Consider the following 72,089-nt stretch of genomic DNA (forward strand, 5'->3'; position numbering starts at 1 on the left):
TGAAGTTCGAGAGACCGCCCTTCTGCAAAATACCCCACACCTCTTCCTTCTGTTTCCACTCTTTGCAGCTACTTGGCTCATATCGTCTCCTATTTCTACCCATGATGTCGCTTCTCACAGCCAAATTTTGAAACTTGTAGAGCTGGTTAAACAAAGAGCTTTTCAGAGCTAAAATAATTACCCAGCAAGCGTGGGAGTTGATGGCATTGATGTTATAATGAGTGATTTTCTCATTATAGAAATAACTCGAAGTGCTCACATCAGTACTTTTCATTATTACCCTGTCAATCAAGAGTCTTTGGGGTACTTCTATATCGCTCATCACTTATGATTTGTTTGACATCTTCGGGGAGTCCGCTCTCACCCATCCACGTGGTAATTGCCTCATTTTTAACCGCCACATTGGCAGCCCAATCAGCAGAACAGTTGGCCTCCCGATAGATATGGGAGATATGACATTTTTTAAAGGTTCTAATAATGTCAATAGCAGAAGTGATTATGTTGTGAATCGACCATGAAGGTTTTGAAGTCCCATTGAGGCACTTTATTATATTATTTGAGTCCCCTTCTATCCATAGATAGGGGCAATTCCATTTTTTGGCTAGGATTATGCCTTGAAGAGCTGTCGTAGCTTCAGCTTTATGGTTAGTTTGGGTTCCAATAGGGACAACAATCATCTCTTTGCAAATTCCTCTATGATCTCTAAGAATAGCTCCACAACCTGAAGGACCTGGGTTACCTTTGGCTGCACCATCAAAATTGAGTTTGAGCCAGCCTTGGGGAGGGGTTTGCCATTTAGCTTCAAGCCTTTTATTGTAGCTGAGATTAGGACCATCAGTGATCTTCATATTCCAAGCCCTTAAGATATTTGACTCCAGGGAGTTATTTGAGTAACAAGGACCCTCCATGATTCCCATATTTTCCTGGATAGCCCTTTGAATTTTTTGGAATACAGTATCTTGATTTAGGGAGACATCCCTGAAGATTCGGTTGTTTCTTTCTTTCCAAAGACCCCACAAGATGTGAGGAAGAGAGAGCTGCCACATACATCTCAAAAAAGAGTTAGTCCATTGAATATTCCAGGAGGAGAACAAATCTCTGATGTTACTCGGAAACACCCAAGCTAAACTAAAGCTCTTGAGGAAATTTTCCCAAACTGAGGCTGAGAAGGAACAGTGGAGGGCAAGGTGGTCCACAGACTCTTCCTTTTGAAAGAACAACACACACCTGTTAGGAAGGGAAAAACCTCTGCCTTTTAGGTTGTCAATGGTAAGGATCTTATTTTGGAGGATAGTCCAGAAGAAAAAATTGATTTTGGGGGTGAGACCTTTTATCCATGCTTTAGACCAGAAAGGATTTATAGGAGGGGGGGGGGGGGGAAGGACACTATACAATGAAGACACAGTTAAAGAACCTTTGGGATCATGTTTCCAAATCAGGGAGTCCTCTTCATTATTCAGCCATATAGCAGATAGATGGGTCTTAAGTTTAGAAAGGCTAGGGTGGATACTATCAATGTTCTGCCAATTGTTCCCATCCCAATATTCTTCCACTAAGGAGCCAAAAGAGCCAATACAGGAAGGGGCATGGGAGGCCCATTCATGGAAGTCTATTAGGGGTTTATCAAAAAGCCAGGGATCCTCCCAGAATCTAAATTTTCTGCCATTTCCAAGTTTCCATATCACTCCTTTAGCAATCAAATCTTTACATTTAGAAACATGGTTCCAAATATGGGATCCATTTATACTGAGATCCGAATTAAGAAAAGAAGAGAGAGAAGAAGATAGAAGAGAGTACTTACTTCTCCAAATTTTGCACCATTCAAAATCAGAATGAAACCATGTCCAAGCTTGTTTGGACAAGAGAGCTTCATTTAAAGTATGAATCTTTTTGAGACCCAGACCACCTTTGCTTTTCAGCCTACAGACATGATCCCAGGCCACCAAGGACATTCTTTGCTTTTCCTCAACCCTGGACCATAGGAATCTTCTTTGAATTTTCTCAATTGCTTTAGCATACTTGACTGGAATTCTGAAGAGACTAAGAGCATAAATAGGAATACTTTGAAGAGTAGCCTTAAGGAGTTGGAGCTTACCAGCTTGACTTAAGAGGGCCCCTTTCCAACCGGCAAGTTTTTTATGAAATTTGTCAACTAGAGAACTCCAGAAGGAGTCAGGAGGGTTAATCCCCATGGGGAGTCCAAGGTAGGTAGCAGGAAGGTCAGCAATCTTACACTCCAGAATTCTACTAATCCTCTGTTGTCTTCTCTCTGGATTATTAATGAAAAAGACTTCACTTTTAGCCCAGTTGATAAGCTGCCCCGTAGCAGAGGCAAATTTACATAGGGTACTCTTCAATAATTTAGCTTCTGAGATACTTGATTCCCCCATAATAATAGTGTCATCAACAAACTACTGGTAGGAACAGACAAGGTCAGCAGAAGAAGGTTGGAGGCCCTTAAAGGATCCTTGCTGCACCAATATTTCCATGGTTCGACCAAAGCATTATGCCAAAATTATGAAAAGGATGGGGGAGATAGGATCTCCTTGCCTAAGACCTCTCGAGGCTTGGAAGAAAGTAGAAGGAGAACCATTGACAAGAACAACAAAAGACACAGAGGTTCAAGTTGGGAGAAAAGATCCACAACTCTAGAGGAAAACCCAAAAGAAGTGAGAACTTTCTGAAGAAGAGACCAGTCAACCTTGTCATAGGCTTTGGAGAGGTCAAGCTTAAGGATGAGACCCTGCTTCTTAGCTCTAACAAGAGAGTGAATGTTCTCATGAACTATAATAATGGAGTCAAGAATTTGTCTTCCAGGAACAAACCCATTTTGCTGGTGTTTAATTAAGGCAGGAAGGATAGACAAAACTCTAGTAGTAAGGACCTTAGAAATAATCTTGTAAAAGGAGTTGCAGAGGCTAATAGGTCTGAATTTGTCCAAAGAGTTAGCTCCTTGAGTCTTGGGGATAATAGCAATAAAAGTACCATTGATTTCTTTCAAGATTTTTCTAGCCCCAAAGAATTCCTTAGCCCCATTGGCAACATCAGTACCAATAATATCCCAAAAATCTTGAAAAAAGAACATTGGGAATCCGTCAGGTCCAGGTGCTTTGTTACCATCAAAGGAGAAAACAACATTTTTAATTTCTAAGAAAGTGGGAATGGAAGAGAGGGAGGCATTATTATGAGCATCAATGAGACAAGGAATGTTCCGAAGAAAAGAGGATTGGGCTTCAGCATCCAGACTGTGATCCCTCTTTAGGAGGTCCGAGAAATACCTCTTAGCTTCATTCGTTATTTCATCCTCCTTGACCAGCTCCCCACTTTCCACAACTATCTTGTTCATTCTATTGACTGCTTTATGCTTGATAGTCAACATATGGAAGAATCTTGTATTCCTATCCCCTTCCTTGAGCCAAATGCATCTCGATCTCTGCTTCCAAAACATTTCCTCTTTGGCAATAATATCATGGTATTTTTTAAGGATCTCGTTTTCATCAGCAATAGACACAATACTGAAACCATCCTTCTAGATCTGGTCCTGTATTTCTTTAAGGTTTTCCTGAATTTTACTCTTAGCCTCAAATATATTCCCAAAATTGGTTTTATTCTAGAGTCGAATGTTGTCCTTCACACTTTTGAGCTTCTTAACAACTTTGAACATAGCCGTTCCCTCAACTTGGATACTCCACCATTTCTAAATATTTCTTTTGATGTCGGGGTGAAGGGTCCACATTTTTTCAAATCTAAAGGGAAAGTTTCTCCTTCTATTGATCAAGTCAGCAATGAAGGTGATAGGAAAATGATCGGATCCAACCCGAATGTGGGTAGACAAAGAACAGAAGTACTGACTATACCAGTCATCAGAAATGAGAGTTCTGTCAAGATGCACTTGGATAAGGTCATTACCAGTTCCTCTGTTGGTCCAAGTGTAATTGCAACCCTGTATCTCCAAGTCATTAAGAGCTTGGGAGTTAATAAAATCCATGAGGGCCATCCTACTTTCCAGCTGAGGAGGACTACCTCCAAATTTTTCCTCCTCTTTCAAAGGCGTATTAAAGTCTCCCATAACCATCCAACTAAGATTTTTGAAGCTGTCCCTAGCCTGGATGATCTTTTTCCAAAAAGAGTTTCTAGCCTTTAAGGTATTAGGAGCATAAATGTTAGTGAGAACCCATGAAGAACCATCTTTTAGGTGCTCAAATTTGATACAAGAAAAGTTACTTTCCTGGATAATGACCTGACCTTTAACAGTGTTAAGATTCCAGATGGTAGCAATGCCTCCAGAAGCACCCTCAGAACTGCCCCCACTAACATTACCATTTTTGAAGAACTTCAAAGATTCAACTTTTTCTCTACTCATTTTGGTTTCTTAAATAAGAAAAATGTCAGGATTACTATCTCTTATCATATTCCTAATAATATCATGTTTATGTGGATTGTTGAGTCCCCTTATGTTCCAAGAAATAATCTTCATAGCTACTTACCAATTCCTAGCTCCTTGAGAGTTTTTTGAGTTCCATCTGCTGTGTTCTTGCTGGCCTCCTTGTCTCTAACTTTGTGGTTAGAGGGCCATCCTGGGGAAGAGGAAATGTACCCCACATCAACTTGAGCTATTCTGCTAGATTTCCTTATTAGAGAAGTCGAGGGAGTTGTTGCTTTCTTGTTCCTGTATTTTGGTTGCTTCCATTCCATTTCTATCACAGGAGCCGCTTCTGGGTTGATGAGGATTTTGGAAATTTCTTCTTCATTACCCCATTTAGGAGTTCTGGAGTCAGTTGAAACATTGTTCACTGTTCTTGAGCTCTGATCCGAATCCGAAAGATTCATACCCAAAATTGTACATTTTTGGGCTTCTTGAATTTCAAAACTTGGCATGGCTAGAGAAGAGTCAATCCTTTCAACTTGGGGATCAGGGATCTCTCCTTCCTCAGGTTGGTAATCTCTTGCTTCCATTGCCTTGCTTTCATAAGTGTCATCAATCACTTCAACTATCTCATTTGGAGGATCATTTTGATCTTTCATTTCCTTTTTTTGAGTTGTTCTTATGGGGATGGCTTTGGTTGATTCATTTCTCTCTACTTCCTGTATTGTGGGCCTGAAGATAGAATTTGAGGCTTCCTTCTGTTCCCCCAAAGGAAAAAAATGATTGGAATTTTCTTCCTTATTTTCTGGGTTTTTAACTTGCCACACCTGTTTCTCTGCAACTTTTGACTTTCAATCTGAGGTTTAAGCTGCTTGGGTTCCACCTTTTGCTTGTTTGGGCAGGATTTTGCCTAATGACCTACTTTTTTACATTGGAAGCACGTGAAAGGAATAGTTTCATATTCGATATGTTGTTTCCAGGTTCCCAGCTTTGAAACTAGGTCTATCTGTTCCGGCATATCTGCCTTAGGGGCTACTCCTACATAGAACCTTGCATGAGTTAGTCTTCTTTTTGAAGCAGTGACTGGGTCTATAGAGAGCAGCTCGCCAAAAGAACTTGCTATTCCAGAGAAGATACTTTCTGCCCAGTATTCAAGAGGCAATCCTGGAAGCTTAATCCAAACTGGAACTTGGGCCAGGAGAGAATCATTCATGTTTAGATTCGGATGCCATTTTATAAGAACCAGAGCTGTCTTTCCTACCATCCAGGGACTCCCGCACAAAATCTTAACCTTATCTTCTTCACATGAAAAGGAAAAAGATAGAAGACCTTTGGGTAGTGCTGAAATTTCAACATTTCCTTTAAGCGCCCATTTTTGTTTGACAAAGGCCCTGACAACTTCAATATTACGGCACGAACCCATGAATTTCCCTACCAAGGAGTTCGACATACTATTGATATTATGGTCTAGAACCTGGTCAAGGATAGAGATAGCAAACTTACCACCAGAAGGGTCAGAAATATTCTTAATAAGAGGAAGGGAGGATTTACCAGTTGGTCTAGTTCCAAAAAGGGAAGACCATTTCTTTTTCTCCCTCCCGCTATCCACAGAGTCATCTCGTGGGATGGGCCCCCCATTGGACCCTTCCCCCAGATGCCCAGATGAACCCGTTGTCTCCTCAAGTAGAGTAGCATCAGACTGTGAGTCAACAATAGCACCTGGGAAGTCTGGGGGCTTGTCCTTATCGCCAATAGGACTAGCGCCATTGATCTGGTCGATCCCACCATTGGAACCAGGGTTCCCGCCTTGCTGAGAATTTGAAATTTGAGCTCCCACTCCCGCTCCTGCTTCCACCATTCCAGATTATTATGATATTGTTATTGATACTAATTTATTATTATATATGATTATGTTATAATATTTTAATATATCTTTTTTTTTATCGGTAAATGTTTTATTTATATTAATATTGAAAACATTACAAAATATATGATGTAGCAAAAGAGCTTGATCATCTCCCATATAGTTCAACATAATCCAAAAACTATATCCAATCCCCTTTTCCCTAACTATATGTCTATAAACCACCCCAAGATTTACATTTTTAACATATACATAGATATATACCAAGCATATACAACCATTTTGACAAAAAAAGATCATGTCAAAAGAAATATGACCTACGCATTATCAACAAAATCAGTCTGCTAGAACAATCACCTTCCTTTGCCACAATAAGCTCCCCTTTCACATTCATTTCCATAGGCGGCTCAACTTCCACATGCGGCTCTAGAGGAAAACCAATCCAAAGGGATCAACATGACTTCTTTTTTGAACCTCATTCCCTGCCACGTTTGCGTCGCGAAGAGGAGGAACTAGAAGAAGAGGGGTACCATTCATCATATGGGCCCCATTTATCTACTCCCAACCTAAGTCTCCTAGTCTCCACCGCCTTTAGATAGTCCTTCACCCTCGTCATGCCAACCTGGGCTGAGGTTTGTCAGATTTTGTTATTACAATTTTCTTTCTAGATAAGGGGCATAGGGGTGGGATGAATTCACTGACACATGAATCCATACACCACCTAAGAAGATGAAGTCTTGTTTCAAGGTGTGCCCCCTTGGTCTCCTTGTATTGTGCAGTGCAACTAGTGGGTTTGCGACATGGCTTAACTGGCTCCCATGGATTCCATGTGTCTAGTGGTTGTAGCGGGTATTGACAGGTTGACCTTTTGGTGCTATGACAACCATACCAACAATTGGTATAGAGCTGAGTTGTGGGTTCAAACCTCACTTGCATTGGGGATATTATTGCAAGCTGTGCGTCCTTGGTCTCCTTGTGCTGTGTATCACAAGTGGTGGGTTTGAAACATGGATTAACTGCCTCCCGTGGATTCTATGTGTCTAGTGGTTGTAGTGGGAATTGACAGATCTACCTTTTGGTTCAACAACTATCGTACCAACAATTGGTATTAGAGCTAGGTCATGGATTCAAACCTTGCTTGCGCTGGGGGGTTGTTGCAAGGTGTGCACCCTTGGTCTCCTTATGTTGTGTAGTGCAATCCGTGGATTTGCAACATGGCTTAATCACCTCCCATGGATTATATGTGTCTAGTGGTTGTAGCAAGAATTGATAGGTCAACCTTTTGGTGCAATGACAACCATACCAATAAATATTTCATCATGTGGAAACTTACCATAGCATATGGCGTAGGCAGGATAGAACGATTGTAGCCAGTTTGTAGACCCTTCATCCTTTCTCCTTTCTCAAATTTTTTTGAGGTAACATTTATAGTCTCCCGAGCTCTTCTTCTCTACTTTCTTTCCTTCGTTTTTGAGATCAATAACCTTTTCTATGAGCTCAAGTGACAAAAAATCTTGTAATGTTGTCAATAAAGACAACCCCATTCTGCTAGGAATTATAGAATTTCATTGATAGGGCCTTATTTTACTCTTTCATGGCAAAAAAGTAAGGGGTCATCCGATGGGTTGGTGCTCCTACACCATCATCCCCGCCTTTTCAAAAAGATCCCACACAACCATTCTTTTGTAGCTCCTTGTAATCTTTAGGATCTGACCATTTCAGAGCCCATGCATAGTTCAGCTCAACAAATGTCAGAATAAACAAACAAACAAAGAGAAAGTTAGGCCCACAAAGCTTGTTACAGACACCACAAGAAGAATAATGATAGTAATTAAGGTTAAGAGTATCTATAAAATCCATCCATCTCGCACATGTGAAATGACATTTCCCTAAATGACCTTTCTTCTGGGAAAATAAATAAAAGGCACTGCCATTCCTACTATTCATATCATCATACATGGAAATGATAGTCAGATAATAACAAGGCTGGTTCATAACATACAACTCTTTATTATGATTCATTAAGTTACCCATGCCAAGGGGAGTCACTAATATCCACTAGCCAAGCCTACATCCAAGAAACTGCGTCAGCATCAAACTCAATGACCAAATTTGAATTTGAGAAATTTTGGACCCTTTCCGCCTCCTTTGATTTACATTCATTTTAAAATTCATTGAAATAATTATCAACAAAGGAAATAGCATCTCTTATATAATATTGACACCTCTCTAGAGAAAGAATTTCTCTAATGCTAGTAGGACATTGAGAAAAATTAAGGAAGGTCCAATCCGTAAAACTAAGGCCATAATTGGCCAAATCATCGGTCACCCTATTACCTTCATGAAAGACATGTTAAACTTTAGAAATAAGAAATCTCCTAATCAAATTTTTACTTTCTTCCATAACACTTTTAATTTCCCAAGGAAAACCGACATTACCATTTAATCAGTCCACTATTAGTTTGAAATCCCCTTCAAGGATAATTTTTTGACAATTCATATGTATAAGTATTTTGAGACCTTTCCAAGTAGCATAATCTTCCACCCTATTGTTTTAATCCCTACCCAATTTCACATAATATCCTTCAATAAGAGTTCCCCTACTATCTCCAAGGACACCTTTAGCACCAGAGGTCCCTGAATTTCCTTTGGAACATTCATCAAAGTTGCATTTAACCTGTCCATCCTCCAGAGGAGACCATTTGCACTCTTTTCTTAGGATTGAATTAATCTAGTTAATCTTCATAAGGTTGTATTTGATTCCCTAAATAAGTTTAATTTTGAGATCTTGAAGACTTGACATGGTCTTCGATAACCCACAGGATGCAACATTCATATTTTCCTTAATTTTTTGTTTGATAATCTGGAATAACGTATAGTTGTTTCTTACCTCTTCCCTGAAAATTCTATTGTTTCGTTCCTTCCATGTAGTACAAACCACAAAGAGAGGAATTCAGGACTAGATATTATGAATAAAATAATTATTAAAAGTGAATTGACACCACTACTCCATCAAACTTCTCACATGCTCAAGAAAGGACCAAGAGATCATTAGAGCAACAAATACCTCAGGCCACACCTCTCTAGAAAATTGATAGTGTAAGAAAATATGTTTGATGTTTTCCAAAGCCTTGAAATAGAGGGAGTCTCTGTTAACAAAATAAAATCTCCTTTTATTTAGATTATCTATGGTCAAAATAATACTGTGAGCAGTTACCCACCAAAAGCAATTAATTTCGGGAAGAAGGATAGTCACACAAATATTATTCCAGATGAAATTCACCCTTGTTAAGTACTCCATAGCCCTATAGGTTGATTTGAACAAAAACGCCCCTAAGGTTTAGTATCTCCAAATCCAAATGTCCTTCATATTAAAAGAAAATAAGGAGCTAGTTCCAAGATAAAATTACAAATGAGTAGCCTCATCTTCCATCTTTTTCTAATCAGAATCCAGAATACCATTTATTTTTTTTATTTTTTTTATCGATACCCTGGTTAGATTTATATTGCTTAAAAAGGAAAGATTACATGCGTAAAGTTGTTCACCAACATGCCACGAAATGGGGTCTCACCCCTACAAAACCAAAAGAACTTGAGACTGGCACCACACCTACAAGGCCTACCACCCCAAATTTAAAGCATACAAAAAGCTTTCCCACCCAAAAACCGACAACCCCCATGGGTCTAGCCTATAAAAACCAACCAAGGGCCTCCTCTCTAGAGAAATTAAGAATGTCCTGACTAGGACCTGCCTCAGATATCTCCATCCCTCCACTTGGCAAGGTTCCCGACCTACCATCTCAAAGCAAACTACGCTTCCACCACCTTCGCACTCTTCTGAGGGATTTGATGATGGACCAGCGACCGCCCATCTTCATCCAATGGAACCACTGACTTAACTGGAATCCGCTTGCCACACATTTTGGCTCTTTCTGTTGTTCCCAGTTCCCGCACAAACTTCACGATGTCCCTCCACCCATTCCTTGCATCCTCCATCTGAGCATCCACAGTACGAGAAGCCAACCACACCCTAAACAACTACACATCTCCCATTTCCATAGCGAGATGCCGCCACAACTCTTGCACCACTCTCAAACCCTTGCCAATCTCTGCACGAGCCACCACCTCCGCCAGCCCACCCGACTATTTAGGTCTCAGCACCAGGGACGTCACCCGCAACACCTCATTTGTCGAAACTCCCACCATTAGGGCCAACGCCACAAACAAGGACGAGATGTCCAGATTTGTACGCGGGTGACAGTTTGAAACCAGAAATTCTTTCCCAAACATCAAGTGCACAACCCTCCAAAAAACTTCCTCATCAACCTTGAAAACGTTCAACAATCGATTACATGAAATTGAACCACAGAATGCAGGAATTTGGCCATCTGTAGATAATGAGAAGTTGGCTTCTATCCTTCCCCACACTCGCAACCGAAACCTGCACACTAAAAAAACCAAAACCGTCCACTACAAAATACTAGAACACAAAGAGACTAGGTCCTTAAATTAACAGAGCCACTCCAAGAACTAATTACTTCACACGTAACACCTAAAACCATGCATCATCAGCTGAACATGCCACCAATCACTGACATCATCACACCTATGCCACTGTTTCAACTTGCAACCTAATCGAAGATCACAAACCACGTGATGCTTCCCTTCCCTTTCATCAAGTGTGTCAAGAACAAATCACACAAAACTCTTCACCATGTCTCGGGTTCACCTTTCACTTCCTAAGCACTATCAACCAAACTCAAGAGGACACAAATTCTGAAGGTCCTCAAATAAATTAAAATGGTCAACCAAAGAACCATTAGCACCAACATTCGAGAGCTTGTCAGCCTCAACGTTTGCTTCCCTGAGAACATGCGATACCTTAAAATCATCAAACCCACTCAGAAGGTAATTCATCCTTCTGATGTGTTTTTCCAATTGCCAGGCCTCCATCCTTCCCTTAGCAATCACATTCAGCACAATCTGGGAATCCCCATCAAGATGGAGTTTTTTCACCTCCAATTTCTTAGCCAAAAGAATGGCTTCAATTGTCGCCTGATACTCGGCTTCATTGTTCGTACCATCCACCAACCTCTTAGCTCCAAAAGCGAGAATACTTCCACACTCATCACAGGCTATGACCCTTGCCCCGGAGATCCCGAGATTCCCCCTAGAAGCCCTGTAAAAGTTGACCTTGATCCAATCCTTATCTGGCGGAACCCACTCCTGACTTTTATCACCCTTCCTATGAGGATTAACCCTCAAAAGCCTATTAGCAAGCCTAGAATACCATTTATATCTCCAAGCCGATTTCTGAAATTCTTCCATCTCCCATGATAGTCTTGCCAACTAAGATAACTCTGCAATAAAATAATTATTTTTTGGATAAAACAATATTTAATCAAATTGAAACTGTAGATACCCTATCTAATTAAATAAATATTTTATTTATTTAATTATTTTATCCCAAGTCTTCTATTAATTAAATAAATCCTTATTTATTTAATTAATTCATTAATCTTCTTCTAAGACTTTTCTCATTTAAATAAATACTTTTATTTATTTAATTGATCCCACTTCCTCTATTAATTAAATAAATTTTTATTTATTTAATTAATTCATTAGCTTTTCTACCCATGACACATATCACTTATCTCTTAATTCTCATCTTACGTACCCCCTTTATCATTTAATTATTTATTCTACCTACCCTTTAATCCTAGACGACCATTTATCTTTACACCTCTTAATATTATCCCTCCATTTCTTACAGTGTTCTCTATATAAGAGGATGCTCTCCCTCATTATAGACCCTAATCGTCTAATTTTCAAATCTCTTATGCAATCAAGATTTCTTGCGATCAAGCTATCAACCACAATCCATTCTTTGTTGAGCTCTTGTGCACACATAAAATCTGAGAGCAAATATATCAAACAAGATCAACGGAGATAGAAAGCAATGGAGATTGAAACCCTACTAGACATGTGAATGGTATATATTGGTTTATTTTGTTTATTTGCATGGTCTTAGGTATCTTCATTTGTCTTAGGTATCTTCATTTGTGGTTGATTCTTGTTAGTCTTTCAATATTATTGTTTTCACTATCCATTTTCACCATATGCACAAACTATTAGTAGCAGATAGGGTCATATCCTTGAACCACAAGTCATCCCAAAATCCAATACTTCTCCCATCACCAACAATCTTATTACCTCCTCTTTTTAGAACATTCTTAATTTTTAAAATATTATTCCAGATACAAGAACCTGAATGAAACTCAATGTCATATAACATTTTATCACAAAGAGCATAACTAAGATATTTGGCCTAAATAATTTTGACCTAATCTTTATCTCCTTCAATAATCTGCCATCCAATTTTGGATAGAAGACTCGGTTAAAAGGTATGATTTTCCTCGTTTGAAGCCCACCAAACATTTTAGGCTTAAAAACTCTATCCCAAGCCACCCGGACTTGAAGGAACACAATGGACTAATGAGAGGGGGGTGAATCAGTGGTAATCTAAAACTTCAACTTTCTAAGAGATCTAAGCTTTAATAAAAGAAATCATTAAACTATGAGAAGGGATATGGAACACATTTGCCAACACACACAGAGAAAGCTCATAACACAAGAATATACGAGTAAAACCCAATGTGGGAAAACTTTGGTGATGATAGTTGTTGAAGTCTATTGATCCAATCCAGCCTCACAAATAAACTAATTACAATGTTTAGGGCACCAATCCAAGGAGCACCAACCCCTACAGTTCTTGGGCACCAACCCAAAGCAATACCAACCCCTAATCTTTATGGGCACCAACCCAAAGGAGCACCAACCCCTGATCTGAGCACCCACTCAGATGATTATAATAAGTAAAATAATCAAATACAATGATGCACCTTGTTACAAATAAAATTTTATAACTCACAATATGTTCTCTGCACCTGAGGTTGAATTAACTCTTCTAGACTCACTATCTCTATCCTCTGCTCTTTGTTCTCTACTATTAAACTCTTCTCTCAACCTCCTTCTATCATCTTCTTGTCTCAACACACTTCTCTTTGATTTATGATTGGTTCAAACCTCTTTCTTTGCTCCACTCTGAGTGTGAAACCTTTTGTGTTTTCTACACCCTATTCTCTTTGCTTTACCTCAGTTTTCTTCTTTGTTTTCTCTCAGGTCTCTATACTCTATTCTGACTCCCTCTCTCTTTGTCTTCTCTTTGCTTTACTCTGTGTGTATTACCTACTGTATTTTTCACACTGTGTTTTCCCTTCTCTTCTTTGTGCCTTTTTATTTCTACTTTCTCTTCTTTCATGCACTTGTCTGTTCTTTGTTCTCAGCACAACACCACCTTCTTCTCTGTATGCCTTTGTGTAATGTAGATGTTACTAATTTACTTCTATGTGCTCTATATTCTATACTCTGTTTTGCATTTTCTATTTTTGCTTATCTTCTTCTCTTGTCTGCTCGCCTTCTCTTCACCTGCATCTTTTCACACCCCTCTCTATTCTACAAACAACTTCACTTCTCTACACACCCGCTATAATCTGCTTATGCCTTTTGATAATCCTTTGTGAACTGTAAGATTTATGGGTTATGCACCTACTTACCACTGTGTTTTCCACACGTTTTGTAGTTGTTTCTCTACAACCTTGTTTTTACAATTCTGTATTCTCTGTTTTTACAGAGCTTCTTCACTTCTTTGTTTACACACCAACAACTACCCACATTGTCAACAACTTCTTTTTCAAAATAATTCCACTTAATAAAAACCCACTTTACCTCTTAGGGTTTTCCCTCCAAAAGATTAATTCACAAGAGATCTTCTAGAGTCTCTAAAAGAAATATTTTCAATAGATTGATTGGCTACCATCATTAATTGTATCTTATTCCTTCCTTAGATGAAATTCTGAGTACATATTACTAACTTTAGTAATCTTCACCTGCACACTCTAGTGATATCTTGTCTGCTGAAGATCATCTGATCTTCTTGAGCCTCACACTTAATCTTCTACAGGTTCTACATTAAATGCAATCACCTTCCTTAGATATAGCTTCCACAGTGATCAGATTTTATCAAATGGACCCTAGCAGTTCCTTGATAGAAGTATCTAATTTGTTCCATGCATTCCACATTCTCCACGTCATCATCGTCGTCAGGTCAAAGCATTTTCAAACATCCATGTGAGCCAATTCTGTGTTGGCACCTAGTGATATACCCATCATGTTTTCAACATCGTAAACCATACTTGCGGAATGGCGGGACCGCATGCCTTCTCCCATTTTACTTATCTCGTGAGTTATTTTTCATCACCCTTATGAGCTGCGGGCTAGTGGGACCATTGGTTTTGTCACTTGGGATAATATCCTGTAGGGTCTTTTGTCTCTTGTCTTCCTTGCTATGGGCTAGCAGGGTGTGGTGAAAAACACGCCATTTTAGCTGATGTGACAAACATTTCTTCCATTTGATTACCTGCAAGATCATTTTCATTCATCTTCTTGCGTGTGGGATAGCGGGGAACTTCATTTGCTTCACTTTTTTTTTGTCCCACAGGGTTATTTTTCCACACCCATCTTGTCATAGGATAGCAGGGAATTTCATTTGCTTCATTTTTTGTTATCTCATAGGGTTATTTTTCCACATCTATCTTGCCACAGGATAGCGGGGGCCTGTGATGATAAACATGATGGATTTTCCACAATGACGTATCCTTTGTTGGTAATATGGAGGAATTGATTATGTGTTGCATTGATGTAATTCATGTTTTGTCATTGATATCAACACTAGCTATTATGGTTGGTTACCCACAGACAGGTTTTGCTTACTGGTAGAAAATCTTGTGTTACCAGTAATGGTTTAAGGTTTTACTGGCAAAGCTTTTACTGAGAAACTTTGACAGAATGCATAAGTGGTGTTGGTGCGGCTTCTAGATGGAATTCAGGATGCATAAGGTGATCCTTGATCATGCCTCAACTGATTGGAGACATCACTTTGGCATGGTGGACCCATACTAGGTCTGGTACCTATCTAGGCTATGGACCGGTATCATGTTAACGTGTTCTCTACACGTTACTAGGATGTTTTATGGATTGGTTAATGTTGTTATGGTCTTAAGTCGACATGGCATATCATTGTAATATGGATCTATGTAATGATCTTATTATAATATATTTTAGGTGTCCAACCTAATTGGTTTAGGCCTTAGGGTTTGTATAAATTGATGTAAGATCTCATTGTAGATCATGTGTTGTGGTCATGGAATGAAATATAATATGCGAAGGAAATTCAGTCAATCATAGGTGATCGAATTGGGTTTAAGTAAGAGGTCAAAGGCCTCTGGTATTGAGCTTAACTAGGACTATAATCAAACATGGTAGATGCTATCTCTGGCAGTTCATTCTTCTGGATTGTTGTCCAATTATCCCGAGGTGGTTATAACATCTCTATAGTCAGTGAGACTCCTTTGTAATGAGCAGTATGCTCTAGGCAGTGTGCTTTCCTGCATGTGCAAGCCCCTTATTGTATCACATACTTTCTGCAGAAGTATTATCTGACTGTGGGTAGGCTTCCCATCGTGGTTTTTCCCTTTACCAGGTTCTCCACGTACAAATCATGGTGTTATGTGGTGTGGTTGCATTGTGTTAATTCTCTATTTCATTCTTAAGTTTTATTGCTTACTGGTATCTGTTTCTGCTATTCCGGTATTCAATGTTTATGTGCTTCGGTTAAAAGTTATAAAGTGGTTTGATTAATATAATTTGTTGACAACTAGTTCAGCCCCCCCCCTCTCAGTTGTCCACCAGTTATCCTAATAATTGGTATCAGAGCTTTGGTCCTCTTTTTGTAGAAGCTTAACCGCTTGAGGTAGATCCTCTGAAAACTAATACTTCAAATCCACCGACAACTATTTTCAGAAGAGAAATCCCTAAGCTTGATGTAGAAAATTATGGGATATGGAAAATCCGAATGGAGACTCATCTTAGATGTATTGGTAATGATATTTGGGAGATCACCAAGAAAGGATATACACCTTATGATCTGGCATCTGACAATCCTACTCTTGCAGACTTGGACAAGAATATTGAAAATGATTGCAGAGCTAGAGAAGTCCTCTTGTGTGCACTTACTAATCAACAAATCATGGGATTGATTGATAAATCATCGACAAAGGTTATGTGGGATAAATTGCAAACTCTGAATGAAGGTGATCCTACTGTCAAAATTGTTAAACTTGATGATTACTGGGTAAGGTATGAGAACTTGAAGATGGAATTTAATGAAAGAATTGCTACATTAATGGAAAGAGTAAATGAGATTGTTATGGGAATTCAATGTTGTGGAGGATCTCTAAGTGAAGATGAAATAGTTTCCAAAGTCTTGAGAGCCCTTCCACCAACTTACAAGATGAAGGCTACTACAATTAATGAATTGAGAACAATGGCAAACACTTTAGTTAATAGAGACATTCTGATTGGGAAATTATCTGCTTTTGAGCTTGAAGAATTTGGACCCTCTAGAGTTGCAAAGTCTGAACCTTCTTTTCATGCATCATCATCTACCGACAAAAGTGATTGGAAATTCCTATGTGCAAAGGAATTAGAAGATATGAGGAGAGAGGATGAAGAATTTGAGCAACTTGAATCCTTATTTGCTAGAAGAGTATCTAAAGGACCGACAGGAAGTAAGTATGAAGGAAAAACACCTTTTAAATGTTTTGCATGTAATAAGATTTTTCATTTTGCATCTAGATGTCCTGAAAGGAATGCAAGATTTGAAGAAAGAGTTAAGAAATCGTTTAAGCCTAATAAGAAAAAATATAGATTCAAGAAAAGAAAACAATTCTACATAGCGGATGAGGAAGGAGTAAGTGACGACTCTAAGGATGAACCAACAACAGATTCTGCTAGTGGATCCAACAATGGAAAGGAATGGGTGTTCTATGCTTTAAAAGAAGATGAACTGAAACTGGCTATCAAGAATGAAGAAAAGGCCCTTGCAACAAAAGTTGAAGACAAGGTGAATGGGTAATTGATAGTGGATGCTTACATCATATGACTAGAGATAAAAGAAAATTTCTATCGCTGCAAGAATACAATGGCGGTCAAGTCAAATTTGGATATGACAAAGCATGTATGATCAAAGGTAGAGGTATTATTTCTCTGGGTGGTAAGCATAATACTGATAATATATATTATGTAGAAGGATTAAAGCATAATATTTTAAGTGTTGGTCAATTGGTGGACAAGGGATTCCAACTTCAGTTTAAAGATAGAAAATGAAAAATTATTAACAAAACTGGTTTGGAGATTGCAACCGGTACTCAGACTGGAGGTAATATCTTTCACTTGAACACTGGTAATAAGACATGTTCAATTTCTCATATTGATGAAAGCTGGTTATATAATAAGAGGTTGTGTCATGTTAATCTTTATTGACAAGACTCAATTGATCTCCAAAGCAATCAAGGCACCTTGTCAAGCTAAAAACTCTCATCAATAAACTTAGACGCCCTCTTGCATGCATATAACACATTGGGATTTCTGCACTGCAACAATACATTTTCTGAGCCAATCCAATTTTCCCAATGCCTTCATAGTTCTATTTCCTTTGTCCTTTTATCCAATTGTAGTTCCAAATAATTGATCCCATTGTCTTCTTTACCTTTTTAGTGGATTTTGACTACATGCACATTTCATACTTATTTATCTTGATTGTATACAATAGAGATCTACTCAACTCTGACAACATGAATTAATCTGCACATGAATTAATCAGCTCTTCATCAACATCACAACAACACACCTTTAGCCAATTTGATCTTCCTTTGGGATATGCATCATCCAACATTTGTGTCCAATCTTATCTACACACTTGAGCACACACAATTGCTCAACTATGCCAATATGAGACCACACCATCTCAACCAAACTTGATCTTCATCTGGGGTATTCTTCATGCTGCGTCTCTGTCTAGTGGACATCTCTGCATCTTCTCAATTGTTGACATAAATGACAATATAATGCCAACAGGGCTATGTGTGTCTTTTCTTCAATTCTAGTCCAGAGAAACCTTCTCTAAAGTTTTTATTTATTTACAATAGCACCAGACATTTTAAATAAAGAGATAATAAATTGAGATATTTTGCAAGCAGGATTTAATAAGTTGCACCTTACCAGCAAGACTTAATAATTTTCCTTTCCATTGCATGATATTTTCTAAAATCTCTCAATTAAGAAATTTCATAAGTTATTAGGAGGAATTTTTCAGATTAGGGCTAGACCCAGATAAAAATCGAGGAAGGAAGTAGCGCTGCATCCAAGAATCCTAGTTATTTTGGCTTGTAGGAAAGGGAGAACATTGAAGAAGTATATTTTTCTTTTTTTATAGTTAATATACTGACCAAATAACATAGAATAATTATCCAGAATCTCCCTCCATCCTTTAGCTTCTAAGTCATAAACCTCACCAAAAATTATATTGTCATCCACAAACTATTGATGGGTAATAGGAGTCAGATGGGAAGCATCTTTAATACCCTTTAGCCAATTTTGATCTTTATATATCTAAATATTTCACCCCAAGACTTTAGCAAAAATGATAAACAAATAGGGTGATCGAGGGTCACCTTGATGAATCCCTCTACCACAAGAGAAATAGCATTTTGGAGAGCCATTACCAAGCACTAAACAAATAGGAGAGGTAACACATTCAATAATCATCCTCAAAAATTTGTCTTTAAACCTGAACTTTTTTAACACTTCAAAGAGAAAGTTCCAAGAGATTCTATCATAACCTTTTAAAATACCAAGTTTAAGTGCCATACCAATCTTCTTGATGTATTCTATAGGGCGACCTAATTCATGGGTAGTAATCACAACATCCAAGATATGTCTACCTTTAACGAAGGCTTTTGAGTTTCTAAAATCATCTTATCTAGAGCCATTTTAAGCCTATTAACCATGATCTTTGATATGATCTTATTAAGGATATTATAAAGGCTAATAGGCATGAAATCTTTCAAGCAAACACCATTCTCACACTTGACGATCAAGGCAATAAAAGTAGAGTTAACTTGTTTGGGGAGTTTACTAGTTCTGAAAAAGTCTCTAACTACATTGTGAATATCCATCTTGAGCACATTGCAAAATTATTAAAGAAAGCTGGTGGGAACCCATCCAGGCCTGGAGCTTTATAGGCATTGAATGAGAAAACTGCCTCCTTAACTTTCTAAGGAGAGACTTTAGAAGTAATTTGTTCTTGTAGACACCTAAAACTTGCACAACTAATTTTATTCATTTAATCATCATTTATTCGCCTATTAATTAGACTAAGGTTTAATTAATATCCCTATTCTTCCAATCATCCTATTAATCAAATTAAAGATTTGATTAAAATCCTTTTCTTCTAGCCTAACCTATTAATTAAACTAAGGTTTGATTAAGTACCCTCTAGCCATTTAATTAAATAAATTTTATTTATTTAATTAAAACCCCTTTTCCTTTTTAATTGAATTTAAATTTGATTAAAATACCTTTGCATTTAAATAAATCATTCTTTATTTGTGAAAAATCTCCCCACTTGCAAAATCCTACAAATGTAAGTTGCACCCCTTTTGGCTAAAATAAATCTTTTATTTTATCTAAAATACCTATTTTCCTCCACTTGCATTCTCCTACATTTTCCATTAGCATGCTAATATTCTTCTAGAACCCCTCTAACCCCTCATTAATTAGCCTAATTCCTCTAATCATGTCACATCCTTAAATTTGGGGGAGTCACTTCTCCAAATTTGGAAGAAAGTCTTCTAAATGTGTTGAAGACTCTACCTTCTTCAACAAGTTAACTTGTTGAATCTTACAAACTTGTAAGGTTATCTAACTTTCAATAAGTTAACCTCCAAAGTCTTCAAAGAGCATTTAATGCCTCTTACAAGACTTTGGAGGTTAACTTGTTGAAAGTTAGATAACCTTACAAGTTTGTAAGACTCAACAACGTCCCAACCCATGATGGTTGTCCCTTTGGCCATCCCTCAACTTTGCACAAGAGTTTACCTCTTGGACAATAACATGATCCCTTGGATAATGACATTATCCAATGATGCCATCTCTTGAGGTTATGCCTAATGCTTACTTAGCATCTAATGCTTTCTTAGAATCCTCTCAAGCCATCTCAAGGTGACATTTGTCAACTTGGGATTGGATTGAATTCCCCTCATGGATTGATAACTTTCAATCATAGCCCTTGTTAAGATTGCTCAATCTTGACCATCCATTTCTCTATTTTCTCTATAAATAGAGCCCATTTCTTCAATCTATGGATACATCATCTTTTGCATCTATATTATAGTTATTTTGTTGTGAAGGTTATCAAGGAGCTCCAATTGTTCATCTTTAAGCATCTAGGCCATCTTAATTGCATCATAGCTTAGATTATATCATGTTTTAGATTATCATTTAGCTTAATTTCATATCAATTCCATAGCATTCTAATATCTCATCTTCATCTTAGCTTAATTACATCACTTAATCTTTCAATTTGGAGATAGACCTCGGTCTTGCATATCATATCAATAGTTTTTCATCTAATCACTAGGATCTTAGTTGCATCCATTTTGATCCTACATCATAGCCTTCAATCTCGTTCTTTAGGTTGTCATCTTAAAGATCAAGTGCTCTTCCAAGTGAGGGCCACCTTGAATCTTGAAGATCCTTGGAGATAGAGGACCATGAGACGGTTTTGAGCAATTTGATTTGATGAACATGTTTTCTTCATTTGGATTTCTTGATATAATGTTTCATGGGTGCATTTGATGTTTGATTGTTGTCTTGCAAGCTCCCAACAAACTGGGTGCACATTTTTGGCACCCACTGTGGGGCATGACCCCTAAATTGGCCAAAATTTTAACGTTTTTGCGCAGGTCCGATTAAAAAAATTTCTAGAATCTTTTAGCGCATATGTGGTACACTGCAACACATTCGACCTCTGTTTTAGCACATTTTTTCTTTGTTTTGGCGCATAAGATCACTATTCTAACGTATTTCCAGTATAGTGCTACGCATTTACGCTATGTTCTAGCCCATTTGCAGTACGGCATAGCATGTTTACACTCTGTTCTAGCACATTTTCTTCTTCTGTCTTTTTCTAGCTTTTGACAGTTTAGCGCATTTGCAGTATGATTTAGTGCATACACTTTCTGTTCTAGCACATTTGCACTCTATTTTAGCGCATTTGTCATAGAGGCAAAATTTCTGTAATCCATTTGGCAAATTAGGCTTGTCTATCCTACCAAGTGTTTGAGATTTTCACTAACTCCTTTTTGCAGGTTTCTAACAAATTCTTGCAGGTTGGAGGAGTTAAAATAGGATTTTGATTTTCTTTTTAGCTTTTTCAAAGTTAGTTAAAAAGAATTCACAATTCCTTTTTGGTAAAAAGAACTTCACATTTTCAAATTGATGCTTTAAAATAAATCAAACTTGTCTTTTGGGCTTAAAAAGAACATCACTTGCAAAGGTAAAAAGAACCACAAATGAATTTTTTTTTTCTTGCAAGTTAGGAGCAAAACACCTCAATTTGGGCTTAAAAAGAATAAATCTTTCATTTCTTGCAAAGGTAAACTTCACAATCCAACTTTATTTGCAAGTTAAAAAGAACAATCAACTTGTCCCTTTTGCAAATCAATTTACTTTATAGCGATGTGCTTTCATTTTGTTGACCAGGATTTCATTTTCTTAGTTAGAAAACCATTGGTATGCGGGACTAAAAAGAATACCATGTTTGATTGGAGCAACATCTCCAATTAAGACTTAGATAATCATTTCTTTGAAAGGTAAAAAGAACTTTGTGTTCTTTGTCTTGAGTGGTAGGTATATGATCTCCCTTTAATTGGGTGACCAAAAATCCAAACCCACTATTTTCATGCTTTATTTACTTTCAAGCATTTAGAGCCTTTAGAGGGCCTACCTTCTGAAAGCCTTGAGGGATCTAGTGAGAAGGGTACAACCCAAGTGGGCAACGACTTTATCACAAAGTTTACCAACCCACTATAATCAAATGTGGAGGGTGATGAAAATCCCCTCCAACGGAAATGTGTATTTGATAGCCTTCCCCTAGTATCCTTGTGATGCAAAAAACCTTTGTTCTAAAGGTTGGGAAGCCTCTTAATTTAATCATTTTACATTCCGAATGAAACGTTTACTATGAATCATAGAAGTAGAAACTTTGAGCTGAGTCAATTGCCATACATTGACAATATCATAGTGCAAGGGTGGGGAAGAACCCACTCCCAAGATCACTCACCATACATCTCCCAAGATAACTACTCAATTGGGGAGCAATCCTCTTTGGGTTAATTTCTGGAAAAAATGCAAAAAAAGGGGCGCCCTCTAGGGGGTGACACGACTATTTGAGTTGAAGGAGTATCGAGTTGTGGGCCATGATATTCTCAATAACCCTTGAATAAAGAGTCTACTTGGTGTGTCTAATTTGTATCCAAACCAGTGAATACATTGGGGATTTGAACACATTCTCAAAGAACATACACTAAATTTTTATCATTAGGGTTACCATGTCTTCATGTGTGCTATGTATTCTTGTCAAAAATTTTAAAACATCTTGCAAAAACATCAATCAATCAAATAAAAAATCAGTTGAAACAAGGAGACATTACAAGTAGAGGAGATTTTCAAATCCAACAAAGCACCTTTTGATGTGGTTATCAAATTTTAAACTATCTTTAAGAAACTATCTTTAGGAAAGACTTTCATACAACAATATTAGAGGAGTATCAAATCAAGTGATCAAAGGCTATCATACCAACTATCTCAACAACAATACTTAGCTAGGTATTCAAGTTTATCAAATTTGGTTTCCATATCGAGAAACTTGATCCATATCATTTGACGTACTTTGTCATAGAGGCCTATCAAACAAACCCTCTATTTGGACTAGTTTGAGTATCAAAACGAAGTATCCATATCAACCAACAATATCAACTTTTTGATCATTTGTATGAACACTCCTTGTATTTTGAAAGAAGAAGTCTTTGTCAAAAGACTAAGTTGAAGAAGAGACAACCTAGTCCTAGGGAGCTTATTAAGAGGAGAAAGTTTCTCTACATTAATCGTCAACTCTTTGTGTCACATCGTATCTTCTTACATCACGTGTGATTATATCTTCAAGAAAAAACCAATGAGTTTGATGAAGAGCCTTTGAGAAGTAGGGCTTTTACTTACACGTCAGCATTCAACCAAAGTCTCAACAAAGGGGGAAAAATCAATCCTGCCTTCTTTCCAAAAAATTGCATCACTTACAACGAAGCTCGATGCGAACCACCAAATCCACCAAGAGAGGAAGAAATATCAACCCCACCGAGAGAAGAGGAATTCACTTATTTAGAAGTATATTAATGCCCGTTGTCACTTGATCTTAGAGAAACAAAGAGTGGGACCTGCAACTAGAATCAAGCATGAGTCATAGGGAGTCCAATACTTTCTATGAATACACGAATATGGGGGAAGAGGAGATCACCGAGGATCTCATCCTAGAATGCCAACAATGTGCCACCTTCCAAAAACTCATGGAAAGGCTTATAGAATCAGAAAAACAAAAATACCTCCTCATGATAAATAGTAAAGGACTCAAGGTTATTGAGGACTTGAAATGGAGAATTCAAGGAATACCAATGAAAGGATCCCAAGAATAAGGACAAGGACCTACACGTTCAATACTCAGAATCAAGAGAATTTGGGAGGAGATGACACCCATGACCAAGACAACACCCATGACCGAGATGATACCCGTAATTACGACAACATTAGGGAACAAGGGGATGCCCATCATCAAAGGTTCAACGAAGAAAATTTTCCCTTTAACAACATCACACAACAACTCCAAGCACTCCAATGACAGATGTAAGATATGCAGCAAGGGTCTATGACAAGGTACTCTTTGAAGGACATTTGTCCTTATCCTTTTGATAGAAGGCTAAACATGATACCCTTCCCACCAAACTAGGATATACCAAAGTATGACAAATACAATGGTAAGAGTGATCTCCGAGATCATTTCAGGGAATTTTGCACTATGAGCTTAGGATTTGCCCATAATGACACTTATATGATGAGGCTATTCCCAAGAAGTTTGGGAGGATAAACAATGGAGTGGCTTTCCAAACTCACACCTCCTATTAGGTCATTTGATGAGTTAGTAAAATTTTTTTTTCATAATACTCTTATAATATCCAACACGAGGTCACCATGCTTGACATATGCAATACAAAACAAAAGAATAATGAAACTTTCATGGTGTTCTTACAAAGATGGAGGCACATGGTCTCAAGGTACCCACACGATGTGCCTGAAAAGGAGAAAATAAAAATTTTTAGAGACAATTTGACTGATGAAAGGAGTTATCAACTCAAAATACAATGTCTACCTACTTTCCAAAACTTAATCGAGAATGACATTCAAGTGGAAGAAGCCTCAATCAAGAAGGGGACCTTTAAATTCTCTAAGGAAGATGCTAGTTCATCAAACAACAACACCTATAACAATCAATACAATAACAACTCAGACAAGTCCAAGTTTTATAATATAAATAAAAATATTGTTAATGATGGTGTGTTTGATGCCAACAACATTAAATCCAAGCAACCAGTGCTAAATTTATCAGGTGGGACACTACCCAACAACAATCAAAGAAATACCAATGAAGGCACTAACAACTATCAATGCCCTACCTATCAAGGAAACAAGAACAATCATAGGAACAACAACAATCAAGGGATCAATAATCAAGGGAGTAACACCAACACTCCACCTCCGCAATATCGAAGAACATTTACACCATTGGGACAAACCCTAGAATCTGCATTTCGAGCTCTTGGAAAACAAACTCATTAGATTTCCAAACATAGGCAATTTTGAACCCCAAGTCAAATCACCATGGTGGAATGACTCACACTATTATGACTATCATCGAAACAAGGGGCATTGCACAAATGATTGCCTAAGGTTAAAAAACCTAGTTCAAGACATGATAAAAAAGGGTGATATAATGGTTGATGGTTATAAGACCAATGGTGACCACGAGGCATTCAAGAATCCCCTTCCTAATAATGACAAGGGAGGAGCAAGAAAATCCAACAACAAGGGATATTGCATAAACCACATCTACGACAATGTGATTAATCACATATTGACATATGACAACCAAGTGAATGTCATAAAAATCAAGGATAAACACACGTCGGTGAATGTGACAACAAGGGCACACAAATATGTCTTGAAGGGGAGAACATCTAAAGAAACAACTCTTCCTAAGACTCAATACAAGTTGGTATACCAATTGCAAAAGAAACCTGCCGAAATATCGATATTAGAGTTGCTCAAAATCTCACCAAAACATAAGGACTTTTTGGAACAAGTTCTTATAGATACTACAGTTCCAAACAACCTAGACGTCAATCGATTCCAAGTCATGGTGGCACATATGACAGTTCTTTATATCCTATATTTTTCAGAGCATGATGATGTCTCTTTAAGTCATCCACACAACACCCCACTCCATATCGAAGTTCTTGTCTACAAACACCGGGTAAAACATGTTCTAATAGATGGAGGAGCTCGCCTAAATATACGTACCTTAAAGCTTATCCATGCATTGGGCTTCTCAGAGAAAGTTATTGATCTCAAAAAGGAAATTGCTATCAAGGCATAGGATGATGAAGAAAGGTCATTAGAAGGAATAGTGGTGCCTGTGCAGAAGGATACAATTTGCCAAGTCTTAGAAATAGAATTAATATATAACATACTCTTGGGTCATCTTTGGATCCATGAAATGAAAGTGGTACCTTCTACATATCATCAATGTCTCATTACAATGGATAGGAGATCTCAATATCAACAGACACCAACCCCTTTCAATATTGCAACACTATGAGGGCAACAGAAAATGTTCTAGTACCACATAACAAGGAGGCCCAAGCTTCCTCATCATCCAATCATTGGGAAAAACTCAAGTATTTATCCATGGAGTTTGAAAATAAGATTAAGATAAAGGACCAAGGCATGGGGGAATACTCTTTTGAATCCCTATGTCTATCAAAGTTGCCAACTTTTCCAAGGTCCCATGGATAACCTTCAACATCAAGGCACAAAGCAACACAACCCATCAAAAAGTTTGATTGCAAGTTTATCCAAGTAGGCACACTCGTAGAAGAATCAAAAGACAAGGATATCCTCAACTGGCTATACAAAGATGAGGAAGAGACAAGAGCAGCTACTTTAGAAATTGTCATCCCCACACAACAATATGGTAATGGATTCTGAATCATGTAGAGAATGAGATACAAAGGAAAGGGACCTATTGGCAAACGTTAATAAGGCATCACATAACTGATTCAACCCCATTTACAACTTACCAAAGATAAATATGGACTTGGGTATGGCAAGCATATTCAACTTGTACAAAAACAAGATCAACATAATCCCCGACAGAGAAGAAATGTAACACATAATGAGGAATCATGGAAAGAAGTGATGCATAAAGCAACTAAAAAGACAAACAAAGAACAAAAGGATGAAGAATATGAGAAACAACAAGAGGAGCTCGCTATTTAAAGAGAGGAGGCTTCCTATAAACATGTACATCATGTGCAAGCAACAATAGGACCTAGTCAAGCCATAAATGAGCCCCAACAAGAACTTGCCATTCAAAGGGAGGAGACTGTTTATGAATAAATCCAAAGAGTACAAACAAGAACATAACTTGAATCAAAACAAGTGACAAAACTTGTATTAATCATTAGTGAGCTCTTCTCACCATACAATATTCCTGTCAGATACAGTGGTGTAGCCTTAGACAGTGATTCTAAAATAAAATCAAATGAATATGAATGAGATAGTTTTTTTTTTTTTTTTGCGAAAAGGTGGCAGTGCCACTTAATATATTTTATTTATTTATTTCTTTACACAAGCTAATTCAAAGAGCTCCCGGAGAAAAGAACCAGAAAGAAAAACTCCGATCCTTTCTTGATATTACATAGAAAGGTTGTAAAATTTAAATCCCTAATATGTCACAAAAGTACAATGTATCTCATAATGTCTAGAATACCAAATTTTGCAAGTCATCTCCAAGTATCAAATTCTTCTTGGATTATGTTGACCAAGATGAAGTCCAAACCAAAACATCATGAAAGCTGTACACATTTACATAGTAGTCCACAATTTGCCTCGCTTCATAGTTGCCCAAATCAACATCCATTCACATCATTCAGATATTGCACATCCGTGAAACCTTGCAATTATAATATCTCACAAACCAACTTTTTATCATTATGAAAACAACTGCATAACCATGTACAATATTATCCTGTACCCATGTGCTCCAAAATTATTTTTCTAAGTATTGGAAAAGAATCAAGATCACAATTCAGACCCATCATATTAAGTTCTACCTTGGAACTTCCCATATTTTCCAAATGATCCGCAACCCGGTTTTCTTCTCTATACACATGTGAAATATTAAAATTTACAAATGTATCGATGAGTACCCATGCTTGTTCAAGTAAATATCTTTTCTACCAATTGTCAATATTTCTCTTTATGCAAGCGTTGATAATAATAGTTGGGTCACCTTCAATGTGAATATAAGAGATGTTCAATTTTTTAACTAGTAGAATGCCTTCAAGCAAAGCATATGCCTCTACGTAGTTGTTGGTACCCGATGGAATGGAAATAGACTTCAAAGCAAAAACACACCCTGTGTGGTCCCTAATGCATACTCCTACTCCTGCATCACCCGGGTTCCCTTTAGAGGAGCCATCAAAATTCAATTTAAAATTTGTTGAATTCAGAGGACACCATTTCACTTTATTTCTGTCAATTTTACTAATCCTCACTCTTGGAAAGCAAGGTGATACGAGAATAGAGATGCCCTTCCAACAATTAATAACTTGACCATCCTAGGAAGTAAATTCCCTACTTGGTTTAAACTGATTTGAAACATGAGAATTAACCAGTTCTGATACTGATTTTTCAATGTAATTGAAAACATCAGAAAGAGGAGATGTCTGTTTTCTAAAAATACATTTATTTCTTTCCCACCAAAGTGACCATACTACTATGGATGGGATCACTTTCCAAATGCATGCAAAAAGAGAGGATGAATATAAGACTAGCCAGGACTAGAACAAATCCTATACAATATTTGGAAGAGGGATGCTAAAGGAAAGTTTAGAAAGTACAAACATCCAACAATAAAGAACAAAATCACATTGGAGGAGGAGATGATCTAATGTTTCATTATGCCCACCACAAAGTACACAGGAAAATGGAGGTGCAATATTCAATTTATCAAGTCTCTCACCAGTAAGTATTCTCTTGTGTAGAGCAAGCCAAGCAAACATTCCTTCCTTGGGAAGAATAATGTTGTTCCAACATAAGTTATAAGCTCTTTGTGAATAGGATTGAACTGACATCTGATGAATTGCCTTATACCCTTCCTTGATAGAGTACTTTCCATTCTTCACAGGTCACCATATCAATTTGTCCAAACCATTAGAGATAAAAATAATGCGGTTCTTGAGAATCAAAGAAAATTTTACCTTTTGAGCTGGGGAGATTGGGAGTGAAGCTAGATTCTTCCAAATGACACGATTTGAAGGCTTCTCAAGATCATCTATGCTATCATAAAGGTAAGATCCCCATTGAGTAATAAAAATGGGGAACATCTTTTCCATTATATATTTGCCAAGATAAATATCTAGTAATCACATTCCTAGAAGCCATCATGAAGTTCCACACTGCAGAGCCTGATGGAGGATCAAGGATAGTAAATATAAGTGATGGGGTAGGAGTATCTAAAGACTTTGCTTTCATAATTTGACACCACAAAGCATGTGGTTTTACATAAATATTCCAAACTAACTTTCCCCCAAAGGCCTTGTTCCTTTTTGAAAGATCGTGTAGACCAACCCCGCCCGTATATTTACTTGTAGTCATTTTGTTGAGAGACACAAGCGAGAATCTTTTTATCTTCTGAAAGATTACCTTTCCAAATAAAATTCTGAATACTTTTCTCGATATGGGAAACAATAGATTTTGGGGCTTGAAGGACTGAAATGTAGTAGTTTGGGATTGTAGCCAAAATAGTTTTGACAAGAAGAATTCTGCTTGACACAGATAACCATCTAGCTTTCCATAAAAAAATTCTTCTTTTTAATTTGTCAATAAAAAAATTACAAAAAGAGGGTCTCCCTACTCCCATAAAGAAAGGGATGCCCAGGTATGAAGATGGAAGAGAATCCACTGGAAAACCCAATGTCTGGATAATGCTGTTAGACACCATTTCAGGAGTATTAAATATGAATAGTTTAGATTTCTGAGCACTGATTTTCTGCCTAGGTCCGGAAGTATATATGTCCAACATTTTCTTAATATGCCTTGTTTCTTGAATGTTGGAACAACCAAATAGAAGTGTATCATCTGCAAATAAAGTGTGGGTGATGGAAATTGAAGTATTAGGGATGCATACCCCCTTCCAAAGACCCAAAGTTAGTTGTTTATTGACGAATCTGCTAAAAGCTTCTTCCATGATAATGAAGAGAAAAGGTAATAGTGGGTCACCTTGTCGAACTACTTGAGTGGCTTGAAAAAAACCAAAAGGATTACCATTAATAATAACTGAGAAATGTGCACCAGAGAGACAATTTTTGATCTATTTGCACCACTTATCCAAAAAGCCAAACTTTTTAAGCACTCTCAAAAGAAAAGACCAACATACTTTATCATATGCTTTCAATATGTCTAATTTAGCTATGAAAGCATGGGACTGTGAAGAGTTAATTGAGTGCAAATCTTCATGGGCCACAAGTGCACCTTCTGATGTTTCCCTAGTAGGAACAAAACCTCCTTGTTGAGGAGATATTACTTTAGGTATCAAGGATTTTAACCAGAGATAAAATGCTTTTGTGAAGACCTTATAAACTGTATTACACAAGGAGATACGCCTAAAGTCTGCAAAATATTGAGGGTTGTTGGATTTGGGGATAAGAGAAAGATGGGTTAAATTGAAGTTCTTGAGTATAAAAGCTTTTTGTCTTGACTCCTCCAAAGCCATTAAAAGATCAAAACTTAAAACGTCCCAACACTTTTGAAAAAATAGCATGGTGAAATCGTCAGGACCTGGAGTCTTTTCAGGAGCCATCAAAACTACCACCTCTTGAAGTTCAACAAGAGAGAAAGGTTGCATCAGATAATCATTATCACGCTGTGAAATCAGACAAGGGATGGAATCTAGCAATACCTTGACACTGGAATCCTTAGGAATAAAAGGAGGAGAAGGAGAAAGAATGTTTTTAAAGAAGAGTTCACCCTCTTCCCTAATTTCTTGTTCATTACTTAATTTTATCCCCGAAGAAGAGGCATTTATAAAAAAGATAGTAGATGCAACTTGCTTAATCTTTGCATATGCCTGAAAGAACTTAGTATTTTTATCCCCTTCTTTTATCCATAGCTCCCTTGATTTTTTCCCCCAATACTCCTCCTCTCTAGAGCACAATTCTTCCCAGTATCTTTGTAAATTATTCTGCCTTGAGAAGGTTTCAGAGTTAATCCCATTAGAAATGAAAAGTTCATTGATGTCCTTTAATTCCTTCTCTACCTTTGATTTCTCTGCAAAGATGTTTTTGAATACTTCCCTATTCTGAACTTTTATATTTGCTTTTACAAACTACATTTTCATATAAATTTGAAACATTTTCTTCCCCCTACAGAAGGGGGCACTTACCCACCATTGACGAAGTAGAGCACGAAAGCTTGGGTGTCGAAACCACATTATTTCAAATTTAAAGGAAGGTCTATGATGAGAAGCTTCATGTTTATCCAAGCATAATGAGATAGGAAAATGGTCAGATCCAGAGAATGATAAAATATTAGAGCTGAAAGTATATTTCTCAAGGATCCATTCATATGAAGTGAAAAACCTGTCCAATCTACTTGCTATTTGAAGGGAAGTTCTCCGGTTTGTCCATGTAAATTGACCATTAGAAGGTGAAATGTCAGAAAGGGCATTATCAGACACAAAAGATCTAAAGTCATCAATCACCTTAGAAGCAGTAGGGTTGCCTCCCTGTTTCTCATCCTAAGACAAAATGACATTAAAATCACCTCCTAAGATGATTTTATGAGCTCCCTAATGATGGATTTGATAAGATAAGGTATTCCAAAGAGCATGTTTCTCATGAGGGGCTGTTGGACCATAAATATTATAGAGAAGAAAGGATAAATCAAAATTTCCAATAAGAATAAGATGCCAATTTGTCCCTTGGTTCAAGGTTTTTGCTTTGATTGTCCTAGGATTCCACAATGTCAGAATACCACCTGAATCCCCTACTACAGGAACATGTATGAAGTCCCATAAAGTCCATTTTTTAAAAATCTTTTGAGAGGCTTCATCAGAAAGCTTTGTTTCTTGCAATAAAATGATGTCTGCTTGGGAGGAATTCAACTGCTGCTTAATTCGTCCCCTCTTGTCAAAGGAATTCAAACCTCTGACATTCCAAGATATGATCCTCATTGCACCTGAGAAGAACAACATGTTCTTCTCAGTCTTGATTGGGGCTGAAAACTTGTCTACAATTGTAGAGTAGATACCAGCTGCGATCTCTTCTTGGATTTTAAGAATCATGGGCTTCCGACCTCTTTTTTTAGGTGTTTTAGTTAACAAAGGAGATGAAGAGACTGATTGAGCAAGAGAGAGATGTTGAGAAAAATCTAATTCAATCTGTGTGGGAGGTTGAAAAGGCTGATATGAATTATCTTCAGCCACAAGGTGATCAACATGACTAAACTCCAAAATGGGTGGTGAAGTATTAAGAGCGAGAGGCATAACATCAATCGAAGGGACATCTTGAATTTCCGGGAATTCCTCGAGAGCAATTTCATCAATTGAGTTCGATGCAACAAAGATAAGGATTATTGGAGTTGGGGAAAAATCAACTCTACAGCTCCCAAAGACCACCTGCATGCAAACTTGTCATAGAAAGATAGAAGCAAAATAGCTATGGAGGCCAGAATTTAGAGATCCAGAAAAGAGGAGTCATATTGATTGTGCAACAAGAATACAATTTAATAATTTTAGTAGTTATGAAATACAAAGAGAGAATCCTTATAAAATGATACTCAGAACCCTAAAGGAGAAAACCCTAAAGAATTATAAGATTACCAAGTTTAGCTTAAGCATAGAGTATAATAGATTAATAATTAAATAAATAATTATTAGCTAATAAAAGATAAATCTAACACCCCTCCTTAAGATGAACTTAGGGAGTAGCTAAAAAACAACTAAGGACTAAAAAAGCATGTAAAAAATGCAGGAAAACAACAATGAGTCCTGACAACTAGGCCTAATGAGGTACCCAAGTACTAAAATCTCTATAAAGTGGAGAAAAAGAAGAAAACACTGTGGGAACAAAAATCCTCTCCAAGAAGAGATGAAAGCTCAAGTGAATGACTAAGAAGCCTCCAAACAAGAGTGTTCCAAAAGATAGGACCAAAAAGAAGAGAATGAAGAACACCACTGAAGAATGAAATAGCTACAAACACTGTCGAAGAGCAATTGCTGATCTGAAGAACCTCCACTAAAATAGAACATGACTAGGTAGAGAAGATTGTAATCTGCATGAGTGTCTTCAAATGACACTACTTGAATTAGATGTCAAACAAAGGCAAACAACTGAACTCGAAGATACAGATGGCATGAAACACCATAGCCTGAAGAGCTGATCAGTCAAACCAAGGAAGCATTAGAACAACATGACAAACCTCCCCATAATGCTGAAAAGGGAGAGAGACAAGTACACTGAAAAGAACAACCAACAAGAACTGCATGACAAAGAACCAAGAACATTGAAGGTGCAAAGAAAGTACATAGTGTTGTGGAGGGAACACTCACTTGACATACATCATGAGGCTAATGTTGTGGAAGGAACACTCACTTGACAAAGGTAGATGGCAAACAAAAGACAAACATCAACCCCCCCCATGACACTTTATAAGTAGTGCATGTACAATAAGGCACAAGATGTACAAGATACCAAGTATACAATGCATGATGACATTGTATCTCAGTGGGTTTGCATAAATAAAATGTTACAATGATTAGAAGAGACAAAATATTGGAAACAGAAAACCAAAGATGAGACATCCTACTCAAAAAAAGAGATCCCAAGAACTGAAACATCCAAGATATTCACCAGAGTGCTGAAAAACAAAAAACTGAATAAAATATACCTGGAGAAGAATCTAGAAAGAAAACTCATATGAATGGAAAGAACACAGAACAAGCTTTCCAACAATATAAAGTTTTCTAAAAACAGAGTTCAGATGCTCAAGTTATGTCTCCTGGAGTGCAAAAAGGAACCCCTGACTTTGACAACAAAAAAAACCATCAAAAAAGAAAAAGAAAAATTTCAAACCTCCAGATCTGGATAGAGCTCGGAAAGAGATTTCTGACAATATAAAGTTTTTGAAAAAGTGCCTCCATATGACCAAGTTACGACCAAAAGAAAAAAAACCCTCTTGTAGGGCATACAGAGGGTAAAATAAAATAAAAATAAAAATTTTGACGCATTTGCAGGTACAGCCGTACGGATTTCCATGCCTCAAAAAATATGCCAATAAAAATCATGCCATAGATGCCCCTTTCACCGAAAATAGACAAATTATATTTCAAAATTCATGGAATCAACCTTCTGAATCCAACTATGAGATCCTTTTGGCACCAAAATGTACCAAAAAACCAGATACCCCAGAAATAGAAAAAAGCAAGTGCACAAACCCCTAAATACATAGATCTAAAAAACAATGCCCAAAATATCTCATGAAGAGAACAAGGGCATCCAGATCTAGAGCTCTGATTCCATATTGGAGTTGAGGAAAAATAAACTCTACAGCTCCCAAAGATCACCTACATGCAAACCTGTCACAGAAAGAGAGAAGCAAAATAAACCAAATACACAGAAGAATGCTAAAAAAGATGAGAGCTCAATATTCACCAAAATGTGTAATGTGATAATTATACAAAGAAAATAAAAATAACCTCTAATAGGTCAAGAAACCCTAAAAGGGAAAAACTAGGTTTGCACATAATAATTAATAAAAGAATTAATTATTATGCACCTAATGTTAGCTTAAGTGTAAAAGAGATAAAGATAACTTAAATAATTAAATAAATGTTGTTTAATTAATCAAGTAAAGAACCGATTACTCTAACACGCCCCCTAATCTAGAATTAGGGAGAAACTAAAATCTAGAACAACTACTGGAAAGCAGGAAAGATGGGTCCCGACAACAAGGCTTGATCAGGTACCCACATACAACCAAATCTCTATGAACCGGAGAAATAGAGAAAACCACATGGGAAAAAAATATACTCCAAAAAGAGATGGAAAAGAACACCACTGAAGCAGGAAAGAGCTGCAAACACTGTTGAAGAGTAACCGCTGATCTGAAGAACCTCCACTGAAATAAAACATGGCCAGGTAGAGAAGACTGTAATCTGCATGAATGTCCTCAAATGACACTACTTGAATTAGATGGCAAACAAATGCAAACAACTGAACTCGAAGATACAAATGGCATGAGAAACCAAAGCTTGAAGAGATGATCAATCAAACCAAGGAAGCATTAGAACTAATAGGACAAACCTCCCCATAATGCTGAAAAGGGAGAGGGACGGGTGCACTAAAAAGAACGACCAACAAGAACTGCATGACGAAGAACCAGGAACATCAAAGGTGTAGAGAAAGTACATAGTGTCATGGAAGGAACACTCACTTGACACACATCATGAGGCTAATGTCGTGGAAGGAACACTCACTGGACAAAGGTAGATGGCAAACAAAAAGAAAACATCAACCCCCCCCTTGACACTTTATAATGTAGTGCATGTACAATAAGGCACAAGATGTGCAAGATCCCAAGTATACAATACATGATGGCACTTTATCTCAGTGTGTTTGCATAAATAAAAAGCTACAATTATAAGAAGACTGGAAACAAAAAGAACAACCAAAATTGAGACATCCTACTCAGACAAAGAGATCCCAGGACCTGAAACAACCTAGATATTTACCAGAGTGCTGAAAAGCAAAAAATTGAAAAAATATTCCTGGAGTAGAATTTGAAAAGAAAACTCATATGGCTGGAAAGTACACAGAACAAGCTTTCCAACAATATAAAGTTTTCAAAAAATGGAGTTCGGATGCTCATTCTACATCCCCGGAAGTGCAAAAAAGAGACCCCACTTTGACTGGAAAAAGTATAGTCAAACAACAAAATTGGAAAAAAAATTCCAACACCATGAGGTCCAGCTTGGAACCAGCTATCCCACGCCTATTCATTTTCAAAAAAACGACTCCGTTTGCCCAAGTTATGGCGAAAAAACCACCCCCCCAAAAAAAAGGCAAGAGGGAGGAGGTCTGGAGGTAGGCCCGGGCGAAGGTGGCCCGTGGGTGGCGCTTCGGGGTGGCGGCTGGGTGGTGTAGGTTGGTGACCAGAGGTCGACGAGGGCGAGTGGGGGGGGGGGGGGGGAGAGGAGGCCGACGACGGCAGGGAGAGGCCAACAACGACGGGGGGCCTGTGGGGGCCAGGGGCCGGGAGTGGGGCCAATAGGGGCAGGAGGGGGCCGGAGGAGACCGACAGGTAGCAACACGGGGCCCGAGACCATGGTTGGCGGTGGTGGCGACCTGTTGCAGTACCAGGGGGCCCCATGGTACCCTGCGTACTGTGGGGAAAACCCCCAAAAGACATTTTTTGATTTTTGAAAAAAAAAAAATTTGCCAAAAAACTTTTGAAAGTGATTTTTTGATTTTTTTTGCAAAAATCAAATTTCGGCCTGCATGTCGTAAAAAGGCAAAAAATATTTTTTTTTCAAATTTTTTCTCGAACTACGTGCTAGGGTCGTATGACCTCGTACTGAAGAAAAAAACCCCCAGAGGCTCAAGAGTAAAAAAAGGTCAAGTTTTAGATGATCATATGGGTTTTTGGGCCCTTTTGAGCACGATGGCGAGGTCCGTTTAGGCCCAAAGTGCTCAGAAAAAAGGCCTATCCCTAAGTGCATAAAAAAAACTTCTGAAAAACCTCAGATCTGCTTCTAATGCAAAATACTCAAAACAAGAACAAGTAGCTGCAGATCTGAAGATTTGATACCATGTTGGAGTTGAGGAAAAATCAACTCTACAGCTCCCAAAGATCACCTGCATGCAATCCTATCACAGAAAGAGAGAAGCAAAATAGCTATGGAGGCTAGAATTCAGAGATCTAGAAAAGAGGAGTCATATTGATTGTGCAACAAGAATGCAATTCAATAATTACAGTTGTTATGAAAATACAAAGAGAGAATCCTTATTAAAGGATACTCGAAACCCTAAAGAATTATAAGATTACTAAGTTTAGCTTAAGCATAGAGTATAATAGATTAATAATTAAATAAATAATTATTAGCTAATAAAAGATAACTCTAACAAGGATATCATGTGCCATTAATTCGATATTTGGAGCATTCGATCAGGTTCCAGTAGTGGGAAGATTGCAATCAACCACATGGAAAGGTTGGCAATTAAACATCAAGCTATGAATCAAATTATCCTTTGCATTCTGTGAAATAGAGATTTCCCGGTCTTGAGAATCTGAGGGTCCCACAGAAGTTAAACTCAGAAAGGAAGAAGTGAACTGCCTAAAGAGAGAGGAAGCAAATATTTTCTTGTACAACCAATCAACCAGGATTGGAGAGAAGTGAATCTTAAAAGATATTTTCTTGTATCTATCCACAAATTTTTGCAGAGAACATGAACCAGAGATAACAATTTGATATTAAGGAGAATTCTTCCAATTGGAGGGCCTTGCTCTTTTTTCTTTTGGAAGTAAAATATTTGTCATAAAACCTGAAAATAATTGAGAAGGAATCATAGAAAGAGGAGGATCTGCCTGTAACTTAACACCCTGGAAAGGTCTTGCATTATTATCAACATTATTTAGAGGTGTGGGACTCTCTGATAAGTCAGCTACACTTGCTGTCCCACTTGGTGTAGAAGGAGATGCAATAGATTGATAAAAGGAGCATTTATGAAAATCAGTCACAAAATCCTTGCAAACCCTAATTGCATCAATACCTGATCCTTGGAACTGCGAATTAAAATGGCCCAATTTATCTATACGGTCGTCAACATCTCTGGTACCCTATATGCAAATGACTTGATTACATTTCCCTATGAAGGAAGTCATTAAAATAGACTTGGGAAGTGGCTTTGTGAGGTTTAACAATAGGCATACCCTGATAGTTAAATGGGGAAGTTCATATGGGATAAGGTCATACTTGATAAAAATACCCATTTGATTAGCCAAAATTTCCACAATATCTGGATCTCGATACTCAAGCGGGAGCCCCGGGAGAGTAATCCAAAAAGGCATTAAAAGGGGGGGAATTGAATCCAGACTAAAATTTGGAACCCATGCCAAAGTGATAATACGAACCCCTTACAAAACCACCCCTTATATCTATGCACACAATTTCTATGTTCTTTGGAATAAAAAATGGCAATAAAAAAGAGAGATTGCTTATCCATCAAAAAAATATCCTTCAAGCCCAGCCAATTTTGTTTAGCCCAAAATGAAAGTTGCATAAAGGAAATAGTAGAATGTAGTTTACCAATGAGGGTTGTGGCGCATAACAGATCTATTTGAGACTGAATGAGATGGTCAAGCAAAATGATCTTATACACACCCTCTGATTTGCCCAATTCTCCAGTATTAGCATCATTCTTGACCTTTGGTGAGACTAGATCCCGACTACCATCTTTAGATGTATCATTTGAGAGTTGCCCACTATCTTCTACATCTGACTTTTGTGCTAGTGAATTAGTAAGAGATGTGCAAGGGATTTTCTTTCTCCAGTTTCGTGTAGCCTCTTTTGGTTTGAAGGGTGCTCCTTGGTGCAAGTTATTTATTGGAAGATTGTTTGGGGTTGAAAGAAATTTGGGGTTTATCAACTGAATATTGTTTGGCCAGGTCACATATGCTGGAAGATTAACATGATTAGCCTGTGACTCAGATAGAGAATGAAGTGATAGCGATGGTGTTCCCTTACAAATGTCAAAAGGGGCCTGTGGAATTGGATCGTCGGCATTCAAAACGATGTCGCAAAACTCTTCTTTCTCTCCCTTTATCCTGCAACTTGTCTGTAAACCGCAGGACTCCATCAAAAGAATGCTTATCCTCTAATATAACATCATGTAGCTACCATGAAGATCACCTAGCTCCCACGGGTCTAGGCCCTAGCAACCCTGGTTGCATGGCTCACCTCATCACTCAGGGTTACTCAATCCCTCTTGTCACCCACCCACCGTTTGGCCACTATTTGGCTTGTTACCTCATGTCTAGGGTTGCATGGCTTGTTACCTTGTGTCTAGGGTTGCATGCAAAATGATGGTTGATGGTTGCATCTCCTACAACCAACTTGCAGATCTGCTACCGCCCACCCTGTAGCTCCCATCGCCAACCCTGCTGGTCTTGCCACCTCCCAACCTCGCGCCTATGGCATACGATGGTTGCAGAGCGTGAGCGATTCGACCTTGCTTGTCTCACCGCCTCCTAGCCTCATGCCTAGGACATATAGAGTGATGGTTGCAGAGTCTCCGCGAATGGGTAAGACCCTATGGCTTATCATGGTTGCAGAGCATGAGCGATTCGACCCTGCTGGTCTCGCTGCCTCCCGACCTCGCGCCTAGGACATACGAAGCGATGGTTGTAGAGCCTTCGTGAATGAGAACATCCCCTCGTAAGTCATTATTAATATAAATGAGATAGTTTCTTTGATGTCACTGAAGACATTGAGGTAGATACAATCCACACATATACACCCATGTCCTTTGAGGGACAAGGTTCGAGGCCTAGATCATTTAAATTTGGACCACTACATATGTATGAGTCTAGTGAGAACGAGCAACATCAATACGAAACATGAAACATCAAAGAGAGTAACACTGAAGACCTTGATACTGTCATTGATTCTGATACATCCAATGATAACTATGACGATGTCTCCATTATGCCTCTTACAGTGGCAAACCTTGATCCACCAAACGATCCCCTACCTCTCATATATCCTGAAGTTATATGCTGGGAACAACTTGAACACATTGAGATATCAACCTTTCAAAATGATGACGCCATTGTCCAGTACCTTTTCTTAGTCAACCCAGAAACATGCTCCACCAGTGAACCTCATAATGATGTCTGCAATTAGGGGAGTGCCAAGTCTCTTAGTCACAAAATTAACAAAAGATAAAATCAATCTAATGGTGAAAACCATTTAACGACAGTGTTAGATCATAAAAAAGTAAAAACAAAGGACATATTTGATGGTGAAAACCTCTTTGAGGCGCCTGAGGATGAGGGACTTAACACTCTTCCTAAACATTATCAGGAAAGATCACCAATTTTGATTGATCCAACTCAATCAATCAATATCAGCATTGAAGCAACAACAAAAACCATACATCTGGCAGAATCACTAACAGAACAAGAAAGACCTAATTTCATCAAATTCTTCAACGAAAAGCAGACCAACTTTGCTTGGTCTTATGCAAATACGCCAGGAATTGATTTGGACCTCATTATGCATTACTTATCAATCACTCTAGGATCTAAGCCCATTAAACCAAAACTCAGAACAATGAATCCACATGTGGCATTGCTAGTCAAAGCTAAACTAAAAAATAATACCAAATATTGGTTTCATCCGACCTATAGACTATGCATAATGGATTTCCAAAATTGTATCGATCTGCAAGTCAGACAAAAGCATCCAAATCTGCATCAACTTTAGGGACCTCAACAAGGCTTGTCCGAAAGATGATTTTCCTCTACCAAGCATCGATACAATTGTGGATCTCACGGTAGGGCACGCGATGCTATCACTCATGGATGGTTTCTCAGGATACAACCAAATAAAGATAGCTCCAGAGGATCATGATAAAGCAACATTCACATGTCCATGGAGTACATATTGCTGGAATGTCATGCCTTTTGGTTTAAAAAATGCTAGTGTGACCTATCAAAGAGCAATGACAACAATCTTCCATGACATGATGCATACTTTAATGGAGGATTATGTAGATGACTTTCTAGCCAAATCATTCACAAAGGGAGGGATTCTTGGACATTCTTGATAAAGTCTTTTAGAGACTAGAGCAATTCAATGTCAGATTAAACCCTAAAAAAGTATGTTTTCGAGGTCACATCCAGTAAACTCTTGGGATACATTGTATCAGAAAAGGGCATTGAGGTGGACCCCACAAAGGTTCAAGCTATCATGGAAATGCCACCTTCAAGGAACATTAGTCAGCTGTGACCTCTTCAAGGCAAGCTACAATCTATGAGAAGGTTCATTGCTCAACTAGCAGACAAATGTCTCCCATTCAACCATCTACTTCGTAACAATGTACCTTTCAGATGGGAGGACACGCATGCAAAATCATTCCATTAGTTGAAGCAATATCTCATGAATCCACCTATTTTGGTGACACCAATAGCAGGCAAGCCACTCATTCTCTACATATCAGCAATGAAAGTGTCACTGGGGGCATTACTAGCACATAAAGACTCAATAGGAAAGGAAAGAGCCATTTATTACATTAGTAGAACACTGAATGACTATGAACTCAATTACACCTTGATCAAAAAATCTTGCTTAGATGTGGTGTTCGCTTCCCAAAATTTGTGACACTATATATTAGTTCATACTATCAAGCTAGTAGCAAAGATTGATCCCTTAAAATACTTACTCAGCAAAGCTTCTCTCATAGGGAGGTTAGCTAAATGGGTCATGATCCTAAGTGAGTTCGACATTTAGTAAACACAACAAAGGGCTATCAAAGGAAAAGCAATAGCAGATCAACTTGCTGAAGAACCCTACCAGACAAACACCCAATATAGGTGGAATTTCCAGATACAGATGTGCTCACTATCACACCAAAACAATGGATCCTATACTTTGATGGGTCTTATACACAACATGGATCAAGTGCCAGAATCTTGTTGGTCACTCCAGAAGGGAACACAATTCTAAGATCCTACAGGTTGATGTTCCCATGCACCAATAATATCACTGAGTACGAAGCTCTAGTGACAGGTATCAAAGTAGCCGTGGAGTGGAAAATCACAGAATTGAAAGTCTATGAGGACTCTCAATTAGTTATCAATCACATCAATGATGAATATCAAACGAAGGACGATAAGATAGTGCCCTACAAATGCTTGGTGGATGATTTTAACAAATACTTTGTACACATCACATTTGAGTAGATTCCAAGGCTAGACAATAGAGCTGCTGACGCAATGGCCACCATTGCCTCGCTCCTACAAATTCTAGACAGACAAAATCATTATGAATTCATGGTGGAGCAATTTTTTTCCCCTACTTACTAAAATTAAGAATCCCAATTCATGTGTACCCTAAATGGTTCTGATTCACCCCTTTACAAAAAGATCTATACCTACCTAAAAGACAATACCCTTCCACCATACCTATCTCGTAACCATAAATTCAACTTCATTTATCAAGCAACCCATTATACCTTAACCACTGATACACTTTATCGCTGAGGTCTTGATGGTACTCTTCTTTGGTGCCTCAATTGTAATGAATTTGACTCTGCCTTACATGAGCTCCATGAGGGTATTTGTGGCACACATTCAAGTGGTCCTACTCTTGCCAAGAAACTTCTAAGGATGAGATATTATTGGCCAATAATGGACAAATAGTCCTACTAGTTTGCTAGGAAATGTCCAAAGTGCCAAATTCATGGCAATCTCATACATGCACCAACATAGGAGCTGCAACCGTTCACTACATCATGGCCTTTTTGTCAATGGGAACTTGACCTCATAGGAACGATTCATCCTTCCTCATCAAATGGACATAAGTTTATCATCACAGCCACTGAGTATTTCACAAAGTGGATTGAGGCAGTCCTATTGACTACAGTTACCAACAAGCAGATAACTTCCTTTATTTTGAACTACCTCATATGTTGGCATGACATTCCCATTTCTATTATCACAGATTATGGAAGACCTTTCAAGAATCAAGATGTACAAGAGATTTTTGAATGATTCCATATCCAACATCGCTTTTCAACACCATATTATCCACAAGGGAATGGCCAAGCAAAGGCCTCAAACAAAACAATCTTGAAGATCCTCAAGAAGACAGTGAATGATGTTGGTAAAAATTGGTATGTTCAACTCAATCCTGCACTTTTAGCATACAAAACAAGCACCTGCACACCCACATGAGCTACACCATACTCATTGGTGTATGGATCAAAAGCTATCCTACCTATTGAGGTAGAAATTCCATCACTCAGAGTATCATTGACAGGCCTCATTCTAGATGAGGAGTATCGAGTCAATAGATTGCAAGAGCTTGAGCTGCTAGATGAATGCTGACAACGTGCCTTTGATCATTCAAGGCATATCAACAATGAATGTGTTGAAGCTATAATCACAAGGTCATACCAAGGGCATTCAAAATTGGTGACCTAGTCCTAAAAGAAAATCCCCAGAATCAACAAGATCGAGAAAAGAAGGGGAAATGTGAACCTAACTAGTTGGGACCCTTTGTCATCATATCAACTTATAGATCAGGGGCATATCAGTTATCAAATTCAAAAGGGTATGTCCTTGATGAGCCAACCAACAACATCCATCTGAAGAAATTCTACACTTGAGTCGTCCAATGCACAAATCAAGCAAAAAAGAAAAACAAATAAAATATCGTCACTAGGGTGAAAACCTGGTAGACAAGGCACCTTGTGGTACAAAAAAATAAAAAAAATCAAGAAAAATACGAAAAAATGAAAAAACAAATAAAAAAGTGCAACAAAAATAAGTGGTGAAAACTTGGCAACAGGCGCTATTTGTGATAGAGCAGCTCCTCTATCTATTAATACTTGTATCATATTTTTGGCTCCATCTGATCTAAGCCCATAGCCATCGCAGAACATGTATACATGCAACGTTGTCCCAAACATACTTAGTGTAGTCACTGTCCTTGATTATCTGAATGAGTTATCTAAATCATATCCCACCATGGCTTGGTGATCAGTGTACATATCCATATTGAAGTAGTATCGATAGAAAGGGGCAAGATCTTGACCTTGCTGGGGGCATTTTGCCTTTTGGGTTTAGACATCATACCAAACACATAGTAAGACAACAAGGATCAGAGCAACCAATAGTGAACATAGCAACATGAGAGCACAACCATCAAGGATAGGCATCAAGGACTTGAACTGATTTCAATTGAATAAAAGATCTGTTTGCAAGATGTTTTATTTGATAAGGATACATTTCAGATAGCGTGTATGCTTACTTATGGTTGTGGATTTTTTCTTATCATATCTCCTAAGCAACTCAAGGATGTCTCCAAGACTAGAGAAGCAAGGAAGGAATTTGATGTTTTCTTTGTCTACTATTTGGGAGTGAAGCCTTTGTACTATGCAAATTTGTTCTACGACATGATCCGGTGGCATATCATTGAGGATATTTCCAATTTGTATAGGACTAAGGTTAACTATTATCTATTTTACACAAGAAACACTCATGTCATCTTGGTTCAATTATACCTCGACGCTTGTACCCTCCTGCAATATCAAAATCCATGTAAGTTATACTCAGGTCGTTATGGTTCAATTATACCATGACACTTGTATCAACTTTCAACAAATCAAGGCTCAATGATGAAGAAAAGGGAAGCATTGTCAATTTGATCAAAATAGATGGCAACATTGAGAATGAGAATGCATATTAAGCCTCACATTAGCTACATTATCATTATCATTTTAAACTTCATTTAGTTACATCTTCATGTGTATTATTATTATCACGTTAAGATTGCATTATCATTATCATTATCATATTAAGCCTTTCATTAGCTGCATTTTCATTATCATTTTCATATCATGTTAAGATTGCATTAGATTTCATTATCATTATCATTGTCATATCATGTTAAAGTTGCATTAGATTGCATTATCATTGCATTCCCATAGCTCATTTCATGTTCCAATCACATTTAGTTACATGTACATTTTCATATCATTTTATGAGTGCATTAGTTGCATTATCATATTAAGCATTGCATTTGTTGCATTTTCATGCATCTCATTTTCAAGATACATCTCATATCATTGTCATTATCATTTCCATTTCACATCTCATTTTCAAGATACATCTCATATCATTATCATTATCATTTCCATTTCACATCTCATTTTCAAGATACATCTCATATCATTATCATTATCATTTCCATTTCACATCTCATTTTCAAGATACATCTCATATCATTATCATTATCACTTCCATTTCACATCTCATTTTCAAGATACATCTCATATCATTATCATTATCATTTCCATTTTACATCTCATTTTCAAGATACATCTCATATCATTATCATTATCATTACCATTTCACATCCCATTTTCAAGATACATCTCATATCATCATTATTATCATTATCATTATCATCTCATATCAAAGTAAATTCACATACATGAACATTACCATATCATATCAAAAACATTTTTCATGTTAAACAACATCATAAAGCACACAAAACAAACAAACACATGTTAAATACATTTACATGATCACCCATGTACATACATGCATTACATTTAACAACACAAAAAAGGCATACATTCATCACATCATAAGCATATCATCTACAAAACATATAGTTAAGCATGATCATCATCACATCATAAGCATATCACCTGCAACACACATAGTTAAGCATGATAGATCTAGCATCACATCATCACACACATCACATAAGCAATCATTTGCATTATAAAAGCAAAAGTCATATAGATTATGCATAAAATAAAGCTCATCAAATAAAGACATCCATAACATGTAGAAGCATATCTAGTACCATATCATCATGCACATGTGTGACCCATGCTGATCCAAAGGAAAATCAAAGATATATGTCAGAACGCATCATCAGTGAAACAATAAATGTCTAAAGTCCCTAGATATCACATCAATAATAGAGTCCATGAATCGAGAGACACCAACATCTATTGGGCAAGTGCAAGGTAATGAGTCACAAATTCGCGGAAGTCCATGCATTGGAAAACGTGCTCTTATAAACGGGGGCCCGTTTTCAAAAAATGGGGGCCCATTTATGCTTCAAGCTCCCGAGCCAAAAGGTAACGGCAGTCCGAAGCAAAAAAAATGGGCTCCCGTTTTGTTCTAAAATGGGGGCCCGCTTTTAAACAAAACGGGGGCCCATTTTTTAGAAACGGGGGCCCGTTTTTTAAAAACGGGCCCCCGTTTCTAAATCACATTTTTCTTTTTTTTTCCACAAGCCGCCCTTATTTAAAAATGGAGGCCCGTTTTGTGGAAGTTGATTCCACAACCCGCCACTTGGCTCAGGATTAGGCCCGGGATAGGCCTGGGATGGCCACACCTGAGACATGGACCTGCAAATTCAAATCTCCATGAATGAAAGAACAAATATGAACTTCAGAAATAGTTTACGTGCCTCTAATTAGAGAATTTTTATACAAAATTAAAACCCATTTCAGATTATACTATCTAGATTCTAAATATGTAAATTTATTTAAAAATTGATTATTTTAACTATTTTTCATTTAATTTATACTAAATTGGGTCCATAAATTTGAAATATTAACTAATTTCGTTAATTTAATAACTTTTTTATTTTAAAGAATTTTGGAAAAAAATTTATATGTCATCAATCTACACAAAATTCTTTTGTATTTAAAAAAATAAAAAATAAAAAAATGTTAAGTTTACATCAATTTATGTGGGTCGTACACGTCAAATTTTTAAAAAGATAATTACGGCCATTCAAAAATTAATTTAAAAAAAAATATTAGAAAAAAAATATAGAAAAATATGCTCATCAATCTTAAGTGTGTTACAAACCATTTCCCAAAACAATTTGAGAAAATAATTTTAATTGTGTCAAAAAGTGTGGGTCGTACACATGCATGGTATGGTCCTGAAACAGGCATTTTTAAAACATAGTTTTCAGAACTCCATTCAAAAAGTTATTTTTTATTTTGTGGGTATTAAAATAAATTACATATTTGGAAAGTACACTCAGATGGCTATCTTTTATATTACTGAATTTTTTCAAGATTCAATCTCTAAGTGTTTCAAAATTTAAGCTCAAATGAGACAAAATCTGAAAATCGGGGAAAACACTTCCACTTTTTGGCCAAAAAGTGGACTCATCTTCTTGCACTGACCCTATTAATGAATCAATGAGTATCATATCAAATCAATCAAAATATAATAATGTACATCTTGAAGGAATCATCATAGATACATCAATGGTACATCATCATGGAGGATGCTAGGAGTGGCTGCCTCCTGAATCTGACTATTTGGCCCTTGCACTTGCACTGCCACTAGGAGGATCTCTCCTAGGGCCCATCACACCCTCACTGCCTCCTCATCTTTGGGAGCCCCCGTGCTGACAACTAGCAACATAACTAGCTAGGAGCATGCTACTCTAGGGGCACGACTTAAAAAATATAGTCCTATAATATGCATACCGCTATGTTTGATCAGTGAGACTCCTAATAATGTCTCATGTGACACCCTATGCAGCTGCTTGCTGCAATGTCTGCATTGTCTCCTTTGCGCGGCCTCACCGCTCTATATTTGTATCCCTCTCAGGGGTCAACTATGACACCTGTGCCTATAGCCACATGATCTGTCCCTATGCCTATACTAACTGAGTCTGAAGTCTCTGCACTAAGGACTATAATCCTGTTGCTGGTGCAAGGGCACTATGATCCGAACTGAAGGAGGTTGTGGTGCTTGTGGGACATGTGCTGCCAGTGCCTATGAAGAACTCGCCTGTCCTATGGCTGGTGGGGGAATATCTATCCTCCTCCATCACACCAATGACTGGACATCCTCCACCTCCTCCTCATCAAATCCCATGCCACCCAATCCTACTCTCCCACCACCCAACTCCTCTGACTCTGTCTCCTCATCAGATCCATCATCGGAGCTCTCCTCCTCATCCCTGCCCCCAACTGTTCCCATGGCCTCTAAATGAACAAACCCTCCTCAACCTAGCATCTATCTCCAACCACCACCCCTATCCCTCACCCCTTGACCACTGGATCCTCCTCCTCTCCTGTCTCCACCATCATCCCAACCTCGACCCAACCGTCCTCTGCCTCAGCCTACTCCCCAATCTTCCTCTTGGAATCTCCTCACTCTCTCCACACCTCGGCCCCATCAGCCCCCTCATCATCCTCCATCACCACCATAATCATCATCATCATCATCATCGTCAATCTCCTCTAGTGGTGGTGTCGGTTCTCTGGGCCCTGTCAATCGTGGGAACCGATGGCTCGTCATATATAGGGCATAATCCTGGTGCATGCTCACATTAGTCACTGTCAACCTCATATCCCACACAACAAAAGGAAGAGAGTATAACTCTACATGGGCTATAGCGTAATCTAATGATGGATCCCACTCTACTCTCTCCTTGTACACTCTCCCATACAAGGTTATCCCTTATGGCATCGGTTGTGGCCGACCAAACTGTCGATATACTCAGGACAATAGGAATCTCTCTACCACATAGGGCATCCACCCAATCAGATATATGCTCTGTAATAACACTGGAACCTCCGTGTCATCCTCAGGCCATGACTCACAATCCAAATAGGGGTGCTAGACCACTGCATCCATATCATCTAAAACACGCTTCCAATACTCTAGCTTCCTGAGCATAGGCTGCGAAGATGCCTGTCTGTACATATAAAGATAAGGGTAACCCATTGGTCGAGATCTCTACACTATGGGGTGCGTAATGGCTATATGCTCACAAGCCCAAATTTGAAGCAATGTGCACCCTGCTGCTAGACTGGACCCTCGATACCTACCATATACTATATGGTGCAGCTCATGATATAGGTGGGCCAAAACACATATCCCCCATGTATATCAGGTCCTCTCTCGTACCATCCGCCAAAGCACATGACCCCATCCAACTGACAATCCATGTGATCTCCTATCAGAAAGGAGGAAACCACCGACCAATCCAGTTATAACCGACAGAAGAAGAGCATATCTGTCCACCATCTCTTGCCAACCCACAAAGTATCCAACAATGAGGGGATCACCAAAAATTTCCCATAGTGCATCAGTCCCTCCAATCTCCTCCACATCATATACTACCAGCTCGCTTGTGATCAGAATCCAGAGAATCTGATAGACATCCTCAGGTGTAATTGTGATTTGTCTTGTTGGCAAGTAAACAATGGTATGCTCACTATGCCATTGCTCAACTAAGGCTATCATAAGTGCTCTATTATTTCGATAGGAAGGCATGAGCAGTAGGTTTATCAAACCGCACACCTCGAGAACCACTCATGATGGTATGATGAAAAAATAAGTATTCGGTAGATTACTGAGAGGCGGGGGGGGGGGGGTGAATCAGTAAATAGAAAAACTGATACAAACTTTCCCAATCTTAATCTCAATCACACAAAGTAAACTTACCAATGAAATGCCACTGTCAAGATGAAAATTCATAAGAAAACTGGTTGACTGTTACAACAACTTAACAATAAACATCATTAAACTTGTAAACACCTAAATGCTTTATCATATGTCAACATAATTCATTTCTCAATGCTTCCGGTTATCATGCCTTATCATAAATAGTTAAGTAGTTAATCAAATCAATCGTAAGATCATAACCACAAAAAAATTCACCACATGACACAAGTATTTTTGACATGGAAACCCAAATAGGTAAAAACCACGGTGAGATGAGACTCACAAGAAAATATTTGAACTCTTCTGAAGTTCGCCCTGTTAGGAGCCAAGCCTGTTAAAGCTTTGCAAAAGTCTGTTAAGAACAGATCCTGTTAGGAATCACCCAGTTAAGGGATTGACTACAAATGCCTTGTTAGAAGCAATACCCTATAAGGAGTAACCTCAGTAGAGGATTTGAAAATCCAAGCTAATGAACTACCATGTTAGAGTATTTGAATAGCACCAAGCTTGTTAGAGTTTACTCGGTTAGGGGATTTCAATTCTATTGTAATTGTTAGAAAATAATAGAAGTTTGCTGATTTGTCTGAATATCACTACACTTGCTTGATCAGATCCTTTTAAGCTCCTATATGCCTTTACTCAAACTACAGACTCATCATCCAGTTCGACAACCACACACTCAACTGATCTCTGCCAACACCTTCAACTAGACAACTTCATCGACCTTATAAACAAATCAATCAAGTCGGTAACACAACAAAAACCTAATTCTCCCATATAGATTACAAACAAGTTGGTTCAAGTATGACCATTGGATTACATGACAATCTCTACACATGAATCAAGAAAACCTCAACTGCTCCTTGATTATCGCTTCATCGAGCTCAGTAACTCATCATGCGCTTTGCATTAGATGCAATACATTTGATAATTCCCTAGACAAACAACGCACCAAAATTTTTTGAACTTGTCTTCATACAATGACCATACGTGTCACCATCATTACTGCTCAACATCAGATCATAAACTGACATAACCAATTCAACAACCTTAATCGGTTAGGGTTTAACAAAAATAACTGGTAGAGTTTACCTGTTACAATAATAGATAAGGTTTACACCATTACACCAGTTACCGGTTCTCCTCACAAATTCTTCCTATCGGTTACAGTAACAATATTACAACAACATCAACAATATCATTACTAGTTCAATTTTCATCAATGACAACATAACATATCATTAATGCAATCTTCATGCAAATGCCAACAACTCGATCATCATCCGTCAATTGACTGCGTAGGGAGAGTGTCTTCGGGTATCGCTCCTAAAGTTGGATAACACCTAGGTTTGCCTATATCAACACATGAGTGCCATATCAGTTTCATCTATTCTAAAGTAATCAAGAAACAACTATCAATCAAAAAGGGGCACCTATCAACGTGACAAAAGTCACAATATCACACAAAGAGTTCCAAATCAGACACTCTTGACAACTAAGTGGGTTTAACTTAACCTATATATCAAAATCAAGAATCATATCAAAATCAAGAATCATATCACAATCAATTGAATCAATTGATCCAGGAGGTATATTAAGCATCATATCGACCTTTGACCCATATCAACAATTAGTTTGACCCATATCGAAAATCGGTTTGACCCATATCGACCTTTGATCCATATCGACAATCAGTTTGACCCATATCAACCCTTGACCCATATCGATAATCAGTTTGACCCATATCAACCTTTGACCCATATCGACAATTAGTTTGACCCATATTGACAATCCGTTTGACTGACCCATATCGACAATCAGCTTGACCAATATCAACTTTTGACTCATATCGACAATCAGTTTGACCCATAATGACAATCAGTTTGATTCATAGCGACCTTTGACCCATATCAACCAATTTGACCCATATCGACAAGTTTGACTCATATCGACCTTTGAACCATATTGACACTTGACTCATATTGACAATCATGATCCATACCAATGAGACCCATATCAAATTTGAATCATATCGACTCAACTCATATTGAACAACGACTCATACCAACCCTAGATCGACTTTTCAACATCGTGCATCTCAATGGATGCAATCGACTCATATCAACACATCAAAAAGGTGCAAAATATCCATACGAACCTAAAAATCAAATTTGCACGTGTCAAAATTTTTTAAAATTTCAAAAAACTTAAAAATGTTTCAAATTAATGATCGACAAATGTGCTAAAACATATGCGATGTATGACTTAATGAATGCACTATTTAAATCGACAAATGCGCTAAATAAACTAACAAATGAGTTATGGAAAAAATGAATGCGCTATGCCATAGACAAGTGCGCTTCGAAACTAGACAAATGCGCTAAAAGATTTTAAAAAAATAAAAAATGGAAAATACCCTACCGTACATGCAAAAATTTAGAAAATATAACCTAAAACATGAAAATCTAGCTAAAAATTCACACAAGGGGTTTAGAAATTCGAACTTACTAGTGGGTCGTACTCTACGGGTCCCTGGTAGCTCTGAACTCGCTCGAATTGATGTCTATGGTAGGGGAGCTCCATTTCTTCTCTCCTCTCCAAGCTCCAATCTCCAAATGCCAAGTCCACAAATGAGGTGGAAATGGGCCCTTGAGGGTTTATATAGCCCATGCTGATGCAGGCGACTGTGATGCCTCGATGGACGTGTGGGGCATGTACGTGCTATGCCCACATTATCTCTTCACCATTTTTCACTATTCTTTTTTAATAAAATCTATGGACAGATAAATATCGAAAACTTAAAAAAAAAAGTCAAAAAAAATTTAAAAATTCCAAAACAATTGAAAAATTTAAAAAATTCCTAAAAAAATCAATAAAATCAAACAATTCAAAAAATTGAAAAAATTAAAAAATTTCAAAAAATGTCGTGCATCGCAACACTGCCCCGAAAATTGTAATTTTTCTCAATTTATCTCCTGAAGGGGCATATCGACATCAATTTCATATCAATCTCATATCGACACCAACTTCATATCGACTTTTCATATTGAATCAATTCTTCATATCTTAATAACGATAATTTTCGATGACAACACCATATCGAAAATTTTGGCGACATATTGAGCGTTTTTCTTTGAATCAACATGTGGTCACACTTCGCTTCAAAGATGGGCAAAATGTAGCGACCTAAAACTTGCACAACTATTTTATTCATCTAATCATCATTTATTCGCCTATTAATTAGACTAAGGTTTAATTAATATCCCTATTCTTCTAGTCAGCCTATTAATCAAGTTAAAGATTTGATTAAAATCCTTTTCTTCTAGCCTAACCTATTAATTAAACTAAGGTTTGATTAAGTACCCTTTAGCCATTTAATTAAATAAATATTATTTATTTAATTAAAACCCCTTTTCCCTTTTAATTGGATTTACATTTGATTAAAATCCCTTTACATTTAAATAAATCATTATTTATTTGTGAATAGTCCCCCCACTTGCAAAATCCTACAAATGCAAGTTGCACCCCTTTTGGCTAAAATAAATCTTTTATTTTATCTAAAATACCTATTTTCCTCCACTTGCATTCTCCTACATTTTCCATTAGCATGCTAATATTCTTCTAGAACCCCTCTAACCCCTCATTAATTAACCTAATCCCTCTAATCATGTCACATCCCTAAATTTGGGGGAGTCACTTCTCCAAATTTGGAAGAAAGTCTTCTAAATGTGTTGAAGACTCTACCTTCTTTCAACAAGTTAACTTGTTGAGTCTTCCAAACTTGTAAGGTTATCTAACTTTCAACAAGTTAACCTCCAAAGTCTTCAAAGAGCATTTAATGCGTCTTACAAGTCATCATCCTAGCCCATGATGGTTGGCCCTTTGGCCATCCCTCAACTTTGCACAAGAGTTTACCTCTTGGACAATAGCATGCTCCCTTGGATAATGGCATTATCCAATGTTGTCATCTCTTGAGGTTACCCCTAATGCTTACTTAGCATCTAATGCTTGCTTAGCATCCTCTCAGGCCATCTCAAGGTGACATTTGTCAACTTAGGATTGGATTGAATTCCCCTCATGGATTGATAACTTTCAGTCTCATCCCTTGTTAAGATTGCTCAATCTTGACCATCCATTTCTCTATTTTCTCTATAAATAGAGCCCATTTCGTCAATCCATCATATTTTGCATCCATATTATAGTTATTTTGTTGTGCAGGTAATCAAGGACCTCCAATTGTTCATCTTCAAGCATCTAGGCCATCCTAATTGCATCATAGCTTAGATTATATCATGTTTTAGATTATCATTTAGCTTAATTTTATATCAATTCCATAGCATTCTCATATCTCATCTTCATCTTAGCTTAATTACATTACTTAATCTTTCAATTTGGAAATACACCTCCATCTTGCATATCATATCAATAGTTTTTCATATAATCACTAGGATCTTAGTTGCATCCATTTTGATCCTAGATCATATCCTTCAATCTCGTTCTTCAGGTTGTCATCTTGAAGATCAAGTTCTCTTCCAAGTGAGGGCCACCTTGAATCTTGAAGATCCTTGGAGATAGAGGACCATGAGACAATTTTGAGCAATCTGATTTGAAGAACATGTTTTCTTCATTTGGATTTTTTGATATAATGTTTCATGGGTGCATTTGATGTTTGCTTGTTGTCTTGCAAGATCCCAACAAACCAGGTGCACAGTTCTAGGTCCAAATCTGTAATCTCCTCAGGGATAACCTCTATCATTCCCCTAAGTCACTAAGACAATTGTGTCCATTGTGTTACTGATCTTCAAAAAAGGAAACAACCATCCTAGGTATCTCGACATCATCCTCACTATGGGAACCACCCTCCCTTTGGAGACTTCTTATCTTGTTTCTGCTCCTATGCTTCATAGTTGACTGATGATTTTTTTTGTATTTTTATCCCCCTTAGTAAGACATTAAAAATGGGATTTTTTCTTCCAGAATACTTCTTCCTATTTATTCAATCTAAGCCATTGGTCTCTATGGGATTTCTCCTCCATACTATCTTCCAAATTGGACTAACATGTCTCCAATCTATCCTGAAATATTTTACTTTTAAGCTAATATATTTCTTGTGATCAAAGATATTACCAAAGGAACATTTATTCCATCCCTTTACCTTATCTTTAATTTTTTTAAATTTCTACACCACTCAAAATATAGGAGTGCCATCCACTTGAGTATTCCACTATTGCCCCACCAAGTTTCTAAAATATGGGTGTTGAGTCCACATTATCTCATACTTCTTGTATCTCTCTGAGAAGGTTTTCCAGACTTGGTTTCCACATCTACCTTTTTCTTCTTCTTATTTTTTGCTTCAATTTGTGTCCATTCCATTTCTGATTCTTATTCCTCCAAATTTTTTCTAGATTTACTTGGAGGGGGGGTCAAAGAGAAACCCAAAAGATGCAAGTTATCTTTTAGGCTCATAAACCCCATCTTAGCCTTTCCATTTTCCACATTTAAAATTTCATCCAAATTGATATTATTGTTATTATTTGAGCTTGAGAACACCTCTCGATAAACTGCATCATTTATAGAGCTAGGGATAGTCCCAAACTTCATCTTAGTGTTATTGACCTGAGGAGAACCATCAGATTCCAAGTGAATTTGACCCAATTGTAGTGACCCAGAATTAGAGGGAGCCAGATCCATCACAACTTTATCAATCTTATTACTAGGGAATACTTTAGGATTCTCTTCACACTACCCTGGAAGAAGTTGTTGTCTGGTAACCCCAATTCATGACTGAGATACTAGGTTTGCATGAGCTTAGAGGTCAAACCTAGATGAAGACGTTGTCATATCATCCACTTGCTTCTTTTTATCCTCTTTGTGTATTTTTTATCTTTCTTCACCAAAGGATTGTAATGACCTTTCGAGCCATCCACAAAGGGTATCAACACCTTGGTAGAATCTCTGTTCAAGGTATCAGACAACATAACAACATTAATAGAGGAAATTTGCTTGCTAACTAGTTGTTTCTTACATTCATTACTGAAATTCCCATATTTTTTACAATTTTGACAAAAGTACCTTGCATTCTCCTATTCAATGGGCTGAACCCACAAACCAAATCAAGAGGGAAGGATGAGATGAGTGAAGAACAATATTAACAGGCACATTAACATAAATTCTAGCAAAGAGGAGTCTAGACTTGGTTTGGGTTATTCTGTCCACCGCAAAAAAACTTGCCAAGTGATTCAACAATACCCTCAAAGACTCTAGATGTATAATATGCCAAATGAAGCCCACAAAGGCAAATCTAAGTAGGAGCCATTTCCCCAAGATCCTTCCCAATATCCAACCCTGGTTTCCATTTGCACAAAGAAAAGAAGTTTTGAAATTTGTTACCATAGGTCCACGAACCTTCTGTAAGGACCTTAAACTTGAAGTATTCTTGATTAACATAGCTAAAAAGGAACAACCCATTGGCCATAACACTAATGGATACACTATCTTTTAACTTCCAATGAGAATCAACCCATTTTTTACCTAGTCAATGTTAAGTCAAAAGGCTAAGAACTTACCAACAAAAGAGAGGCCAAGTTCAACAATAGCGACATTCAACAACACATCAGGAACCTCAATCGATTGACCTTGGAGTTTACATGCCTTTGGATGTTTAGTCCGTACAGGACCCTGACCCATTTTAGGGCATTTTTCACCTAGCAATTTTTTCACAAAGCTTGTGGGTTCCTCATCAACAAAAAAAGGACTCAAGATTGTATTGAGGGGAGGACGATGGAATTACATTAGATCTTAGAGAATCCTCCACCCGAGTGTTAATATTATAACTCAATGTAGGAAAAACCACAAGGGCCACATGACTACGAGGCCCAAGAAGTGGGGAAGCCCTCTTGCCCCCCCCCCCAAGTCGATCCCATAAAGAATTAGCACCGCATAGGAGAAAATGCTCATAACATAAATCCTATCTCTTAGAGAAGCAGATGCAAATCACTGTTAAGAGATATAGTGTTGGTTGCAAAATAAGTTACAAAATTATTAAAGATAGTGTCCTAGAGTGCTAGTGTACTGTGTACTCACATGAAGACCACAATGAGAAAATAATGCTATAAAATTATTGGTAAGAGCTTAAGAGTGTGATATATTCATTCAAATATTGAATATTGAAGGCTTGATCAACATCTACAAGTATAATGAAACATTGGAAGTCCTCTAGGCTATTTTTGATGATGATCATGGAGTTAGAAAAAGTGATTATTCCACTATGAATTTTCTTGAGTTAGAAACACATTCAATAGCCGAAAACTTCAAATACTAATAAAAATAGATAAGAAGAAAAAAAATTAAGCCTCCACTATGAATATTTTGGAGAAAAGATAGGTGAAAAGTAATCAAAATAGAAATTTTTAAACCCTCTTTAGTTGAATCAAAATACTCAAAAGATTAAGATAATTTTACACAAAACTATACACCTTTAGCTAGACTTAGCATAAAAACCTTTGAAACTCCTAATTAGTAAGATATAAATTTTAATTAAATATAATATTTCATTACTAGAAGAAAAAATCTAACACATACAATAGTAACAAATCTAGAAAGTATTCATTATTTAACAATCAAGTTGATTAAAATCAAATAAAAAATCTATAAAAAATATAATCTAATGTATTAGGAAAACAATCATAATTAACACCCAAAAATCCACACAAAAAATTAGAAACAAAACCACGCGAACTTCCCTAATAACTAGAAAACCAACTTCACCTACAACCTACAATCAAAACAACACATAAAATTGTTATGATATTTCATAAAAATATTAAAAAACATAAATATAGTGGACCACTTTGAGAGGGTGACGTGAATAATCAGATTTTAATATAAGAATTCAACACTTGATGATATGATGATATGGGGTAGAGTTCTCATCCTTGTTTGTAGGCTTAACTATGTAGGGACAAACCCTTTCATCGTAATTAAGAGAGATTACTATATTAACTAATATTTATGTTAGGGTTAATCCTCTCAAAAGTGCTTATCCTCATTTTAGTTAGGATTATATAATATATCGTCAGGAATATATTATATAAGCATTATAACATTCCTTTCTCTTTTAGGAATTTTTTTTCCCTTAATGCTTAGGAACTCTAAAATAATTTTTGTTCAAATTGTTCATCATTTCTTGTTGCATCTTCAATTAGTATATTCTTCCACTTGATTAGATATTTTGAGTTGGCTTCATTTTTTCATTAGATTTTATAAATTCTATGAATTTTTTGTATATTTTTTATGATTTTTTATTTTATAATATTAGTAAGAAATAGATGAGAGAGGTCATAAAATTATGCATTCTTAATGAGTCTATATACAACAAGAAAGATTATGTCAAGATTATTTGATTTTAGAAACCACATAATGAATTCCATTGATATTTTTGTCTAGTGTTGTATTGGAATGCCTAATATTTGTAAGAATCTTAGAGCCTTTATTGTTTCCCTTTCATTTTGTTGGCATATCAAAAATTTGACCATTATTTTTTGGACATTCACTTTAATACATTATCAAAAGAAATGTTTTCTTACAGGATGATAGTTATGAAAAAAATCTTCTATAGTATCTTGTTCGAGCCAAAAATTCTATGGATCATCATTCTTGTTAAGCATAAGAACAAGGGATAATATGAACTTTCAATGAGATTAACCATACTTCTTGATAATTACATGATTATGGTGTTCAATTATAGATACAATCTTAGATTCTTGAAATACTTATTGGTTATGTTGAATAATCTCTTGATTTTTTTGTCGATCTTGAGTTATCATATCTTATGCTTCCACAAACTATAATTGTTCCCCTATATTATAAGAACCTTTCTTGTATATTTTCTCCATCCTATGAGAGCTAATGATTTAACTTGCTGGTGATTTTAGTTCCAAAATTTAATACCCTCTTCTATATGACCTAAAACCCATGAATAAGTCATTGAAATTGAAAGATATTATATTCCTAATTGTTTAAGCCACTGCAAACCCAAAACAATATCCACTCCCCTAATTTAAATAGTAAACATTTCAAAATCTAGTAAATAATTTCTTATTGAGAGTTTTATTTGATGGCATTTACAAACACAACATAGTTGTTCCCCATCAACTATAATGACAAAATTTGGATACTAGATAAAAAAAAATAAAACTCATTAGCTAATCTTCTATCAATAAAGTTATGTGTACTACTATTATCTGCTAACAATTTCACATTTTTTCTTTTTTTATAGTACTAAATAGTTTGAGTGTTTGTGGTGCATTTATTTTTGATTAACGAAAATCAGGTTTTAAGGGACCCGAAACCCGCTTACAAAATGATAGATGAGCAAGAAAGAAACAAGAGAAGATAAGACCAAGACAAAACAACTACAAAAAACCAGCACAAAAACCAACAGCTAGGACAAAAGGACATCGAGGAGCCAATGAGAAATTGGCATCCAAAACCCAGCATTACATATCAAATGAAAAGTTTTATAAACTCCTCAACGTTCTGAACCAAAAGCATCATGGCCTTAGCGGCTTCTCTCAGATCATTGCTCTCCTGTTTCAGCTGGATGTCTTTCATTTTGGTCTCCATATTAGTGGTGGTCTGCTTGGTCCTTCACCTGGATATTTGATGGGTGGAGTTGGAGGTCGGTACATCTTCAATGATTACCAAGTTCTTATCCTGATTTTTCCTCTCTAAGTGATCCACCAAGGCATTCATATTATGTGACGAAACTCTTAAGACCTCAAGATTGTGGTTCATGAAGCTTTTCAAAGCCTTCTCAGTTTGGGCAACCCGAGTGATGATGTTATCTTTATCCGCCTTAGTCTTTTCTTTTACAATTCTGATAACATCCTTCAGATGTTTCAAATCCCCTTTTATCAGGTCTTTTTTTGACCAGTCTTGCATCTCAATTTCCTCCTCAGCTTCATTGGTTTCCATCTCCTCACTCTTTTTCCCCGAATTTGGTTCCTTAATCAAATTGTGTATCTTATTTTCCAGGTCCCTCTGTTTGCTCTGAATGCTTGTTATGTTGTCAATAACCCACTTCTGGAGATTGAAAGACTCCAGTGTGCAATTTCGGGCAGTATTCAAAATAGTATTCGCCGAATCTGTACCTTGCTCAGTGCTCACGGATTTAGGGTTGTCTTCCTCCATAGAGTTTGGGGTGACATTCCTGCTATCCGACCCCATAGGGTTAGAATAAGGGTTTTCTGAATTAGCATCTTTTTTCCCTTCCTCCTCTTCTCCAGTGTTCTCTTCCTTCTCACTCTCCATTTTTGTCTCAATATCCTTACCCTTTTCCTCCTCCAAATCACAATGCACCTCCGTTTCCACATTATCAATATCAGCTCTCTTTTTTTTATGGGTAGGGGCATTAGACAGGTCATCGTCAGACTCAGAATCATTACAGCTCTCAGAAACATGTGCATTAGTAACCAGGTAATCATCCTTGCTAGCCCTAGCTTTTTCCTTCAAGTATTCGTAAATGAGCAAAATAAGCCCTTGCTGGGCTATGGGGTAAGAATTGGGCTTTTTAGTGTGGTCAGCCAAACTCTCATTTAGAGAAGAAGCTAAGTAAAAGGGCAGAGAAATCTTAACCCCATGGCGGAAATGATTAAGAATTGCAAAATGATAATTGTAGATTTTAGTAAATCTACCATCAATAGTAAGGAATTCCATCAAAACCTTTAATACTTTCTACCAAAAAGACTTTACCTACTGGGGGAGGTAGTAGGAGATGTTGTCTTTCTTGGCAAGCCGAGCCTTCTCATCCTCAAATTTTGGGAAGTTTTTAATCGCTTCAGCAGTAAACTTCTGGTCTCTATAGAATTTAGTGCCCTCCTTCTGAAGACCCATGACCTCCGCAACTAGATCCTCATCAATATTCTAGGTCTCCCCAAACAAGGTGACTATGTTGCTGTTCCAACCCCTAGCAAAGCCATGAGACACTGAATTTCTGCTTCCATGCAGCTTTTCCATATAGTTGGTGAATCCATATCTATGAAGCCTCCTCCACACTTTCCGCTCACTCTTCCAATTTTCGCAACCAGAGGGATCATTCCTATTTAAGTTACCTCCCATATTGAACAACAAGTCGAAGTATCCAAAGGTGTATCTCACAATCTGCAGGTTTAACCACAAGTTCTTGAGCAAAATTCTAGAGTAACATAACAGAGTCCCATCTGTGGTTTTAAAGATAATAATAATGGCCACACAAAACCAACACTTATTATTATAATCGCCATCATACATATGATCATAAAACCGGTGCCTAATAGCAATCATTAACTGACAGTTCATTTTCCCCCAAACTCTGTCTTTGATTTCTGGACCCCAAAAGATAATCATGATTTTAAATTGACCCATTGATGGGATCAAATAATAATTTCTCTCTAACATCCCTTTTACAATGGGTCTCTCTGATATATTTAACCTCCACCTCTAAATTGACCCCTTCATTAGCTAAGAGGTCCGCAACCTTATTGCCTTCCCTTAGAGTGTGAGTTATGAGAATACTAACATAGTCATTTAATAACTTTTTAGCACTTTCAACTAAATTAGTAATATTCCAAGATAAAGAACTAGTACCTTTAGGAGCCTAGATGATGTTGAGGGGGTCCCCTTCCAACCAATTTTTTTAAAATTTGAATCCCTGAGCAAGCTGGAGGCTTTTTAGCATAGCCCAAGCTTCAGCCACATGATTATTTTGGACCCCAAAAGGAGAAGCAATAACAACAATACAAACATCTTGAGCATTTCTGATGACTCCTCCACCACCAGACTTCACAGGGTTGCCTTTAGCCGCCCCATCAAAATTCACCTTTATCCATTCATGATCAGGAAATCGCCAAACAATATTATCTCTCATTGTCTTATTGTCAGATCTGCAAACTTTGTGGATTAAGTTCCATTTAGTAAGAATGCCTTTTTCAATTTCATTCATATCAGTAAAAAATCATTGTTTATTGTTCCTGTGAGGAATATTTATGTTTTCTTTTATAGCCCTACAAACTTTTTCAAAGACCACCTGAGAGGTGCACTTAGCTTCCCTAAATATTTTGTTATTTCTCTCTTTCCAGATTCCCCAGCAAGTCATGGGGAGGATTAGGGACCAAAAGTTCTTGATAAGAGGAAATTTGGTGGGGAAGGTCCATTGCCAAATAATTTCCTTGAGACTCTTGTGCATGACCCAATCAACTTTCCAATTCACCCAAAACTTACTCTAGATTTCCCAAGTGAAGGAACAATTGATAAACATATGATCAACTGATTCTTCCTCTTTTTGGCATAGCTCACACCTGTTAGGGAACATAAAACCTCTTCGGACCAAGTTGTCAATAGTAACGATCCTATTGTGAGTAGCAAGCCAAAGGAACATATTGCCTTTAGGGATAAGAATTTTGTTACAAACTTTGCCCCATATAGGGTTACTGATCTGAGTGAAAGTGTTTTTGTAGGTAGAAGCAACCGTAAAGTCACCCCTTGGATTACTCTTCCAGAGGAAAACATCATCATAATATTTGTTAATAGAAAAGGACAACAGCTCCTGCTGGAGCAGGGAAAATCCATCATATATAACATCAAGCCTATCCCATTTGTTCTGCTTCCAGTAGTCACACACCATAGACCCAAACCTCCCTTTACATTCTTCAATAAATTGACTGCTGTCTTGATCAAAGAGAGGTTCATTGTTCATCCAAGGATCCTCCCAGAACCTTATTTTGTCACCTTTTCCAAGGACCCATCCAGCTCTAGCTTTGGCCACTTTTATGGATTTGATAATACTATTCCAAATGAAGGACCCAACAGGGATGTCTTCAGAGTTGAGGAGATCCTGGAGAGGCTGATTCTGAATATATTTGTCAAACTAGATCCGGTTCCAATCTTTCTTAATGTCATAAGCTCTCCATATTTGTTTAGCAATGAGAGCATTATTAAAAGTTTTTAGAGCTTTAATACCAAGCCCTCCTTTGCTCTTTGGTTTACACACTTTGTCCCAAGCAACCAAGGATGGTCTCTTTTTTTCTTCAACCCCTGACCAGAGAATGTTGGCAATATAGCATTATAACAGACAATGGGAGATTGTTGACATTTCAATAAGGATATTGAGAAGGTTGTTGATGATTATGGATATAACTGATTAAGGATGTTTACTATCTTGATATTATTATTTTGTCATTGATGTCAAGAAATTGATTTTCTAATTTAGTATGATGTTGCCATATCTTGAGAAGTATGATTTGAAGAATATAAAGATGTCGGTAAAAGACACAGGAAAGATTATGATGAATAAGAGGATGAATAAGGTATTCAATGGGCAACTATTACCGAGTCAGACAATGATGAGATCATGATGTTTAGATTGTTTTAACATCATACATATGTTGTAAGTTGTAAGGTTAATACTATACTATGTTATCAAGCAAAGAACCTAGTCGGTAAACCCTAAGGAACCTAGTTGGTAAACCCTAAGGTTATCACTATCGGTTAATGAAGGCGGAATGTCTACCGAGTGAAGTTTAGTATTTATCAAGTTGTAACCGAGCTATAACAGAATGCATTAAATGTATACATGCGTTATTTAATGAAGGAAGCTGATGAGCTGGAACTAATTAAATGATTGGTATGCAATAAATATAGTTTGTTAATGAATCTATGGCAAAGGAAGATCGACATGAAGATCTACAACGCAGATTGAACCGCAATACCCTAGCACAAGTTCCAAGAAATATATGCAAGTTCCTAGGAGAGGTAAAATGTTTTCAGATCGAAAGATGCATTGAACCTAGACAAGATTGAAGATCTGATGGCTATGATTGATCATGGGAAATGTGATCAAGGAGATTAAGCGGTTAGCTAATTGTTTATAAATAGGAAACTGTTGATAAACAATGTATGCGGGCAAGTGTATGCACAAGGATGCTACATAGTGATTACCGAGAATAGAAGCTTGAAGACCTATTTGAATAACAGAGTTTAGAAGCCCAGCAGATGGACAAGATTAGTTCTATGTCTAGATTGTATTGAACAAATAAGAATCTGCTTTAGCATTTTAGATGTGAAGTTGCAGATAGATTTTTATTACTGTTATTTTGTGAAAGTGACAGAAAATCTCTTAACTGAGTGGACTTAACAGTCTTATTTGTAAAACCCTCTAGCAAGGTGACATTTTGATTGAGTGTTTGAAATCCTTTAACAAGGTCACTTCTAACAAGGTGAAGATCCTAACAGATCTGAGGGAAATCCCTTAACCGGGTCACATCTAGCAATGTGTTTGTAATCTTTAACAGGTTTTGCTTTTAACTGAGCATACTCTAGAAGAGTATATTTCTTAGTGGGTCCGAAATCCCACAGTGGTTTTTCCCTATTTGGGTTTCCACGTTAAATCTGGTGTTATGAGGTTTATGATGTTTATATGCTTTTGAGTTTGCATGTTTAACAGTTTTGGGTTATATTACTAAAGTATATGTTACCGAGGTTGAATATGATGTTTTTATGGAAGATTAAGTTTGTATGATTCACCCCCCCCCCCCTCATCTTGTTGGCTATTGGATCTGTACTTACATTTAGTATCAGAACTATCAATTGGTATCAGAGCCTTGGACTCTAGAAGAAAAGTTTAAAGACACTTGAGTTAAAGATCCAAAGATGTATAAGAGGGATGCACCGAAGTTGAACAAGTCAAGTTTCTCTACATGGCAGAAAAGAATGAAGCTGCATCTATCAGGAATTGGAGAATATTCTGTATACTATCTGGAGAATGATTTTGTTACACCGAGCACCTATCCATTGACTATGGAAGAGATAAAGGCAAAGCAAGAACATATTCAAGCAATGATTGAAATAACATCTGCATTGACCGATTTAGAGTTTAATGATCTAGAAGGCTGCAATGATGCAAAGGCAATGTGGGATAAGCTCATATCAGTATATGGAGGAGATGAACATGTTCAAAGAGCAAAAGTAGATAGTCTAAGAGGACAACTTGAATCTATGAGGATGAATGAAGGTGAGAACATAACTTAGTACAATACAAGACTAAAGGAGATTGTCAATCAAATCAAAGGAGCAGGTGGAACTATTGAAGAAAAAGATATAACAAGTAAGTTGTTAAGAACCCTTCTACCAGCTTATGGAATCCGAGTCTCTGCAATCAATGAATTGAGGTCTGTACCTAATATGCCAGTTTCTTTAGATGCTACTACTAGTAAGCTACATGAATTTGAGTTAAGTAACTTTGATAACAGTGGATCTTTAGTAAATAAAGTTGAATCTGCATTTAGTTCTTTTCATCTTGATGAATCTAATGATTTCAATGAAAGAAAGTATAAGTACTCTGAAGGAGATCACAATGGAGCAAGTGAAAGATTTCGTAAGAACATGGAAGAAGTACACAAACTGTATGAGGAAATCAGAAAGCAAGAAGAGTTTGAAGCACTATTAGCCAAAAGGTTACCGAGAGGCAAAGGTAAGTACAAAGGAAAACTACCTTTGAAATGTTTCAATTGTGATAAGATAGGACATATGGTTTCTAACTGTCCTGACAAAGATTCTACTGAAAAGAGAGATTACCGAGATGACAGACAAAAAGATAATCATTACAGAGGACACCGAGACTTCAGAAGAAGAGATAGAAAGACATTCTTAATAGCCGATGAGGAATCCAATGATGATAAATCAGATGAAACTGATACAGAGGAAGTAGTTTATGTGGCTATCAAAGATGGATCAGATGAAGAAAGCTATGAAGAAAAAGCCCTAATATCTCACATAAACATTAATGATTCTTGGATCATAGATAGTGGATGCTCACATCATATGACAGGAGATAAACACAAGTTTGTTATATTAGAAGATTATGATGGAGGCTATGTTAGATTTGGTAATGATGCACCATGTCCGGTGAAAGGTAAAGGATCTATAACACTTCTTGACAATGCAAGATGCAATGATGTTTATTGGGTTGAAGGTTTGAAATACAATTTGTTGAGTGTAGCACAACTAAACAACACAGGTTACCGAATAGAATTTCAGAAAGGAATTGTCAAAGTTCATGACAAGAATGGAAAGTTAGCTGCTACCGGGACACAAACAAAAGGTAACACATTTCACCTTGACTCAACTCGTAACAAGTGTTTGTATGCAAAGATAGATGATACCTGGTTATGACATAAAAGGTTTTGTCATGTAAATTTTGATAATTTGATCAAAATAAGTAAGAAGCACCGAGTAAGAGGTCTACCGAGTCTTGAAAAACCTGAGAATGCTATGTGTCGAGGATGCTAGATGGGTAAGATGACAAGATCAAGCTTTACAAGTAAGTCTTACACTTCTAAGGGAATTTTAGATCTAGTGCACACTGATCTTTGTGGTCCTATGAAAGTTCAAAGTTATTATGGTGATAAACATTTCATATTATTTGTGGATGACTATTCAAGGATGATGTCAGTAATGTTTTTAAAAGAAAAATCAGAAGCTTTTCAAATGTTTAAATGGTACAAGGCAAGAGTTGAAAATGAAACAGAAAGACAACTGAAATGTCTTAGATCAGATAGAGGAGGAGAGTTCACATCTGATGAATTCAACTTATTCTATAATGATCATGGTATTAAAAGACAAGTCTCTGCATCGAGAACTCCACAACAGAATGGAATAGCTGAGAGAAGAAACAGATCTATTGTGGATTGTGCTAGAACACTGATGATTGAAAAGAAGGTACCACAAACATTTTGGAGAGAATCAATAAGCATGCCAGTTTACACCCTGAACCGAGTACAATTGAAGAAAGGTACTTTGAAGACACTATATGAAATCTAGTATGATAAGAAACCTAATGTAAGTTATTTCAAAATCTTTGGAAGTAGATGCTATGTTCACAAAGATGATAGAAATGGCAAGTTTGATCAGAAGAGTGAAGAAGGAATATTTCTAGGTTATTCTTCTAGAAGCAAAGCATTTAAATGTCTGATCAAATCATCTAACAAAATAGTAGAAAGTGCAAATGTGAAAATTGATGAATTTGTAGAAAGAAATGATGAAAGAAATTCCAAGGAACCAGAAGACTATGATGAATTTGTTTATGTTCAACCGAGAAGTCTTATCGAGAAGACTGTTGAAGAAAATGAAGAGAATATCCAGTTACCGAGTGATGAAGAAGATCATATAGAGCCTACCGAGCCTGTATTAGCCAAGTATGTCATAAGACATCATGCACCAAGTCAGATTATAGGAGATAAGGATGATCCAATGATGACAAGGAACAAACTGAGACAAAACACATGTTTGATATCTGAATTTGAACCAAGAATAGTGAAAGAGGCATTTAATAGTGAAGATTGGATAAATGCTATGACAGAAGAGATTGATCAAATCAAGAAGAATGACACATGGACACTAATCCCAAGACCGAAGGACAAAAATGTAATCGGTAGAAAGTGGATTTTCAGAAACAAGCTAAATGAAAAAGGAGAGGTCATTCGAAACAAAGCAAGACTAGTTTGCAAAGGTTATGCTCAAGAAGAGGGAATTGATTATGGTGAAACTTTTGCAACTGTTGCTAGACTTGAAGGAGTAAGAACATTGTTGGCATATGCTGCTTTCAAAAATTTCAAGGTATATCAAATGGATGTCAAATCTGCATTTCTGAATGGAATATTAGAAGAAGAAGTTTTTATTGAACAACCTAAAGGATTTGTTGAAGACAATAATAAAGATCAGGTTTGTAAATTGAACAAAGCTTTATATGGTTTGAAACAAGCACCTAGAGCATGGTATGAAAGATTGCACTCTTATTTGATTAAGATTGGTTTTATAAGGACAAGTGAGAGCAACAATATGTACATGAAGAATGATGAAAATGGAATACTGATCTTAGCCATATTTGTTGATGATATTATATTTTGTGGAAATGACTCTTTATGCAAGAACTTTGGAAATGAAATGAGCAAAGAATTTGAGATGTCATTAATCAGTGAGATAAAGTATTTTATAGGTTTATAGATACTACAAATGAAAAATGAGATTTTCATTACTCAATCCACGTACATAAAGGAAATCTTGAGGAAATTTGGAATGGAGGATTAAAACCAGTAAGTACTCCTATGATTACCAACTGTAAATTATCAAAGAATGATGAATCTGCATCTGTTGATGAGACACTTTACCGATCCATGATTGGAAAGCTACAATATGTTGTTCACAACAGACCAGACATAGCACATGCAGTAGGTATAGTTGCAAGATTCTTTGCAGATCCTAAAGAAACACACATGACAGCAGTCAAAAGAATTTTTAGATACTTGAAAGGCACTGAGGATTATGGCTTAGTATATCAGAAAGGAAATGATTTTGATTTAAAAGTTTATACCGATGCTGATTGGGCAGTCAACATTGATGACAGAAAAAGCACAAGTGGAGGAGCTTTCTTTTTAGGAGAAAGACTAGTGAGTTGGCTTAGCAAGAAACAAGGATGTGTTTCACAGTCAACAATAGAAGCTGAATATGTTGCTGCAACATTGAATTGTACCAACATTGCATGGATCAAACAACTGTTGGAAGGTATAAACGAGAAAGTTACCGAGCTAGTAACTATATTCTGTGACAATACTAGTGCCATTAATATTTCAAAGAATCCTGTTATGCACTCTAAGACAAAGCACATCTCTATCAAATATCATTATCTTAAAGAAGAAGCTCAAGAGAAGAAAGTGGTGTTGGAGTATGTTAGCACAAAGGAACAAATAGCAGATATCTTCACCAAGCCACTACCAAGGGACACTTTTGAATATCTCAGAAGTAAGTTAGGGGTCCTACCCCTATCTTCTACTCATTGACTAAGTTCGGTGAAAGCATCAATCCGATGACTCTAATGAATATCTTTTAGGAGTTGATGTTGATTTACACACTTTAGGATGTTTTCTAAAGGTGTAAAGGAAATATTATAGGAAAACAATACAGGGAACATGAATTGAAGACAAAATGCTCTGACCGAGACTGAATTGATACACAACAGCAGGAATTCACTTCATACAGGAAGAAATTATGTTTTAGTTCTTTACTTTTTGGCATTGTTGTCAAAGGGGGAGAAGACTAATAAAAAGGGGGAGAAGACTAAAGTTTGGAAAGAAGACTGAGAAAACAGGAGAAGTTTAATGTATGGGGGAGAGCATTTCAGCATTTTAGAATCACAACAATCCGAATCTTTTAAGGTCAAATCAATTGGTTTTGCGATCAATGCCAAAGGGGTAGATTGTTGGCAATATAGCATTATAACAGACAATGGGAGATTGTTGAAATTTCAATAAGGATATTGAGAAGGTTGTCGATGATTATGGATATAACTGATTAAGGATGTTTACTGCCTTGATATTATTATTTTGTCATTGATGTCAAGAAATTGATATTCTAATTCAGTATGATGTTGCCATATCTTGAGAAGTATGATTTAAAAAATATAAAGATGTCGGTAAAAGACACAGGAAAGATTGTGATGAATAAGAGGATGAATAAGGTATTCAATGGGCAACTATTACCGAGTCAGACAATGATGAGGTCATGATGTTTAGATTGTTTTAACATCATACATATGTTGTAAGTTGTAAGGTTAATACTATACTATGTTATCAAGCAAAGAACCTAGTCGGTAAACCCTAAGGAACCTAGTCGGTAAACCCTAAGGTTATCGCTATCGGTTAATGAAGGCGAAATGTCTACCGAGTGAATTTTAGTATTTACCGAGTTGTAATTGAGTTGTAACCGAGCTCTAACAGAATGCATTAAATGTTTACATGCGTTATTTAATGAAGGAAACTGATGAGCTGGAACTGATGAAATGATTGATATGCCGTAAATATAGTTTGTTAATGAATCTATGGCAAAGGAAGATCGACATGAAGATCTACAGCGCAGATTGAACCGCAATACCCTAGCGCAAGTTTCAAGAAATATATGCAAGTTCCTAGGCGAGGTAAAACATTTTCAGATCGAAAGATGCATTGAACCTAGACAAGATTGAAGATCTGATGGCTATGATTGATCATGGGAAATGTGATCAAGGAGATTAAGCGGTTAGCTAATTATTTATAAATAGTAAATTGTTGATAAACAATGTATGTGGGCAAGTGTATGCACGGGGATGCTACATAGTGATTACCGAGCACAGAAGCTTGAAGACCTGTTTGAATAATAGAGTTTAGAAGCCCAACAGATGGACAAGATTAGTTCTATGTCTAGATTGTATTGAACAAATAAGAATCTGCTTTAGCATTTTAGATGTGAAGTTGCAGATAGATTTTTATTACTGTTATTTTGTGAAAGTGACAGAAAATCTCTTAACCGAGTGGACTTAACAGTCTTATTTGTAAAACCCTCTAGCAAGGTGACTATTTGATTGAGTGTTTGAAACCCTTTAACAAGGTCACTTCTAACAAGGTGAAGATCCTAACAGATCTGAGGGAAATCCCTTAACTGGGTCACATCTAGCAATGTGTTTGTAATCTTTAACAAGATTTTCTTTTAACCGAGCATACTCTAGAAGAGTATATTTCTTAGTGGGTCTGAAATCCCACAGTGGTTTTTCCCTATTTGGGTTTCCACGTTAAATCTGGTGTTATGAGGTTTATGATGTTTATAGGCTTTTGAGTTTGCATGTTTAACAGTTTTGGGTTATATTACTAAAGTATATGTTACTGAGGTTGAATCTGATGTTTTTATGGAAGATTAAGTTTGTATGATTCACCCCCCCCCCTCATCTTGTTGGCTATTGGATCTGTACTTACATTTAGTATCAGAACTATCAGAGAAATTATGGTTCCTTTCTAAGGCTACAACAAATTTAGCCGAGATACCAAATAGACTGAGAGCATATACAGGGAGATTCTGGAGAGTAGCTTGAAGAAGCTGCAACTTTCCAGCCTGAGATAAAATGGATCCTTTCCAGCTAGCAAGTTTTTTGTTGAGTTTGTCAATTAACATATTCCAAAAGGAGTTTGGGGGAGCTAATCCCAATGGGAGACCCAGATAAGTGGAGGGGAGCATTTCCACCTTGCACCCAATAATTTTAGCAATTCTTTGTTGTCTTATGATAGGAGTGTTCATGAAGTATATAGCTGATTTGTCCCAATTGACTTGCTGGCCAATAGCTAAAGAATAAGAATTAAGAGAATCTTTAAAGGCAGCAACCTCCCCAACAGAAGAATATCCCATTAAGATAGTATCATCAACAAACTATTGGTGAGAACAAAAAACATTAGCAGAGGAAGGTTGAAGACCTTTGATAATTTTATTCACTTTCATTTTTTGGATCAGTCTGCTCATGCTCTCCGCCAAGATGGTGAAAAGAATAGGAGATATGGGATCTCCTTGTCTGAGCCCCCTCGATGATTTGAAGAATTTAGAAGGAGATCCATTAATGAGAATTGAAAACATAGGAGTGGAGATCAACTCTCTGATAATTTTGATTATCTTCTCATCAAATTCAAAAGCCTCCATGATTCTGAAAAGAACTTGCCAATCCACTCTATCATAAGCTTTTGCCAGATCCAACTTTATCAGAAATCGTTCTTTATTGGCAGCATTGAGGGAGTGAATATTCTCATGCACAAGAATGATAGAGTCCAAAATCTACCTGCCAGAAACAAAACCTTTTTGCTCCTCGGAGATGATGAAGGGGAGGACAACCAAAAGTCTAGAAGTCAAAACTTTAGATATGATCTTATAGAAGGAGTTACATAGACTTATTGGCCTAAATTTTCCCATTGAATCCACCCCAGCCACCTTAGGAATTAAGTCAATAAAAGTGGAGTTTATTTCCTTAAGGATTACCAAAAAATTCTTTTACCGCATTGACCGTGTCTTTTCCCACAATATGCCAAAATTCCTGGAAGAAAAACATAGGGAAGCCATCAGGTCCCGGAGCCTTATCCCCTTGAAAGGACAAGACAACTTTTTAAATTTCCCCAGCAGAGGGGATAACAGAAAGGGCCTTATTCTAATTAGGATTAATAATCTTGAGGATGATGTCAACCAGATCCTGTTGTTGGGTATAATCAATATCCTTGCTATCGGCGAGGAGCTGAGAAAAGAAACTAATAGCTTCATCCCTAATATCATCCTCATTAAGAAGAATTTTGTCCTCGACAATTAATCTGGAAATTCTGTTCGCAACTTTATGTTTCAAAGAGGTCATGTGAAAAAATTTAGTGTTTCTGTCCCCAGGCTCAAGCCAAATAGCCCTAGATCTCTGCCTCCAATAGATTTCCTCCCTAGAGATGATGTTTTGAAGTTTGACTAATACATCATCTTCCTTAGCTTTGGGATACTTTTTATAGCCATCTTTCTATATAGAGTTCTGGATATGTTCTAATTCCTCCTTCAACTTTTTCTTTGAGTCAAAAATATCACCAAAGACCTTCTTGTTCCATATCTTAATGTTATCTTTGACGTTTCTAAGTTTTTTAGCAACTTTATACATGGTTGTTCCATTCACATCAATATTCCACTAGTTGGCAATGGATTTTTCAAGAGAGGGGTGAGAAATCCACATTTTCTCAAACTGGAAAGGGAAACTTCGTTTACTCTTAATGGACTCAACAACAAAGGCAATGGGATAATGATCCAAACCAATTCTATTGACAACTGACAGGGAGCATCAATGAGAAAGAATCCAATCATTAGTAACGAGGGATCTATCAAGTCTTACTTGAATGAAGTCTTCACCATCCCTGCGATTAGACGAGGTGTAAGAAGCTCCAGTTAGGTCCATATCAATAAGAGCATTGATATTGATGAGGTCCATCAAATCAAATCTGTTGTCCAGTTGGGCTTGAGTTCCTCCAGATTTTTCAGTACCTTGCAGAGGAGTGTTGAAATCTCCAATCAACAACCAGCTTTTCTTAGGGAAAGATCTTCTTTTTTGCTGGATTTTATCCCAAAATTTGCTCCTAGCAGATTTGGAATTAGGGGCGTAGATATTTGTGACCACCCATTCGTTTCCTTCATAGATGCTTTTAACTTTCATGGATATAATGTTACCATCTTCATCAATCATTTCTCCTAAAATAGTTTTCTTGTTCCAAAAAATAGCCACCCCACCAGATGCCTTGTTCGAGGTGCTACCACAGACCCCTCCATTTTTAAAGAAGTTTAAATTCTCCACTTTCTCCTTACTCATTTTGGTTTCCTGAA

Source organism: Cryptomeria japonica, chromosome 11 (genome assembly GCF_030272615.1).
Source record: "Cryptomeria japonica chromosome 11, Sugi_1.0, whole genome shotgun sequence".
Classification (NCBI taxonomy): Eukaryota; Viridiplantae; Streptophyta; class Pinopsida; order Cupressales; family Cupressaceae; genus Cryptomeria; species Cryptomeria japonica.